This window comes from Rhinoderma darwinii, chromosome 1, assembly GCF_050947455.1.
Source record: "Rhinoderma darwinii isolate aRhiDar2 chromosome 1, aRhiDar2.hap1, whole genome shotgun sequence".
Classification (NCBI taxonomy): Eukaryota; Metazoa; Chordata; class Amphibia; order Anura; family Rhinodermatidae; genus Rhinoderma; species Rhinoderma darwinii.
This window is the reverse complement of record NC_134687.1, coordinates 199,318,335-199,390,423: the sequence shown is the minus strand read 5'-3', so window position 1 is coordinate 199,390,423 and position 72,089 is coordinate 199,318,335. Positions and strand designations below refer to the sequence as shown.

The window sequence follows — 72,089 nt, the reverse complement described above, 5'->3', positions numbered from 1 at the left end:
GCGAAGTCCTGAACAAACTCAGGAAGCGTGTTTCCTCGCGGCGTTACTCCTGGGGGCTTGTAATTCTGTAATGGCAGGAAGGAGGTGAAGGGAAAGTGAGCCCTAATCTACCCACCGCCCTGTCCCTGCCTACGTGCAACGACCCGCCCTAGGCGACGGGGTACAACTGGGCGGCGGTCCCTACGCTGTCTAAGTGCACGGGAGAACAAACAGGGAACACGCAAGGGAAGGGGCAGTAGCCCACGGAACGCCGCGAGGAAACGAGCGGTGAATGAGTTGTCAGGACCAGGATGAAGTGGAGTATACCCAAGTGAGCACGGAGGAGGAAGCAAGCCGGAGGCAAAGCAAAGCGGGTTAAGCAGAACAGCAGCAAGGCAGAAGCACGGCAGAAGCAGGCTGGAGCAAGCAGCAGTGGGGCCAGGAATCCAAAAGAATTACAAGCACTGAGGAGGAGAACACAGCAGGTAATAAAGGACAGGGGGCGGAGCTAACTCCGACTGACCAGGCCGCGATAGGCTCTCCCACTCCTGAGCCTGCCACCCTGGTTGGTGGGAGATGGTGTCAGTCAAACAGGTCTGGCCTCAGGTGTGGATTGATTAATCCCAGGAGTATACCTAGACGTAGTACCTGGCAGATCCCTAACATCTGAATTTTTATGTGAAAAGTGAAAAAATTATCAGTTACTTAAGATCTGTACCGTATAATAGATTTATAATAAAATACCACAAGGGGGCACTTGAATGAAAAGAAACAATCTAGTGCAGTCATTTACATAATGTGAGAGATCAGAAATACTATCTTGTATCATATCATATACAGTAACTACACTTGTACAAATGACACATAAATATTGGTGTTTTATTATGAGCAGCATGTTGTCTTCAACAATATAGTATGTACCTCCATTGATTTTGTACATCTCACACTAAATACAGATAACTTAAAGGTTATAGAGACCTTTGAGGGCATTTTGTATTTTTGTGTTTAGTGTAACTTTGTAATTAGTCTTTATTAAAAAATCTTTTTACTTTTGGAGATACAGAACAGCTATTCAGAGCAGCTGTATCGTTCGTTTTACACTGAATCCGTCAGTCCTGCGGATCCTACGTGTCTGTGACATGCAGGATCCACCTGTAAATGATCACATCTAGGTTCATAACTTAGAAGTGAATGATTAAAGGGGGAATAATGTGTGTCAAAGACACGTAGGACCCGCCAACACTGAACCTGTCAGGTCCGCGCGGCGGGACTGACGGATTCAGTGTAAAACGAGAGATACAGCAGTTCTGTATAGAGAATACAGAACAGCTGTATCTCAAAAAATAAAATTATTTTATAATGAAGACTAATTACAAAGTTACACTAAACACACTGACTAATCTATTTATTAAAAAAAATATATAAAAAAAAAATGCCCTCAAAGGTGTCCATAGCCTTTAACATTGTGACATAGAACGGATGTGAGTGAATACATTTTATAGTATGATGCAAAACATTATTTTCTATTTAAAGGCGTTTTTCCTATTCAGATTGGTTGAAATTATTTGCTTTTCCTGTTTCGTGTTCATTTTAGAAGCATAACAAGAAGTAAAACTTTCTTTATTCTATAGTATCTATAAGACGAAGAAATGCTGTATTCATTTTACTTGAGTAATATTGTATTTTTACTCTTCTATATTTATTCAATGTATTATTCACATGCAGCATTTATTCACATATGTTTTCTACCTATGGCATGTAATGCAATTATACAATACTATTGGGACCATTCCACAGCAGTCTCAGGTATTGCGTGATATTCTACAGATAAAGCGCCAATTTCCTTGCTCCTGTTCTTCATATAATACGGTGGAAATTTTCCTTTTAAGCATGTTAATCCTGGCATTGTGATGACACCAGCCCAAGTCTTGCAGAATCAGATTTCACACATTTTACCAATACATCCATACCAGGTAAATATAAAAAAGGAGCTGATATAAATGCACTGAATTCTGCTGATGTAGAACCAACTAACAATGATATCTACTGGCAATATTTATCATAATAAGACATTTACAATCCAATGCAGGGTCATAGCAAGGACTTAGAGGACCACCTAGAGCCATTGGGGGAGCAATTTCTGAAGAAAAAATAATATGTATAAAATATATCTTTGACTAAGGCTGAATTCAGACAACCATAGTATATGTCCGTGTGACGGCCGTTAAAACAATGGCCGTCACACGGACGCATGTATTTTAATGGGGCCGTTTACAAGGCCGTTGTTTCAACGGACCGTGTGAAAGGTCCGTTGAAAAATAGAACATGTCCTATTTTCTTCCGTTTTCACTGATCCCTCGATAGACTCAAGTCTATGAGGGATCCGTGAAAATGGGACCCGCACGTGTGCAACTCGGATGTGAAAAACTGCAGTTTTTCACATCCAAGATTGCACTCGTTCAGGTGAATCTGGCCTAAGGGTGGCATTCTGGAACCCCATACTTGTCCCACAGGGGTGTCTCATTGTGTGTCCATCTCTAACAAGCACTTCCAGTTTCACTGTCTGGAATCAATGTACATTCACATTGTGTTTCAGCTATGTTACAGAAGTGTTCATTTTGTATTTTTTTTTACTTCTAAACAGTACACCTATAAATATTTTCATAACTGTAAGCGGGGGAGTGACGCTGAATCCCTGTATTTTAAACAGCACATCCCTCTCTGGATCTGGTATCCAATTCACATTATATAAATGATCACTTTGACTTTCTGTATATCTGGCTTCTTAAACAAAATGACTTGTAAAGTGAGAAAGATAGATCAAAACTAGTGCAATAGAAAAGTGGAGAAGATGCCCATGGCAACCAATCAGGTTGCTGCTTTCATTTTCCAAAAGGTTTCAGAAAAAAAATGAGGTTCCTAGGAAGCTCACAGAATACTTTCCAAACTCTGCTATACCACAGGATGAGGGCTCTCCTCCGGCTGATTTGCTCACCCAGATGTCTGGAGATAAGGTCATTCCTAGCCCCTTATCACATACTAATGGGGCAAGTTTTGAGGATAAAGACTTGTCGAGCGATTCAACAATTGCTGGAAACGGCGTTAAGCGGAGAACTGTGTCCTCCCCCATGGGTTCGCTCACAAATAAATGTCCTGAAAAGGAAAAAGCTCCACAAATAGATGATGTTTTGCCTCAGCTCCTGGTAGATGAACCTTGTGATATTGCCCAATTTCCCTCTTCTGATGATCCAATTACTGTGGACACTTTGAAGGGCATGTTAGTTCTTCTCCAAAAAGGCATTAACAATAGTGTCTCCTCTCTTGTTAACAAGCTACAATTTAACGTGAATGCTTTGGGAGACCGCACCGATCACTTGGAACGTAAAATGGGAGATTTTTCTGTGGCACATAATGAGCTTGTGGATGCGCATAACTCACTGGAAGAAGAAGTTAAATGGCTGAGAGGGAAAGTCACAGATGCTGAAGAGCGCTCCAGACGTAACAATATTAAAATAAGGGGTATCCCTGAAGAGATTAATACTTCTGACCTGGAAAGTTACTTAAAACGTCTATTTCTTATCATTGCTCCATCTCTCTCAGATCTGGACTTGACAATTGACCGGGTGCACCGCATACCCAAATCTAAAGCAGCTCCAGAAAAGGCACCAGGGATGTATTATCTAGAATACACTTTTTTCATATAAAGGAAAGATTAATGTTTGAAATAAGAAAGTTGGTTCCATTGCCCAGCCCTTATACTTACATTTTCTTATTTCCGGATCTCTCAGCTGCCACCCTCCAGGCGCGCAGAGAATTTATTCCGATTACGAAAATCCTCAGAGAGCATGGTGTTAGATACAAGTGGGGATTCCCTACTAAATTATTAATATCACATAATGGTGCTTCGGTTGCTGTTACTTCACTGGAAGAAGATGTCTCGATGTTACACAAGTGGAACATTCGCGTCCCAAATCTGGCTCCTAGAACAGGAGGTTTGCGGGTGCACGCTCCATTGATCTCAGAATGGCGCACTATGGGTCCCCGTGGGCATATTATCTGACGCAACCTATTGTGCGATACTTTGCGAATCCTTAAGCTTTAGTACCCTTAACCTGGTTAGCTTTAATGTGAATTGCATAAATGAGCATTTGTAAGAGGTGCTTGTACTCTTTGCCGGATATATCAGTGCGTGTATCGCACTATGTCTGTTCCTAACTTGTTTGAATATGGTTTGTTTTATGTTAACATTTTATGTATTGTAGTCTCTGCTTCTCGGCTAGTAAGTATTTATTTCTGCCGTAATTGCTACCTATTACTGTATTGTCTGGCAGTCTGTGTCCTCCTAACTTATGGGAAGTACTATAGTGGCAGTTTTTTGTGCCTGTTGGCATCCTTCGATGAGTTACTATGGTGATACGCTTCTCATCAATTAATGCAAGGGGGTTGAATAGTCCCTCTAAAAGAAGTATGATGTGGCGCGAGGCTAAGAGTTTAAAATGTGATATTTTACTGGTACAGGAAACACATTTTCATGCAGATAAATCTCCCACACTTACTAATAAGTCCTTCCCACATATTTTTACCTCCTCCTGTCCAGCTAAGCGCAAAGGGGTTATGATAGCTGTTAAAAATACGGTAGTTTTCAATTTTAAATAAATTATTCAAGACCCACAAGGGAGATTTTTGGGATTGGTGTGCGAAATTAATAATATTTTATACATTTTCAATGTGTATTTTCCAAATAAACGTCAATATCACTATCTGAACTCCTTGCTCCCAAAAATCAAGAATGTAACGCAGGGTCTGCTGTTTATCGGGGGAGACTTCAATATGATCATCGACACTACGGCTAGATCTCGGCTTTCATCCCCCTTCGCTGCGACTCTGGTGGAGGAGGGTTTGTATGACGTGTGGAGGTGCCAACACGGGGGTGAAAGGGACTATACCTTTTTTTCTCCCCCACATGTTTCATATTCTAGAATTGAATTATTTTTAGTAAATAACAAGGGACTTTTGCAATCTCAGTCTACTGATATTGGACAGTTTACCTGGTCAGACCATGCCCCTGTTTCTCTTTCTTTAGCGGAAACATTTTCCTCTCCTGGCATTTCCCAATGGCGGTTAAATGATTATATTCTTCACCATTCTGATCACAAAAAGAAATTGACAGATGAATTGATACATTATTTTTCTACTAATATAGGCTCAGTTACCTGCCCACACGTATTATGGAATGCTCACAAGGCATATATGAGAGGGATGTTGATAAAAGCCTGTTGACAGGCCAAAAAAAAAAGAGAAAAATACTTATTTGATTTAACTAGGAATATTTCGAGCTTGGAATTGAAAAATAAAATATCCCCCACAATATCCTATACGTCAGAATTGCGTTCCTTACGTTTAAATTTACAATCCTTACTTGCTTCCAAGGACGATTTGTATCTCAAACGTATGCAAATGCACAAATACATGCATAATAATAAAGTTGGGGCATTTTTAGCTAAGAAATTAAAACAAGCAGCGCCGCACTCTCGCATTGCTTATCTCATAGATGAAAAGGGGCATAAAATCCTGGATCCTAGATTAATTGCTAAGAAATTCCAAGCGTATTACAGTACTTTATATAGCCTCCATGGCAGTGGCGTAACTACCGCGGTAGCAGCAGTAGCGGCTGCTACGGGGCTTGAGGGGGCCCGTGCCGCCAGCCGACACGCCCTCCCAAATGCCCAGTGGCGCCGCTAGCAGCCGTTATGGCTGCTACAGGGGTAGCACCGCTACTGTGTGGCCCGCGCCACCGAGCCTCACACAGGCACTCTCATGCCTGTAGGTGTCGCTAGCACCGGAGGGGGCCCCGGTGCTAGCGGCAGCCAAATACATGTATTAGCACTGAATGGCCGGGCATGTTCCGTGCCTGACCATCCAGTGCCTTACAATGACACTGATTGGCTAGCGGCGCGATGACATCATCGCGCCGCTTCCATGCTTGGAAGGTGCTGATTGGCGGGGCAAGTCATTCTGCCCCGCGAATCAGCGTCATTGAAGGATGCTCATTCAGCTCCTGCAGACATGCTCTCTTCTGAACAGCGTGGGAACCGGAGAATGTGAGTATGTCAACTTTATATATTTTTTTCCTCATAAAAATGTGAATGCCATTATCTATAGTGGGGGGGGGGTCTATCTACAGGGGGGGGGTCGTCTTTATGTGGGCTATTATATATAGGGGGGTCTATATGTGGGGCAGTAGCTACGGGGGGGTCTATATGTGGGGGTGTGGGCCACTATATACAGGGGGGTCTATATGTGGGCCACTATATACAGGGGGGGGTCTATATGTGGGGCACTAGCTACAGGGGAGGTCTGTATGTGGGGATGTGGGCCACTATCTACAGGGGGGGGGTCTATGTGTGGGTAGTATATGTGAGACACTATACAGGGGTGGGCTATATATAGAGCACTATCTATAGGGGAGCTATTTTTCAGGGTACTTTCTATAGGGGTGGGCTATGTGTGGGACACTATATACAGGGGTGGGTTACCTGTGGGGCACTAGCAACAGGGTGGCTATATGTAGTGCACAGTGGGACAATATCTACAGAGGTGGGCTATACGTGGAGCACTAACTATAGGGGAAGCTATATGTAGGGCAGCACGGTGGCTCAGTGGTTAGCACTATTGCCTTGCAGCTCTGGAGTCCATATGTGGGCACTATCTACAGGGGCTTCTATGTAGGTCACTATCTACAGGGGGCACGGTGTGTGTGTGTGTGTGTGTGTGTGTGTGACAGTTATATTTAGATGTGTTGAGAATTTTAACTTTGTTTACAGGTGCAGAAATGTTTTAAAAGTGAGAAGCTGAAGACATCTGAGCGGAAAACTGCAGAAATGGGTCATGGCCGGGAGAAATCCATCATAGATGTCTGAACCGGAGGGAGAAGAAAAGAACTAGAATCTGAGACGTCACCGGTGAGTCACTTAATGTAAATGTTTATTCTGCCTCTAATCAGTATTGTAGTCACTGTATGATCTGCAGCGAGATGATGGTGGTATGATTTTTTTTTGTGAAACCGCATCTCCCAGCATATCCTTATCATTGTTTCGGCCATGCTGGGAGCTGTAGTTTTACGCCGTACAAACCTATGCGCAGTGGCGTAACTACCGCTATAGCAGCCGTAGCGACTTCTACGGGGCCTGCAGCATGAGGGGGCCCGTGCCACCCGTCGGTACGGCCCCTCCCATGGCCGCAGGCTCCGCTAGCAGCTGCTATGGCTGCTACAGCGCGATGCCACTGAAGGGGTTGTTCCTACAAAAGACATGCATCCCCTAACCACAGGATAGGGGATACATGTGGGATCGCTGGGACGCCCAGCGATGAGGAGAACGGGGGACCGAAAGTCCCCCCTAAGTTCTCCATGACAAACCTCGGACTTCCGTAGTCTGTCTGCAGCTCCATGGTAATGACTTGCGCACCGGTCATGCTTGTGCGCATGCGTGACCAGCGCTCCTTTCAATTTTATTGAACTGCGCAGACGCCGGAAGTCCGAGGTTAGTCATGGAGAACTTCGGGGGACTTTCGGTCCCCCGTTCTCCTTATCGCTGCCAGCGATCACACATGTATCCCCTATCCTGTGGATAGGGGATGCATGTCTTTTGTAGGACAAACTATAGGCCGTTTTTTTTTTGGGGGGGGGTCTGTATGGCGTAATCTACAGAGGGGGCTGTATGGCGTTATCTACAGAGGGGGTCTGTATGGCGTTATCTACAGAGGGGGCTGTATGGCGTAATCTACAGAGGGGGCTGTATGGCGTTATCTACAGAGGGGGTCTGTATGGCGTTATCTACAGAGGGGGCTGTATGGCGTTATCTACAGGGGGCTGTGTATGGTGCTATCTATGGGGGGGCGCTGTGTGGTGGAATCTATAGGGAGGCACTATCTACAAGGGGGGGTTGTGTGATACACAGCAGAGGAGGGGGGGCCCCAGTCAAAAGTTTGCTATGGGGCCCAGTCTTTCCTAGTTACGCCCCTGCTCCATGGAGATAATGATACCTATCAACCTACAGAGTCTGATATTACAAATTTTTTCAATTCTGTTTCACTGCCACAGGTCCCACAATCTTATCTATCAGATCTTTCAGCACCATTTACTGAGGCGGAAATAATTGAAGCTATATCTTTCCTTAAATTATTTAAGGCGCCTGTCCCTGATGGGTTCACAAATAATTATTATAAAGTGTATGCCACAATTCTAGCTCCTCATCTCTTGCAAGTCTTTAATAAGGCTGCAACAGATGGTAACTTCCCGGAGGAAATGCTATCTGCCACTATAGTTACCATTCCAAAGCCCGGAAAAGACCCTATATCTCCAGCTAATTTCCGGCCGATTTCTCTTTTGAATTCGGATATTAAAATTTATGCAAAAATTCTTACAAACAGGCTTTTTAAAATTGTCCCCGAACTAGTTAAATCAGACCAAGTAGGATTTGTCGCAGGACGACAGACCCAAGATGGAACTCGTAGGTTTATAAACTTAGTACAATGTGCAGAAATATCTCAAAGGCCTTCTCTGCTTTTAGCTTTGGACGCTGAGAAGGCCTTTGATCGAGTCCATTGGAATTATCTATCTCACCTTTTGGAGCAATTTGGCATTAGAGGTTTTATAAAATCTTCTATACTTGCATTGTATTCATCTCCTTCAGCTAGAGTTCTTTCCTCAGGGTTCTTGTCCGATTCATTTAAGATACAAAATGGCACGCGGCAAGGTTGTCCTTTGTCCCCTATTATATTTGCCCTAGCCATGGAACCATTGAGTTGATACGCAATGATCCAAGTATTAAGGGTATTAGAGTTGGTCCTAGAGTCCACAAAATTGGTTTCTATGCCGATGATGTTCTTCTTGCAATTACGGACCCTCTACAATCCCTAATTTCAGTCCAGAAAGCTATTTTTGAGTTCGGTAGAATATCATACTATAAAGTTAACCCGGTAAAGTCTCAAATATGGAGTATAGGTATAGATCCCACCATTAAAGCTGCTTTAAGCGCAAAATTTCCCTATGAATGGAAAAAGGATCAGATTATATACCTAGGAGTGTCTATTACTAGTCCTAGCTCAGCTCTCTTCATGAAGAATTATATTCCATTACTTGCTAAAGTCTCCAAATTATTGAAAAAATATTCAAAACCTATGATTTCCTGGGCAGGTAAGATAGCTATAGTCATTTTGATGGTATTGCCTGTAATATTATATATGTTTCGTACAGTAATCATCCCGGTTCCTAATTCTTATCTTTCTAAACTTCAGAAATTACTTACGGATTTTATATAGGCTGGAAGGAAACCGAGAATACGACTTTCCACGATGGTCAGACCTTGGCTTTCTGGGGGGATGGGAGTTCCGGATATTAAAAAATATTTTCATTCTACTGGTGGCAGAGTAATTCGGATCTTAGATGGGTAGAGATTGAGAGGGCCATGGTGGGGTTTCCTCTTGTCTCCCTTTTGTCTATAAAAGGGTCTAAAGGCCCAGTATTGGGTAGACCTTTACTCTCTATTGTTGCTTCCATATCCTCCTGGAAATATCTTATTTCAGTTACGCCTGTGTTGGAGTGCATATCTCTGAAGTTACTTCCCCTTTGCTATCTATCTTCCTTCATGCCAGGAATTAATTTGGGGATTTGGGTAAAGGCTGGAATATGTGACATAGGGTCATTGTATGATGGAGATGTACTAATACCTTTTTATAATTTGGTAGATAGTTACCACATTCCCAAACATGATCTGTTTAAATATTTTCAAATCCGCCATATTTTACAGTCAAGTTCTGTCGATTCCCCAGTTTTCCCTATTAGTGCACACAAGATATTTGTCTTAGCATCGTCAAAATCAAAAGGGATCTCTCTGCTTTATTCTGAAATTTCCCGATCTCAGTCGCTAGTTAAGCCTGGGTATTTGTTGCATTGGGAGCTAGATTTAAAGCTGGAAATTTCACTAAGTAAATGGTACTCTGCTATACATTGGGCCTCCAGGATTTCAAGGGTAGCTAGCCACAGAGAAATAGCGCAAAAAATACTACTTAGGTGGTATAGAACCCCTCTGCAAATTGCTAAATTTAATGTTAATTATTCTCCGTCATGTTGGAGGGGTTGCGGAATAATAGGTAGTTATATGCATGTATGGTGGACTTGTCCCCTAGTATCCAAGTTTTGGAAATTAACCTTTACATTTATTTCTTCTATTGTACATTTTAGGATCTCTCCATCCCCAGCTCTGGCACTATGTTTTATTGGCCTTGTTGACATCCCTATAGAGTTTCGGTGGATTGTTGGCCATGTAATCTTGGCTGCCAGATTATTGATAGCTAGGTCTTGGAAGTCTTCAGATCCGATCACAATAATGGAGCTAAGTAACCTAGTACACTTTAACTATGTTATGGAGAAGATGGTAGCTATACGATTAAATACTTTCAATACCTTTCGTATACAATTGGCCCTATGGTCAGAATATAGGTTGTCCAGGACTCCTTCCCCCACTTCCCCCTCGTAACATGGGCGCTGGTAGTTCGGGGGGCAACGTATGGCTATAGGTTAATTTTCCATTTTCTAAACTTTTCTGTATAAACCAAATAATGCGGCAGGGGGAAAACTTACGCCTCGTGTGAACAGACAAACGTCTGCCCATTGCTTTCAATGGGCAGATGTTTGTCAGCGCTATTGAGGCGCTATTTTCGGGCGTAATTCGGGGCAAAAACGCCCGATTTACGTCCGTAAATAGGCCGTGTGAACATACCCTTATAGTTAACTCCTTTTTGGAAGCCCTCCTAGAGAAACACTAATAAATACAAGACTTGAAACTCCCTAGGGGAAAAATGATGTTCTAAACACCAGGAGGAAAACACTCACCATACTCTGTTATATAGGAACGGGTCGAATCCCTAAAGGAAGAAAGCAAAGTTTTAATAAATCCATGGGAAAGGGCTTGATCAGCTAGATTCAGCCTTTCAATATCCAGTCTGTCAGGTGGAGCTTGTTGAGACTGGGATGCAGAAAGCCTCCCCGAAGTAGAAGAACTTTTCTGAGGGGTAAGCACCAGTAAGTTTCTTTTGAAATTTCTAATAGGGCCTGAAACCATGCCCTCTTGGGCCAAAATGGGATAATAGCCAGAACTTTGACCTTGTCCTGCCTGATCTTCACTAGACCTCTGGATTAGTGGAACAGGGGGAAATAGGTAGAGGAATCTCCCCTTCCAGGACAGGGAAAATGCTTCCAGAGCCACTGGATTTACAAGTCTGCTTAAGACGCAGAACTCTGGAAGTTTCTTGTTGGCAGATGTTGCCATCAGATCTAGGTGTGGCAATCCCCACTTCTGCATCAACAGTTGGAAGACTGGGTTTGAGCTTCTGTCTGCTGAGAAGATCTGCTGATAAGTTGTCGCTGCCCCTGATGTAAACTGCCAAAATGCTGACGAATTGGCATTCTGCCCAGGTAATAATTCTTGCACACTTGGCTTCCAGAAGACAACATCTGGTGCCTCCCTGTTTGTTCAGGTAGAACACCGTTACTAGATTGTCTAATTGTATCTTTATATGGGTACCCCTGATTCTGCTCTTGAAATGCGGCAATGCCAACCTCACAGCCTTCATCTCCCTGAAGTTGGAGGATCTCTTCCTGTCTTACCAACTCCAAATGCCCTGAGTCCATTGTTCCTGAAGGTGCTCCCCCCCAACCTTTGCTGGATGCATTCATAGTTAGAAGGACTTGGTCTTGTGATGCAAGGGACTTCCCCTTCTGAAGATTCTTCCGGTCTATCCACCACTTTAGAAGAAACTTTATCTGTGGGGTGAAGGAGAATCTGCGGGCTAAGCCTGTCAGGTCTTTATCCCAATTCCTCAGGATACCTGACTGTAAAGGCCTTAAGTGGGCTTTGGCTCATTGCACTGCTTCTATAGCTGCTGTTAAAAGGCCTAAAACTCTCACGGCCTCTCCGAAGGAAATAGTGTGGCTGCTGAGAACAGACAGGATTCCTGCTGTGATAGCCTTTATCTTCTCCGGTGGGAGGAAGGTTTTCATGGCCACAGAGTCCAACTGTAATCCCAAGAAATTGAGAGTTCTGCTGGGGACTAAATGGGATTTCTCCCAAATTATGACAAACCCACGGTCTTCTAGAGAACTTATGGTTATCTGAATCTGGCTTTGAAGAAGTTGTGAGGATGACGCCTTTAACCACCAATTGTTCAGGTACGGAACTATACATACTCCTTGAAGATGAAGAGCGGCTGCCAACACCACCAAGGTCCTGCAGAATGGCCGAAGGGCAGGGCTGCAAATTGAAGATGTATTATCTTGCCCAAATGAGGATAAGCAATCTGGTGGAAGTTTCTGTGGTCTGGATGTATCGGAATGTGCAAGTATGCATCCCTGAGATCTCATTTTGCCATAACGTCAGTGCAGCTGTAGACCTGAAAGTCTGCATCTTGAATTTTTTTCTTGCAAAGGCACTTGTTGAAACCTAACAGGTCTATTATTAGTCTCCATCTGTTTCTGGGCTTGTGGACAGGAAACATGAGTGATTAGTAACCCTTTGAACACTCGGCCAGAGGAACAGGTTCTAAGGCTTGTTTTTCTACAAATTCCTTCAGCAGTGAGGTGACCTGTGGACAATTTCCTGGGTTGAGGAAAAATCTGCTTGACGGAGGACAGGCAAATTCTAGAGAATAACCTTAATTTATTATTTTTAGCACCCAGGAGTCTGTGGTGGTAGCTTGCCGGATGTGGGAGAAATGTTTCAGCCTGCCACCTACCAGGGGTAGCAGACTTCTGATGTAAAAAATCAGTCTTGGAGAGTGAAGCTGAAGACTTCTTACGGTTTTTGTCAGAATCAGTTATTCTCCATCCTGATTATTAAAGGTCCGAAAGGGTCTTCTTTCCATAGAAGGAGATGATGTAGAGGTTCGGCCTGGACAAAATCTCCTTCTTGCTGAGGAACTTGAGAAAAAATTACCTTTTTCTTCATTAAGATTCTTTAAAATCTTATTAAGTTGTTTCCCAAAAAGATACACTGGCTGGGAAAGCAATGAGCAAAAATGATTCTTTGAGGCCATATCACCAGTGTTTAAGCCATACCACATGTCTGGCAGTATTAGAAAGCTCCATCGCCTTGGAAAACAGGTGCAAAACATCTAGGGTAAAATTACAGATTAAGTCTGAGGAGGCTTTCTTCTTAGGGATCATCTGCAGAATCTGGTCTCTAGGTTTTCCTGCTTCTATGTCATTATACAGCTGTGCTGATCTGAGTGCTGTGGCAGCAGAAGCTGTGGCCGTGGAGGCTTTACATAGGGCAGCAGAAGTAGAGTAAATCTTCTTTAGTGAAGTATCAGAAGATTCTTCAGCAGGAAACATTTCACCTTTAGACAACTTAGCTACAGCCAAGTAAATTTTTGCAGGATAATCCCAGGAAACACAGTCATCTTCATCAAGTCTATAAATGGACTTGAACCCATTCCCAAAATCAGGTTTTTTGTTGGGAGCGGCCCACTCTTTAGTAAGTAGAGATGAGCGAACCGGGACAACCGAACCCGGTTTCGGTCCGAACTTCAGGAAAAGTTCGGTTCGCAGCGAATCCGAACTTTACCGGGTTCGGCCGAACCCGTTTTGACCGAACCCGGCTACATTTTGGCGCCTGCCACATGTTACATCTAAAATGGAGGATTACAGAAGATCACCTGACATCAGGCTACCCCATAATGCCTTGCAAACGGCTCTCCCAGCCTATCGGGAGGCAGCATAGGGGCGGGCTCAAGCCTGCAATAAAAGTCTATGCACGGAGCTCAGCGGCCATTTTACAGACAGGAGCTGTAGGAATAGCATCTCTGTGCAGTAAGGGAAAGCTTTAGGAATCTAAAAGGCAGGAATTCAGAAATCGAAGGGGCTCATCCACTACTCACTACTCAGCCAGTGTGTGAATACGCTTTTATAAGGGGCTCATCCCCGTTGCATCCAACTTGCAATACAGGCAGCCTAGTAGTACTATAAGGCCCAGCATTCCCTGAGTGCACTGCAGCGAGGCTGATTGAAATTCTCATTCATTGCCATTTGCCAAGCCAGTGTCCGTGTGTGAATACGCTTTTAAAAGGGGCTCATCCCTGGAATAACAATCCAACTTGCCATACAGGCAGCCTAGAAGTACTACAACGCCCAGCATTCCCTGAGTGCACTGCAGCGAGGCTGATTGAAATTCTCATTCATTGCCATTTGCCAAGCCAGTGTCCGTGTGTGAATACGCTTTTAGAAGGGGCTCATCCCCATTGCATCCAACTTGCAATACAGGCAGCCTTTGTAGTAGTGGTAGTAGTAGTACTACAAGGCCCAGCATTCCCTGAGTGCACTGCAGCGAGGCTGATTGAAATTCTCATTCATTGCCATTTGCCAAGCCAGTGTCCGTGTGTGAATACGCTTTTAAAAGGGGCTCATCCCTGGCCGTTATTAACAGGATAACAATCCAACTTGCCATACAGGCAGCCTAGAAGTACTACAACGCCCAGCATTCCCTGAGTGCACTGCAGCGAGGCTGATTGAAATTCTCATTCATTGCCATTTGCCAAGCCAGTGTCCGTGTGTGAATACGCTTTTAAAAGGGGCTCATCCCTGGAATAACAATCCAACTTGCCATACAGGCAGCCTAGAAGTACTACAACGCCCAGCATTCCCTGAGTGCACTGCAGCGAGGCTGATTGAAATTCTCATTCATTGCCATTTGCCAAGCCAGTGTCCGTGTGTGAATACGCTTTTAAAAGGGGCTCATCCCTGGAATAACAATCCAACTTGCCATACAGGCAGCCTAGTAGTACTACAAGGCCCAGCATTCCCTGAGTGCACTGCAGCGAGGCTGATTGAAATTCTCATTCATTGCCATTTGCCAAGCCAGTGTCCGTGTGTGAATACGCTTTTAGAAGGGGCTCATCCCCATTGCATCCAACTTGCAATACAGGCAGCCTTTGTAGTAGTGGTAGTAGTAGTACTACAAGGCCCAGCATTCCCTGAGTGCACTGCAGCGAGGCTGATTGAAATTCTCATTCATTGCCATTTGCCAAGCCAGTGTCCGTGTGTGAATACGCTTTTAAAAGGGGCTCATCCCTGGCCGTTATTAACAGGATAACAATCCAACTTGCCATACAGGCAGCCTAGAAGTACTACAACGCCCAGCATTCCCTGAGTGCACTGCAGCGAGGCTGATTGAAATTCTCATTCATTGCCATTTGCCAAGCCAGTGTCCGTGTGTGAATACGCTTTTAGAAGGGGCTCATCCCCATTGCATCCAACTTGCAATACAGGCAGCCTTTGTAGTAGTGGTAGTAGTAGTACTACAAGGCCCAGCATTCCCTGAGTGCACTGCAGCGAGGCTGATTGAAATTCTCATTCATTGCCATTTGCCAAGCCAGTGTCCGTGTGTGAATACGCTTTTAAAAGGGGCTCATCCCTGGAATAACAATCCAACTTGCCATACAGGCAGCCTAGTAGTACTACAAGGCCCAGCATTCCCTGAGTGCACTGCAGCGAGGCTGATTGAAATTCTCATTCATTGCCATTTGCCAAGCCAGTGTCCGTGTGTGAATACGCTTTTAGAAGGGGCTCATCCCCATTGCATCCAACTTGCAATACAGGCAGCCTTTGTAGTAGTGGTAGTAGTAGTACTACAAGGCCCAGCATTCCCTGAGTGCACTGCAGCGAGGCTGATTGAAATTCTCATTCATTGCCATTTGCCAAGCCAGTGTCCGTGTGTGAATACGCTTTTAAAAGGGGCTCATCCCTGGAATAACAATCCAACTTGCCATACAGGCAGCCTAGTAGTACTACAAGGCCCAGCATTCCCTGAGTGCACTGCAGCGAGGCTGATTGAAATTCTCATTCATTGCCATTTGCCAAGCCAGTGTCCGTGTGTGAATACGCTTTTAGAAGGGGCTCATCCCCATTGCATCCAACTTGCAATACAGGCAGCCTTTGTAGTAGTGGTAGTAGTAGTACTACAAGGCCCAGCATTCCCTGAGTGCACTGCAGCGAGGCTGATTGAAATTCTCATTCATTGCCATTTGCCAAGCCAGTGTCCGTGTGTGAATACGCTTTTAAAAGGGGCTCATCCCTGGAATAACAATCCAACTTGCCATACAGGCAGCCTAGTAGTACTACAAGGCCCAGCATTCCCTGAGTGCACTGCAGCGAGGCTGATTGAAATTCTCATTCATTGCCATTTGCCAAGCCAGTGTCCGTGTGTGAATACGCTTTTAGAAGGGGCTCATCCCCATTGCATCCAACTTGCAATACAGGCAGCCTTTGTAGTAGTGGTAGTAGTAGTACTACAAGGCCCAGCATTCCCTGAGTGCACTGCAGCGAGGCTGATTGAAATTCTCATTCATTGCCATTTGCCAAGCCAGTGTCCGTGTGTGAATACGCTTTTAAAAGGGGCTCATCCCTGGCCGTTATTAACAGGATAACAATCCAACTTGCCATACAGGCAGCCTAGAAGTACTACAACGCCCAGCATTCCCTGAGTGCACTGCAGCGAGGCTGATTGAAATTCTCATTCATTGCCATTTGCCAAGCCAGTGTCCGTGTGTGAATACGCTTTTAAAAGGGGCTCATCCCTGGAATAACAATCCAACTTGCCATACAGGCAGCCTAGTAGTACTACAAGGCCCAGCATTCCCTGAGTGCACTGCAGCGAGGCTGATTGAAATTCTCATTCATTGCCATTTGCCAAGCCAGTGTCCGTGTGTGAATACGCTTTTAAAAGGGGCTCTGAAATGTCTGGGAAAAAAAAGGTTGTGAAAGGACGGGGTAGAGGAAGAAACACCCATGCCGTCTCCTCTTCCAGTCCAAATGTTGGATCTGTTGGTGCCAGACCCAGTAGCAGCATTTGTGGCACAAGACATGTGCCCAGTTCCACTAGTAGCAGCTGCCATGTGCCTGCTAGTAGTAGTATCAGCAAGCCAGACTTGTCCATCTCCTCCGGTGGGCGGGTTACTTTAGACAATACGGCCATTGTGGACTGGTTGGCTGGCTCGCGGTCATCTCAGCAGGAAGACTCTGACGATCTGGCTTCAAGCCAGGTTTCGTTGGATTCCAGATCCTCTACAGTTCCTTGGCACGGTGACAGTAGTAATATAGGTATTTCTAGCGTTTCCATTCCATCATCTATGTCTTCGCTCCCCCTTCCTAGCGGGAAGCCATCTTTCCTGAGAGTCCTAAGAGACATCTCCTCGGGTGCGAAGGAAGATACTGAACAACATAGTGATGATGATGATTTGTTTTCCGCGAGTCAGCCAACGGAGTGTGTTGCGGCGGTGGTGGAGGTGGAAGCGGTGACCGAGACGCATAGCTGCGGTAGTGGGGGTGTTGGTGGTGGTAGCCGTGGTGGCAGACGCAGTAATGAGGGGGGGCATGGAGCCCGCCATGATGTCACATCACATTCACAACACAGTGACAGAAGTGGCGGGGATGATGAGGAAGGCTATGATGATGATGTTGTTTTAGACAGGACGTGGGAACCAGGTGACGAGGTGATGACGGCGTCAGAGGAGGAGGGTAGTAGTGGCGGCACTGGATGTGATAAACAGCCAAGCCGAGGTAGGGGCAGAAGTCAATCTGCAAAACGTTGCAGCGGTAGGGTCAGCTCAGGAGCCGGTGACGGCGACACAGATGCTGGTGTAGGTTCCCGAAAAAAGCCTGCCAGACAAGGGGCAAGCTCGGGTGGTTGTGGTGGTGGTGGTGGTGGTGGACGTGGTACTACCTCTTTACGGTACTCTGCCGTGTGGCAATTTTTCTGTACCTTCCCAGAGGAGGAAAACATGGCACAGTGCCGTATCTGCAAGCAGAAAGTAAGGCGTGGGCAGGGCAGCAATGTAGGAACTACTGCTCTACGTAAACACATGGAACGGCATCACAAGGCCATGTGGGACAATCAACATGCCCCACCATCATGTACATCTAATGAAGACCCCTCTTCCGCTGCTGCTGCTGCTCCGAGTCCCTGTCATCTAAGTAGTAGCCAGGCCTTATCCACCATGTCGTTGTCATCATCATCATCACTGTCATCTAGTGCTCCTCCTATGTCCCGTCAGTTATCCATTACGGAATCGTTGTCCAATAAGCAACAATATATACCCAGTCATCCACTTGTCGTGCGGCTTAATTCACACCTGGCAAAGTTGTTGGTGGTGCAGTCGCTGCCATACCACCTGGTCGACTCCGCCGGCTTCAAGCAATTGATGGCGTGCGCTCAGCCTAGGTGGCGAATACCTAGCCGACATTACTTCTCCAAAACAGCTGTCCCTGCCTTGCACAAGCATGTGGAGGAAAAGGTGTCCAAGTCCTTGCAATTATCCGTGTGCAGCAGGGTACATGCCACCGTCGACACGTGGAGCAGCAACTATGGGCAGGGACAGTACATGTCTTTCACGGCCCACTGGGTCAATATTTTGCAGTCCGATGCACCACCGCAGCAATGCCAGGCATTACCACCTCCACGCTTGTATGTTTCTAGTTCAACTCCGGACACCAGGCGCCTACCATCCTTCTCCTCCTACTCCTCCTCCTCCTCCTTGCCTTCCTCCTTGGAGGTCTTCCCGTCCCCGACAGGACACAGCGTATCTTCCACTCCTCCTCCCTCCTCTTTTCATAGGTGCAAGGTGAAGCGCCACAACGCTGTCTTACACCTGCTGAGCCTGGGCGAGAAAAGCCACACAGGGCAGGAGCTGCTGCTGTGCATCAAGGAGGAAATCGCACGCTGGCTGTCTCCTCTGAAACTCACACTGGGCAATGTTGTCTCTGATAACGGCAAGAACGTTGTGGCTGCACTGCGTCTAGGTCACCTGACACACGCTCCTTGCATGGCACATGTGATCAATCTGGTCATAACACGCTTCTTAAAGTCATATGTTGGTTTGAAGGGTGTGCTGGCCATGTCCAGGAGGGTTTGCGTTCGCTTTAGACGTTCGTATGCATTTAAGCACGCCCTCCTGGACTTGCAGCGTCAAAACAATCTCCCAGAACACAGCCTGATTTGCGACGTTCCAACACGATGGAATTCCACCCTGCACATGTTGGACCGTCTGTACGAACAGCGGAAAGCCGTGAATGATTTCCTGATGCAGCAGACGGGCAGCGTTTGGAGCCAGTGTAATTTCGAGCTCAGGCACTGGCAGCTGGTTAGAGACGCATGTCGCGTTTTGAGGCCCTTTGAAGAGGCCACACGATTTGTGAGCCGTGACGCTAGCGGAATGAACGATGTTATGCCGCTGATATTCATTATGGAGCAAACGCTCACAGCGATGATTCAGCAAAGGATGGAGGAAGGATCACATCTGGCTATGGATGTTGAGGAGGAGGAGGAGGATGAGGAAACAGGACCTGAAGAGGAGCTGGATTTGGAGATGGAATCACAGGAAGGGATAGGGGACGAGGCAGCCGCACAACATGACAGTGATGGTGGTGATGACGAGTCTGACGACGACCTTGATGATGGACAACCATGGCAGTATGGGGCGGAGATGGAACCAACCGGGCCCTCTGAAACGCTGGCCAGGATGGCGAGCTGTATGCTTCGTTACTTGCGCGCTGACTGTCGTATTGTTAGCATGAAGCAAAGAGATGACTACTGGATAGCCACACTTTTAGACCCTCGGTATAAAGCCAGAATGGGGGAGTTTTTTGCGCCTTCCGAGAGGGAGGCAAAATTGGCTTATTATAGAGAGAAGCTATGCAGCCAGCTTGTCATGGCTTTCAAACGGCAGACACCCGCTGCAAGCATGTCTGACCGGGGGGCCACTCTCCGCTCCCCACTGTCTCATCGTTCCACCGCCTCTGGCAGAGCTACCTCTGCAATAGGCGGCAGCCGTGGCAGCAGCGGCAGCAGCAGCAGCAGCAGCAGCCAATTCAGTTTGGAAAATATGATGACAACATTTTTACATCCAATACCCCGACCTGACACACATCGTAGCACTAGTCACCAAAGGGATGTTCACCATCTCCAGGTGCAGCACCTAAACAACCAGGTTCACTCGTACTTGGACTGTGCCCTTTCTCCGTCAGAAATGCTGATCCCAGACCCCATGGACTTCTGGGTCAGCAGATTGGATCATTGGCAAGAACTGGCCCAGTTTGCCATGGGTGTACTGTCTTGTCCACCCTCCAGTGTAGCGTCAGAGAGGGTATTCAGCGCAGCAGGGGGCTTCGTCACCCCTAAGCGAACAAGATTGTCCGCCAACAGCTTGGAAAATCTCACGTTTCTGAAAATGAATCAAGCGTGGATCGGTGAGGATTTTAAAACCCCTGTGCCTGATGCCACTGATTAGATCTTACATTGCTGCTGCTGCTGCCGCCTGCTACTGCCGCCTGCTACTATGGGATTCTGTCCTGTCCACTCTTTTTTTAATGTGCCGCTGTTGGTGCTGCAGCTGCTACTACTTCTACCACCAATCCACCCCAGTGCCGTCTGCTACAAGCAGGCCTGCCCCACCAGAGGGCTTTGTCCTGTGACTCTCCAGTCTCTTTTTTTAATGTGCTGCTACTACTGCTACTACTGCTTGCACCCTTGCTGTCTGTGTTGGCTAGTACCTCTACTACCACCAATACACCTACACTGCCATCTGCTACAAGCAGGCCTGAGGCCTGCCCCACTACAGGGCTTTGTCCTCCTGTGACTGTCCAGTCTCTTTTTTTAATGTGCTGCTACTACTGCTACTACTGCTTGCACCCTTGCTGTCTGTGTTGGCTACCTCGACTACTACCACCAATACACCTCCACTGCCGCCCGTCTGCTACAAGCAGGCCTGAGGCCTGCCCCACCACAGGGCTTTGTCCTCCTGTGACTGTCCAGTCTCTCTTTTTTTTAATGTGCTGCTACTACTGCTACTACTGCTTGCACCCTTGCTGTCTGTGTTGGCTACCTCTAATACCACCAATACACCTACACTGCCGCCCGTCTGCTACAAGCAGGCCTACCCCACCACAGGGCTATGTCCTGTGACTGTCGTCCAGTCTCTTTTTTTAATGTGCTGCTGCTACTACCAGTCCTACCACCCTTGCTGTCTGTGTTGGCTAGTCTACCTCTACTACCACCAATACACCTCCACTGCCGTCTGCTACAAGCAGGCCTGAGGCCTGCCCCACCACAGGGCTTTGCCCTCCTCTGACTGTCCAGTCTCTTTTTTTAATGTGCTGCTACTACTGCTACTACTGCTTGCACCCTTGCTGTCTGTGTTGGCTACCTCGGCTACTACCAGTCTACCACCAATACACCTCCACTGCCGCCCGTCTGCTACAAGCAGGCCTGAGGCCTGCCCCACCACAGGGCTTTGCCCTCCTCTGACTGTCCAGTCTCTTTTTTTAATGTGCTGCTACTACTGCTACTACTGCTTGCACCCTTGCTGTCTGTGTTGGCTACCTCGACTACTACCACCAATACACCTCCACTGCCGCCCGTCTGCTACAAGCAGGCCTGAGGCCTGCCCCACCACAGGGCTTTGCCCTCCTCTGACTGTCCAGTCTCTTTTTTTAATGTGCTGCTACTACTGCTACTACTGCTTGCACCCTTGCTGTCTGTGTTGGCTACCTCGACTACTACCACCAATACACCTCCACTGCCGCCCGTCTGCTACAAGCAGGCCTGAGGCCTGCCCCACCACAGGGCTTTGCCCTCCTCTGACTGTCCAGTCTCTTTTTTTAATGTGCTGCTACTACTGCTACTACTGCTTGCACCCTTGCTGTCTGTGTTGGCTACCTCGGCTACTACCAGTCTACCACCAATACACCTCCACTGCCGCCCGTCTGCTACAAGCAGGCCTGAGGCCTGCCCCACCACAGGGCTTTGTCCTCCTGTGACTGTCCAGTCTCTCTTTTTTTTAATGTGCTGCTACTACTGCTACTACTGCTTGCACCCTTGCTGTCTGTGTTGGCTACCTCTAATACCACCAATACACCTACACTGCCGCCCGTCTGCTACAAGCAGGCCTACCCCACCACAGGGCTATGTCCTGTGACTGTCGTCCAGTCTCTTTTTTTAATGTGCTGCTGCTACTACCAGTCCTACCACCCTTGCTGTCTGTGTTGGCTAGTCTACCTCTACTACCACCAATACACCTCCACTGCCGTCTGCTACAAGCAGGCCTGAGGCCTGCCCCACCACAGGGCTTTGCCCTCCTCTGACTGTCCAGTCTCTTTTTTTAATGTGCTGCTACTACTGCTACTACTGCTTGCACCCTTGCTGTCTGTGTTGGCTACCTCGACTACTACCACCAATACACCTCCACTGCCGCCCGTCTGCTACAAGCAGGCCTGAGGCCTGCCCCACCACAGGGCTTTGTCCTCCTCTGACTGTCCAGTCTCTTTTTTTAATGTGCTGCTACTACTGCTACTACTGCTTGCACCCTTGCTGTCTGTGTTGGCTACCTCGACTACTACCACCAATACACCTCCACTGCCGCCCGTCTGCTACAAGCAGGCCTGAGGCCTGCCCCACCACAGGGCTTTGCCCTCCTCTGACTGTCCAGTCTCTTTTTTTAATGTGCTGCTACTACTGCTACTACTGCTTGCACCCTTGCTGTCTGTGTTGGCTACCTCGACTACTACCACCAATACACCTCCACTGCCGCCCGTCTGCTACAAGCAGGCCTGAGGCCTGCCCCACCACAGGGCTTTGCCCTCCTCTGACTGTCCAGTCTCTTTTTTTAATGTGCTGCTACTACTGCTACTACTGCTTGCACCCTTGCTGTCTGTGTTGGCTACCTCGACTACTACCACCAATACACCTCCACTGCCGCCCGTCTGCTACAAGCAGGCCTGAGGCCTGCCCCACCACAGGGCTTTGCCCTCCTCTGACTGTCCAGTCTCTTTTTTTAATGTGCTGCTACTACTGCTACTACTGCTTGCACCCTTGCTGTCTGTGTTGGCTACCTCGGCTACTACCAGTCTACCACCAATACACCTCCACTGCCGCCCGTCTGCTACAAGCAGGCCTGAGGCCTGCCCCACCACAGGGCTTTGTCCTCCTGTGACTGTCCAGTCTCTCTTTTTTTTAATGTGCTGCTACTACTGCTACTACTGCTTGCACCCTTGCTGTCTGTGTTGGCTACCTCTAATACCACCAATACACCTACACTGCCGCCCGTCTGCTACAAGCAGGCCTACCCCACCACAGGGCTATGTCCTGTGACTGTCGTCCAGTCTCTTTTTTTAATGTGCTGCTGCTACTACCAGTCCTACCACCCTTGCTGTCTGTGTTGGCTAGTCTACCTCTACTACCACCAATACACCTCCACTGCCGTCTGCTACAAGCAGGCCTGAGGCCTGCCCCACCACAGGGCTTTGCCCTCCTCTGACTGTCCAGTCTCTTTTTTTAATGTGCTGCTACTACTGCTACTACTGCTTGCACCCTTGCTGTCTGTGTTGGCTACCTCGACTACTACCACCAATACACCTCCACTGCCGCCCGTCTGCTACAAGCAGGCCTGAGGCCTGCCCCACCACAGGGCTTTGTCCTCCTCTGACTGTCCAGTCTCTTTTTTTAATGTGCTGCTACTACTGCTACTACTGCTTGCACCCTTGCTGTCTGTGTTGGCTACCTCGACTACTACCACCAATAAACCTCCACTGCCGCCCGTCTGCTACAAGCAGGCCTGCCCCACCACAGGGCTTTGTCCTGTGACTGTCGTCCAGTGTCTTTTAATGTGCTGCTACTACTCACCCTTGCCAATAAAAAGGGTCAATTTTTGGAGGGCTTGTGAAAAGCCATTGCTTGTTGCTTTTACATCCATGTATGGAAGAACCCCGGCAGGCATCTGCCAATAAAAAGGGTCAATTTTTGGAGGGCTTGTGAAAAGCCATTGCTTGTTGCTTTAATGCTTTTACATCCATGTATGGAAGAACCCCGGCAGGCATCTGCCAATAAAAAGGGTCAATTTTTGGAGGGCTTGTGAAAAGCCATTGCTTGTTGCTTTAATGCTTTTACATCAATGTATGGAAGAACCCCGGCAGGCATCTGCCAATAAAAAGGGTCAATTTTTGGAGGGCTTGTGAAAAGCCATTGCTTGTTGCTTTAATGCTTTTACATCCATGTATGGAAGAACCCCGGCAGGCATCTGCCAATAAAAAGGGTCAATTTTTGGAGGGCTTGTGAAAAGCCATTGCTTGTTGCTTTAATGCTTTTACATCCATGTATGGAAGAACCCCGGCAGGCATCTGCCAATAAAAAGGGTCAATTTTTGGAGGGCTTGTGAAAAGCCATTGCTTGTTGCTTTAATGCTATTACATCCATGTATGGAAGAACCCCGGCAGGCATCTGCCAATAAAAAGGGTCAATTTTTGGAGGGCTTGTGAAAAGCCATTGCTTGTTGCTTTAATGCTTTTACATCCATGTATGGAAGAACCCCGGCAGGCATCTGCCAATAAAAAGGGTCAATTTTTGGAGGGCTTGTCAAAAGCCATTGCTTGTTGCTTTTACATCAATGTATGGAAGAACCCCGGCAGGCATCTGCCAATAAAAAGGGTCAATTTTTGGAGGGCTTGTGAAAAGCCATTGCTTGTTGCTTTTACATCCATGTATGGAAGAACCTCGGCAGGCATCTGCCAATAAAAAGGGTCAATTTTTGGAGGGCTTGTGAAAAGCCATTGCTTGTTGCTTTAATGCTTTTACATCAATGTATGGAAGAACCCCGGCAGGCATCTGCCAATAAAAAGGGTCAATTTTTGGAGGGCTTGTGAAAAGCCATTGCTTGTTGCTTTAATGCTTTTACATCCATGTATGGAAGAACCCCGGCAGGCATCTGCCAATAAAAAGGGTCAATTTTTGGAGGGCTTGTGAAAAGCCATTGCTTGTTGCTTTAATGCTTTTACATCCATGTATGGAAGAACCCCGGCAGGCATCTGCCAATAAAAAGGGTCAATTTTTGGAGGGCTTGTGAAAAGCCATTGCTTGTTGCTTTAATGCTATTACATCCATGTATGGAAGAACCCCGGCAGGCATCTGCCAATAAAAAGGGTCAATTTTTGGAGGGCTTGTGAAAAGCCATTGCTTGTTGCTTTAATGCTTTTACATCCATGTATGGAAGAACCCCGGCAGGCATCTGCCAATAAAAAGGGTCAATTTTTGGAGGGCTTGTCAAAAGCCATTGCTTGTTGCTTTTACATCAATGTATGGAAGAACCCCGGCAGGCATCTGCCAATAAAAAGGGTCAATTTTTGGAGGGCTTGTGAAAAGCCATTGCTTGTTGCTTTTACATCCATGTATGGAAGAACCTCGGCAGGCATCTGCCAATAAAAAGGGTCAATTTTTGGAGGGCTTGTGAAAAGCCATTGCTTGTTGCTTTTACATCCATGTATGGATGAACCCCGGCAGGCATCTGCCAATAAAAAGGGTCAATTTTTGGAGGGCTTGTCAAAAGCCATTGCTTCTTCTTTTACCACCTTATATGTATGAACCCTGGCAGGCATCAGCCGCCTAAAATGGTAAATTTTTGTACCTTTTTTAACAATGCATTAAGCATACAACATGCACAAGTGCAGTGGTTTCTGTTAGTTATCTCCGTGTCCCATCCGTTTTCCTAGAGCCATACATGTTGGCGTAACTTTGACACCAACTTTGCATTAAAGACAGCTCAAAAGTACTTGGATACACTCATGGGTGACCTAAGAGTGTTATACAGGGCTTCTAGGGCTTTAAAACAGTGTTATACACGATTTTTAGGGGCTTTCTTGTATTACAGGTTCGGTCAGAACTAGTTCGGTCCGAATCGAACTTTTGCACGAAATTCGGCGAACTTGCCGAACCGAACTTTTCATAAGTTCGCTCATCTCTATTAGTAAGCATAGTTTCCAGAATAGGATGGGAGGGCAAAACTTTACCCTTCTTCTTTGGAAAATAAAAGAGTCCTATTCTACCTTGTATCAGAAGTTCTGCATCATCAACTTCTATGGTAGATTTAACTGCTTTAATCCGCTTAGATACTTGTTCTTTCCCAACATGGAAATTATCATTATTAACATCTGAGTCAGAATTGCTAGCGGTCGCCTTTGAAGACTCTGCGATAACAGGGCAGAATGCTCATTCTTCCTCTGACAAACATAACGTGGGGAATGGGCTGTGAGACTCAGCGAGTTGCTCGTATGGTAAAGACACCAGACACCCCTGGTGTACTAAAAAAAAAGATTTTGATATAAGTTTAACTGGCAGGCACCCCTTGCCAGGATCATGGTACTGAACCTGCACCCGCTGGACACCGCCAGGAGGCTCTGAAAGAGAAAAGAAAACAATATAAGATAAGAAAAAATACCATTATAATGTACTATTACGGTTGCTGCTTACCTGGTTGGAAGGGAATCTCATCGATCTACCTGTCCTATAGGGGACAGAACAAAAATACTGGAGCCTTTATTGTATAAGGGAGGGGCTTGGGAATTAACTGTTTGTTGCTGCTTTCTAGTAGGTTCTGTCCTTATTTCGGGTTGGAACACATATCCCATGGGTGCTGCCGAGGACGATTAGGAAGCTGGAATATTTCAAGCTGTTATTTCGTTCGGATAGTCACAAAAAACAAATACTATTAATTGTGAAAAAAAATTATAATTTAAACATGTTTTAGATAATATGTAATTTTCTGGCACATTCCCATGTAATCCAAAGTACACCATAAAATAAAACAGAGCTTACAAAGAAAGTGCAGATTGATAAAAACATGTACAATGTAAGCTCACAAGTTACAACATGTTGAGGCCATAGAATTATGCAGTGAACAGTCTCTGCACACGGTTAAAGAGGCTCTGTCACCAGATTTTGCAACCCTTATCTGCTATTGCAGCAGATAGGCGCTGCAATGTAGATTACAGTAACGTTTTTATTTTTAAAAAACGAGCATTTTTGGCCAAGTTATGGCCATTTTTGTAGTTATGCAAATGAGGCTTGCAAAAGTCCAAGTGGGTGTGTTTAAAAGTAAAAGTCCAAGTGGGCGTGTATTATGTGCGTACATCGGGGCGTTTTTACTACTTTTACTAGCTGGGCGTTCTGATGAGAAGTATCATCCACTTCTCTTCAGAACGCCCAGCTTCTGGCAGTGCAGACACAGCCGTGTTCCCTCTGTGTGTCCCCTCTGACCTTAGGAGTACCCACTAAACTTAGTGGGGAGTGGCATACGAGAAAGGTGGACAAGGATAAACTTTTGAGATGTAAGAACAAAAGATATTCAAAGACAGGATAGAAGGCTAAAAATAATAATAATAGTAACAGTAATAATAATAATAATAATAATAATAACAACAATAATATCACGTATCAAAATGATCACACAAACACTCTAGACTGGAAAATTCATATAGATAAATATGAATGTTACTATCAGACAAGGGAGACTACCCAAGGTATAAGAGTGAATATTGTTATAGGTAATATTTCATTAAAGATTTAGCAAAAGAATAAGGGCTCATTCAGACGAGCGTGTATGACGTTCGCGTCACAGCCGTTAAAACAATGGCCGTCACACAGACTCATGTATTTTAATGGGGCCGAACACATGACCGTTGCTTCAATGGAGCGTGTAAAGGGTCTGTGAAAAAATAGGACATGTCCTATTTTTTTGCGCTTCACGCATCCCTCCATAGACCTTAGTCTATGGGGAATGCGTGATAACACGTCCCGCACGGGTGCAGAACGGATGCACCTCGGACGTGAAAAACTGAAATTTTCACGTCCGAGGTTGTCCACGTTCGTGTGAATGTAGTCTTAGCATCACATTTATAAGCTTGTGTTTCCAGAGCTGTAGCTAGGCTTTTTCTAACCTGAGGAAAAAAAATAAAACATTTGGAATTTGAATGCCCATCCTTACAAGTACACCTAGAACGTAACTTAAATTTGTCCCCTTTCCCCTATAAGATGCATATAAACACAAAATACAGAATATGCATCTGTCTTTTCTTTATACCTTTCCTTCCTTTTGGATCCACTTTTTGCTTTGGCTTGAAAAGTGAGCCAAAAACTGCCACAAAAACTGCATCAAAACGGTTTGTGTGATCCTGGCCTTATGGTATTTATTTCCCTAATAAGGGTGCTGTTGAGAAGGTGCATTACACATAATATATAATACTGGAAATCCACAGCTGTTTTTATTGAGCCAATAAACATACACCAAATAGATGAAATAATAAAGTTAACACTTCCTTATATATTTTCTATATTTGCTTATTTTCAGATTTCCCCAACATGCCCTATATTTGGAAACTTGCTTCCAATGTCTGTACCAAACACACAGGTACTGTGCAGCCTTTACCAAATTAACGTTGAGTTAAGCTCACAATCCACCCAAGTACAGTACATCATTAAAGGGATTGTCTCATTAGGGACCATCCTTTTTACAAAAGTGCTGCCAGCGCGGGCGATCCCCCCGCGAGCAGTTGATGCATGAACACATGGACTTCCTGAGTCTGCCAGAACAGGAGCTGCTCTTACACAGAGCATATGGACAGGGGTTGTCTTCAACAGACAACTCCTTTAAAGGGAACCTGTCACTAGATTTTAGGGCACTAAAAAACCAGCATGTTATACAGCTAGGGGTTTAGCCCCCTTTGAAAACTGTCCATTTTAGAATTTTGTTTAAAAGCGTACGCTGTATGTAAATTACTAGAGAAGAGTTCTGAGAAGCATGTGCAGGATGTCGTTGGACTCATCTAAGGACTCTTCTCTGTCATTTACGTACAGTGCATATTGTATTATAACTTCTTTCAGACAAAATGCTAAAACGGTCAGATATGAGAGGGGCATGTTTGGGCTGATAAACCCCAGCACTATAACGACATGCTGGAGGTGTTATGCCCTAAAGTCTAATAACAGGCTCCCGTTAGGTCAGGCAACATTCCTGGGTTGTCCTCTTTTTGTATTAACTTTTTGTTAAAAAGGTCCCCTTAAAATAGGTTGATCATTATCTGTCCCACTGGTAAATCCAGAGATCACCCATCATGTTTGGGGGAACCCAACAGCAAGTGTACCATTCCCCTGCAGCACCAGCACAGGGGAAATGAAGCTGTACATAGTTCTCATTGAACTTAATGGGTAATGGGATATGCTGCATGCTCTCTGCTCTGGTTAATTGATGGAAACCAAAAACTATGGACCCCACAGCTTGGAACATGTATTATTACATGACAGCCAATCAGATGAATATAATATATATAATATATGGAATGCTTGAGCTGGGAGTCGTGCTTGTAAGAGTCGTCCAAATGCTTAAAAATTTCCTTTAGTAGTGGTAAAACTAGACATACCATAGATACAAATTCATTTATAATTTGGCCACCAATGTGAGAAATTAGTATATAGCAGTGCTGTGTGCGGGGCGCCTGTACGGATGTGCATAGCGGCTTAGTTCGGAGCTGTACGGACTCCATGTGCTGCTGTACAAGGTACCACATATTTGAATCTATTCTCCCCTACAAGCATTGTTTCTAGAGCAAAATAAGGGCCTGTTCACATCAGCATTGGCTTTCCGTTTCAGGGTTCCGTCGGAGGTTTCTGTCAGGTGAACCCCGCAACGGAAAGTCAAACTGAAACCACAGCTTCCGTTTCCGTCACCATTGATATCAATGATGACGGAAACATTGATAATGGTTTCCGTTTTAACGACGGAATCAATAGCGGAGTCGACCATTAGCAATGTTTTGGTTTCAGTTTGACTTTCCGTTGCAGGGGGTTCACCCGACGGAAACCTCAGACGGAACCCCGGAACGGAAAGCCAATGCTGATGTGAACAGGCCCTAACCTCCATACACACAGCATTTGATGGAACATGCCAAAACATTTTTGGATTCTGTATAAAAACCTCTGTATGCCTCCATATGAAATCAGAGGCATGCAATTACAGAGAGGTCCCATACATCTATATGGTAGACCTATTGCGGCTCCATACAAAATTGTGCATGCACCCTTGATGGGGTTTTCCAGGCGCATAAAAATTAAGTTGTATTTTAGTATAGACACATCATTATGCCCAGGAGAAAGCGGGAATTGGTAAAGAGTGGCGGCGGCGCTGAAGTGAACAAGAATTTACACAGTGAATAGATTGGAAACTTTTTTTTTCATTTATCTTTTTGGACTCCCTGCAACTTAATTTACAATTGAACGAAACACCCCTTTAACAAAATAATAATTTAGACCAGTACTGTAATATCTTCCTGTTGGGGGGGGGGTCACATTAATACTCCACATACACAAATGGAGACAATCTGTTGTCACCTTGTTATTCTATGTAGCATACTCAATAATAATCCATTTAATTCTTACTGGATTCTGTTGGATTCCATTAAACTTTTGTATAATACGGGGTCCTTCCTATCTGACCAACACAGGTATTGCACTACATAAAACCTATGTAAGAGAATATCTGTACTTAATAATTATTAGAAAACGATGAACATGGACAAGACATCAAGAACTACAAGACAAAAGGGTTACTGTCGGCTGCCACAATAGGCACATTGTCAGGTGTGGTGTCTGGTGTTTGTCTGACATCAGCAAATGGAAATTGGAATGGAAAGGTGACCTTTATATTTTCGTAGAACATCCTGTCTAGGGTTATTGGAAAGGTTACATCATATTAAAATTAAACTGCCAATTTCCAATTAAGCTGTAAAAGGGTATGTAGTCAAAATAAAAGAAAGCTTTTGTTTAGGCTGAATGCACACTCGCGACCTGAACTACGTGACAGAAGTAAATAGCGAAAGACTTATTATTTCAAAGGGAAACACTATTTTACTTATTATTGCTAAAAAAAATAACATATACAAAACCATAATAACGTATAATACAGACATTGGCATAGCTATAGGGGGTGCAAAGGATGCAGTTGTATTGGGACTCCAGTGTCTTAGGCGGGATTCACACGACCGGGTCCCGCCCGAGCCCGAGTGTCGGACGGTAAAATCGGCCATTTTGCCTGGCCGGTTTGCATAAAGTTTTGCATCCGTTTCGGGCCGGGCAGATCTGGACAGTGACATCAGCGGCAACTCCTGAAGGGGAATCCCCATGTGTTCGGGGATTCCGCTTCAGGAGTTTCCCCTGATGTCACTGCCCAGATATGGACAGAGACATCAAGCGCTCTGTCCAGGAGCGGAATCCCCAAAAACACGGGGATTCCGCTCCTTCTAGGAGCTAAAGTGGGGCTAGCACATAGCAGAGCGGGGAGATACCTCCCCGCTCTGCTATAGTGGCGTCGCTACGGTAGTAGCAGCCGCAGCAGCAGCAGCTGCTAGCGGCGCCATGGAAGGTGTCGCCGGGCCAGGGCGGTTTTAAAACAAGCAGGGGAAGGGAGCCAGCGCAGCGCTCCCTCCACCTGCTGTGCACCCCGGCCCTGCCACACAGTGTACAGCGCACAGCCATTCGTCCGAATGGCATCAACTCCTCCTCCTCACATGCACTCTGCGCTGTGAGGAGGAGGAGATAGAGCGCAAGCAACGGGAAACCCGGTCATCACTTGGGACACATTCCGGTGATGGCCGTGTATTACCCGGCCCCATAGACTTCTATGGGAGCCGGGCGGCCGGGTACCCGGTCGAAAATAGAGCACGTCCTATTTTTTGACGGCTGGTTTTCCCGGCCGTCAAAAAATCGGTCGTGTGAATAGCCCCATTAGGGGTCTATTATTCCTAATGCAGCCGGGTGCCGGCCGATTTATGAACGGCCGGCACCTGGCCGGGAAACCCTGTCGTGTGAATGAGGCCTTAGGGAACACTCTGCCACATATGCGAATATTAGTGTTTATTATCATTGTACTGTGACATCACTGTGATCCTTAGCTTTCAGCTGTGACATCACTGTGTATATTATTCATGTTTTGTGACATTACACATGTTCTGTGACATCCCTACCGATACTTCACTTTGGCCATTATACATGTGCTGTGAGATCACTGTTTTAGTTATATCTGTGCAGAGATTTCACTACCTATTATCTCTCTATTGTGAAATCACTATAAATATTATCACATTACTGTGACATAAGGCTCTGTTCACATCTGTGTTGGGGTTCCGTTCTGACGTTCCTTTAGAGGTTTCCGTCAGAACGGGACCCTGAGCAGACACAAACTGACACCGGCGGAAACTAGAGGTCTCCATCACCATTGATTTAAAAAAAACTATGGGTCTAGTGCACAAAAGAGGCAAATGGAAACCACAGGCACCGGCTCCGTCACCATTGAAATCAATGCCCTCTAACTGCCACCGTACAGTATAATGCCCCCATAGATGCACCCATACAGTATAAAGCCAACACAGATGCCCCCATACAGTATAATGCCCATACAGATACCCCTATGCAGTATAATGCCCAAATCCCCCCATACAGCATAATGCCACATAGCTGCCCCATACAGTATAATGCCCACACATAAGCCCTCATACAGTATAATGCCCCCATAGCTGCCCCATACAGTATAATGCCCCATACAGTTTAATGCATACACAGATGCCCAATACAGTATAATGCCCATACAGATGCCCCAATACAGTATAAGGCTATGTTCACACGGGGTATTTTGCAGGAGGAATATCTGCCTCAAAATTCCGTTTGGAAGTTTGAGGCAGATATTCCTCTCCCTGCACGCCGATTTTCGCTGCGATTTTCGTGCCGTTTTTCCCCACGGCCATTGAGCGCCGCGGGCATAAAACAGCGCGAAATACGCTTTTTCTGCCTCCCATTGAAGTCAATGGGAGGTCAGAGGCGGAAACGCCCGAAGATAGGGCATGTCGCTTCTTTTTCCCGTGAGGCAGTTTTACTGCTCGCGGGAAAAAGACGCCGACGCCTCCCATTGAAACCAATGGGAGGCGTTCTCGGGCCGTTTTTGCCGAGTTTTGCAACGCGGTTTCCGCGTAAAAAAACTAGGCAAAATACTCTGTGTGAACATAGCCTTATGCTCCCATAGCTGCCCCATACAGTATAATGCCCCCTAGCTGCCACCATACAGTATAATGCCCCATGGCTGCCACCATACAGTATAATGCCCCCATAGATGCACCCATACAGTATAATGCCCACACAGATGCTCCCATAAAGTATAATGCACACACAGATGCCGCCATGCAGTATAATGCCCACACAGATGCTCCCATGCAGCATAATGCCCAAATTTCACCATACAGCATATTGTCCCCATAGCTGCCCCATACAGTATTTTACCCCATATAGTTAATGCCCACATAGATGCCCCCATACAGTATAATGTCCACAAAGATGCCCCCATACAGTATAATTCCCCCATAGCTGCCCCATACAGTATAATGCCCCAGACCTGCCCCATACAGCTTAATGCCCCCAAAGCTGCCCCCATACAGCATAATGCCCCCATAGCTTCCCCATACAGCATAATGCCCCCATAGCTGCCCCCATACAGTATAATGCCCCCACAGCTTCCCCATACAGTATAATGCCCCATAGCTTCCCCATACAGTATAATGCACCCATAGGTACCTCCATACAATGTAATGCCCCATAGCGTCCCTCATACAGTATAATTCCCCATAGCTTCCCTCATACAGTATAATGCCCCCTTAACTGCCACCATACAGTATAATGTCCCTTTAGCTGCCACAATACAGTATAATGCCCCCTCAGCTGCCCTTAGTGCCAGTGCCCATATATAAAGTGCAAGTGCCCATGTAGATAGTGCCACATTGTCCCCTGTAGATAGTGCCCCTATATAGTGCCACAGTGTTCCCTGTAGATCGTGCCATTGTACCCATTATACCCATTGTACCTATGTAGTGCCACACCCCCTTTGAAGATAGCACCACCCCCGCCTGTAGATAGCGCTACCCCCTGTAGATTGCGCCATTGGGACTCCCTCTAGGAGTGGAATCCCCAGCCAGAGCATAGGCCAGGGATTCCGCTCCTAGAGGGAACCCCTGATGTCACTGTCAATATATGGACAGTGACGTCAGGGACTACTCCTAGAGCGGAATCCCCAGCCAGTGTGTCGGCAACAGGGATAGAGCTCGAGGAGGAGCCCCTGATGTCACTGTCCAAATATGGACAGTGACATCAGGGGTTCCTTCTAGGAGCGGAATCTCGGGCCAGAGCGTCGGCAACATTCTGGCAGGGGATACCGCTCCAGGAGCAGCCCCTGACGTCACTGTCCATTTACAGAGGGCACTGTGGCAGCATCTACAGAGGGCACTGTGGCAGCATTTACAGAGGGCACTGTGGCATTATCTACAAGTGGGTGTGTGGCAGTATGTACAGAGGACACTGTGGCATTATCTAGGGGTGTGTTGTATTATCTACAGATGGCACTGTGGCATTATCTACAGAGGGCACTGTGGCTTTATCTATAGAGGGCACTGTGGCATTATCTACAGAGTACTCTGTGGCACTATCTACAGAGGACTCTGTGGCACTATCTAAAAAGAGGCTGCCCAATCTTGACATGTGTGTCTGCCAAACACTGCCAACTGAGCCGCCGGACTGCATTTAGCAACACTTAACCCCTTCAGGACTGAGCCTGTTTTGGCCTTGTGGACACAACCAATGTTTTCAAATCTGACATGTGTCACTTTATGTGGTAATAACTTGGGAATGCTTTTACCTATCCAAGCGATTCTGAGATTGTTTTCTCGAGACATATTGTACTGTATGTTAGTGGAAAAATGTAATCAATAAATTCAGTACTTGTTTGTGAAAATTACCAAACTTTAGGGAAAGTTTGCAAAAATTAGCATTTTTCTAAATTTAAATGCATCTGCTTGTAAGACAGATAGTAATACCACAAACAATAGTTACTAATTAACATTTCCTATATGTCTACTTTATGTTGGCATCGTTTTTTGAACGTCCTTTTATTTACGATACAAGAATTACAAATTTCCAAAACTTATTTTTATGGGTACCAGCTCAGTTCGGAAGTGGCTTTGAGGGCATAATATGTTAGAAACCCCCATAAGTCACCCCATTTTAAAAACTGCACCCCTCAAAGTATTCAATACAGCATTTAGAACGTTTCTTAACCCTTTAGGTGTTTCACAGGAATTAAAGCAAGGTAGAGGGGAAATTTACTAATTTCTTTTTTTTGTCGGAAAATCCATTTTAATTCATTTTTTTCTGTAACACAAAAGGTCTTACCAGAGAAACGCAACTCAATATATATTGCCCAGATACTGCAGTTTTTAGAAATATCCCACATGTGGCCCTAGTGTGGTAATGGACTGAAGCACAGATCTCAGTAGCAAAGGCGCACCTAGTGGATTTTGGGGCCTCCTTTTTATTAGAATATATTTTAGGCACCATGTCAGGTTTTAAGAGGTCTTGAGGCGCCAAAACAGTGGAAACCCCCAAAAAATACACCATTTGGCACCCCTCAAGGAATTCATCAAGGGGTATAGTGAGCATTTTAACCCCACAGGTTTTTTGCTGAATTTAGTGGAATAAGTCCGTAAAAAAAAAAAATTTAATTCAAATAAAACTTACAAATTATCAATTTTTACAAGGAGTAAAGAAGAAAAAGCTCCCCAAGATTTGTAAAGCAATTTCTCCTGATTACGGCAATACCCCATATATGGTAATAAACGGCTGTTTGGACACACGACAGGGCTCAGAAGGGAAGGAGCACTATTTGGCTTTTGGAGCTCAAGTTTACTCAATTGGTTTTCGGGTGTCATGTCACATGTCACGATGTGGGGTGTGGACCCACTGGGCCGTACTGCGTAGCGGGGCGGCAGATGACCAAACAGGTATAGTACAGAGTCTATAGTCCAGAAAGGGTACCTGTGGCAACTCGGTCAGTAGCAAGGCAGGCTAGGCTGGGACCAAGCGGCGGGTAGACGTCAGGCTTGGCGTAGCAGAACAGGAGTGGAATGCAGCACAACACGACAACAGCTCAGCACGGTACTTGATCTGGATAGCGCGGGAAACAGGATACAGAATACAGGAACAGGGAACACTTGGGAACTGGAAGACACTAGGGGACCATTTACAAGACAAACTTTGGGTAACGAACAACGCTCAGGCAAAGAACAAGAGGGCAGAGTCCCTTTTATAGTCCAGTAGCATTCTGGGCTTGATTGCAGACTTTCTGCAATTATGTGCGCACTGGCTCTTTAAGACCGTGCACGCGCAGAAGCGCGTGCCCTCCGGGAGACAGTATCGATACCAGGAAGTCCATGGCCACGCCCGTCGAGGGGCAAGTCGGAACGACGGCCGTGGCCATAGACGTTACATCGCATTTGCAAAGCCCCTGAGGGACTAAAACCGTGGCCACCCCCCAGAAGTGACCCCATTTGGGAAACTACAGACCTAAAAAGAATTTGTCTAGGGGTATAGTGAGTATTTTGATCCCATAGGCTTTTTGCTGAATTTAGTGTAATTAGGCCGTCAAAACTTCTATTATTTTTTATTTATTTTTTTTACGACGTTCACCGTGCGCTATAAATGACATATTTAATTTATTCTGTGGGTCGATGCGATAACGGCAATACCATATGTATATAGGTTTTTTGTGTTTTACGGTGTTTGCACGATAAAAATCACGGTTTTAAAACAATTATTTTGTTTTTGTGACGCCATATTGTAAGAGCCACAACTTTTTTACTTTTCTATCAGGAAAGTAGTTTGGCTTGTTTTTTGCGGAACAAACTGTAGTTCTTATTGGTACAATTTTTGGGTATATGCGACTTTTTGATCCCTATTTATGCAATTATTTGGGAGCTGAAGTGACTAAAAATAGCGATTCCGGTATAGTTTTTTTATTATTTTTTTATGGCGGTCACCGTGCGTGATAAATGACATTATATTTTTATAGTTCAGGCCATTACGGACGCGGCGATACCAATTATGCATAGTTTATTTATTTTGTTCTAATAATAAAGGACTTTATAAGGGAAAATGGGCGATTTTTACATTTTGTTATTTTGACATTTTACTTTTGTACATTTTTTTTTGTAACTTTTTGTAACTTTTTTTTTAGTCCCACTAGGGACTTGAAGATCCAATTGTTGGATCATTATTCTAATACCCTGCAATACTTTTGTAATGCAGGGTGATAACCTTTCAGTTTCACACTGACAGGAGACATATTAGGTCCTGCCTCTGGCAGGAACTAATCGCCTTCAATAGATGGCAGACTGGAAGCCTTTGTTAGGCTTCCGGTTGCCATAGCAATCACCCCCCCCCCCACCGCAACAATCGGCCCTAGGCAATCGTGTAGCTGGGTGCCGATGTTGCTATAACAACTTAAATGCGGCGGTCGCTACTGACCGCCACATTTAAGGGGTTAATCGGCAGGGATCACCGCTGTGATCCGACCCGCTGTTTTCCCCCAGTACTAAGGCTGCTAGTAGCAGCCCGTACTGGGAGATGCCGGGCTGCGGGGAGCGCCTGTGTGCTCTGTTAGGAGCACACGTGGATTAACGGGCTGCAGGCACAAGGACCAGTGCTGCAGCTCGTTAATCTAGGTGGGGTGGTCGGGAAGGGGTTAAACTGGAAAACTGGATTGTTGAAATAAGCCCGTGAAGAATTCTATCAAATTTTAAACCTAGCGGTATTATTATAGTAATGTAGTATTATTATTCTGGTAATATAGTGTTATAGTAGTTCAAATAACTAATTGATTAACAATAATTTTGTATCGTATCAAATTTGAAAGTAATGCGGTCCGTCAACTTCCCATTTTTTCTATATGTGGCCCACTTACCCGGCCGAGTTTGAGACCCCTGCCCTAAGACATTTAACAGCAAATATGATAAACAATCCTATGTAAGAATTTGAGGCCATATATTTTTAATGTGTAAGAAAAACATAAGTGGTATCTTCTGACCCATAGGAAATACATAACACATGATTTGTAGAGGACTGATTATGTCTGAACTCTAAAAACGTATTAAGTAATTTACCAGATCAATGTATTTATTTATTTATTTTTTAAATGGCTATTAACATTTTTTAGAAAGTTTCTTCAATGACATTTTAATTCACCTTAGGTAATGGATTATACTGTATTTTATAGTTAAATAAATTTTTTATGATTTACTTATTGATATTTGACATTTCAGATGCTCCCTGTTGTATTCACACAGATAGGGCAGCAGGTAATAAATCATTATCACTGACTAGTCAGAACTTTTCTCTTTAGTATGTTCTTATCTGTTCATATTTTACTTGATAGATTACTAAACCAAAGTATCTGATACCAGCGAAAAACACACACAATGCCACGATTGGACTGGGGCACCCGTGTACCAAGTTCAGATATACTAAATCTCTATTCACATTAGCATCACAGCTTCTTTTCTTCTACTTTTGAGCCATGACGGATCTCAACAAATCCTAACAGTTCCCATTAACTTATAATGGGGCCATTAGAGTTCAGGTTTTTTATGTATATGACGGAAATGTGTTTCCCTGATGTATTCCTCTGACAGAAGACTTTGATGTATGCCATTATATAGGAATACATCGCTCATAGGCTGCCTTGTTAAAAAAAAAAACATATAATGCACGGTATAAGATTTTTTGCAGGATTTTTCTGCATAGACAAAACGCATTAATCTTTTCTATACAGCCCAAAAAAAAAGTATAACGACGTAACCCAGCCCAACAGAGGCCAAAAGGTTACTCCTTTGTCCTCAATCCGGTGTATAGAGCCCTATGGATACGTTTTAGTGTATACGCTGGGAGCTTTTTCCAGTGTAGGGCAAAAACGTGATGTACCTGCAGCCTGTATTTTGCAAAAACTGTTTATGGACCTTAAAATAGGTGCTAATTTTATATAATTCTATTGATTTTATATATCACAATATTAAATACAACATGTTCAGTAGTCCGCCTATTGCCTTTGAACTTGCTCTCATAAAAACTTTATATGAACTGCAAACTGCAGCCTTGAATCTAGAGCCAGGAGGTGTCTATGGGCCAGCAACCTCCAAAAAGTTACCACCCATAGGTTAAAATGAAGAATTATTTATGTTACTTCATTCAAGCCTATGGATGATAAGACTTTACTAGCCATATATGCCAGATGGAGCTGGCATATATCAGCGCCACATGTGACCCTACTGCTTTCTCCCATCAGACTAGAACAGTACCCCAAATGTTTATTCATTTTTAACTTTAACTTATTTCACAATCAATCCTATTCAGAATAATTGCAGAAAGCTTACACAAAAGTGTTAACTGTTTTGTTTCCTTTATCTATTCAAGGGCTGTTATCAGGTTCTGATTCTGAAGAAAGCATAAGGCTGGATTCACACGAGCATGTTATGTCCGTAAAGGACGAACACACTGCAGGGAGCCGGGCTCCTAGCATCATAGTTATGTACGACGCTAGGAGTCCCTGCCTCTCCATGAAACTACTGTCCCATACTCAACAAGAGGTACTTTACGTAACAACTATACTATTTGCTCTGTCATATATATTTACATATATTCATATTCATTTTCCTCATTGTAGTCTATGTTTCTATGGGTATTTGCATTTTTTTTGTGCCACTCAGCAACCAGTCCTGTTTCTATCTGTAGGTTCTGGATTCTTTGTTTTAAATCATTCTGTATTCAGATTTTTATTGTGTTTATTCAATAAAAACGTTCTAATTTTTTTCTACTTTTTGTTGTTGCATCATACTTTAACCCCTTGCGTACCTTCGCCGTAATAGTACGTCGCTGGCCGCTTATTCCAGCGTACCTTCGACGTACTATTACGGCGCAGGAATAAACTGTCACTATGTGAAATCACATAGTGACAGAACAGCGGCGGCAGCTGTCATTGACAGCTAACCGTCTCTGCTACCGGCCTGGGGACCAATTAGCAGTCCCCAATGCCGGCGATTGCTGTGATTGGTCAGTCTCTGAAGACTGACCAATCACAGCCGTCTGTGACGTCGTCTGCAGGAGAAAGCTCCTGTCACTTTCTCTGATCTCCTCACTTTTGTGAGATACGTGAGGAGATCAGAGAAAGCGGTGTAAAAAAACAAAACACTATTTTTATTAACCCCTTCCCGAAAATGGGCGTATAGTAACGCCCTGAGGATGAAGCGGGCACAGGAGCTGTGCTCGCTCCATCTTCATCGGATGTCGGCTGTAATATACAGCCGACATCCCACTGCAACTACAGCGATCACTGTCCTCTCCGATCGCTGTAGTTTAACCCCTTAAATGCCGCTGTCAATAGCGACAGCGGCATTTAAGTGATTGATACAGAGGGAGGGGGCTCCCTCTGCACCCCATTGCCCCCCCCCCCCGCGAAAAATCGCGGGGTTCTGATGGTTGCAATGGCAACCAGGAAGCCTAGCAACGGCTTCCTGGTTGCCAGGTACGGGAGCCTATTAGGTCGTAATAGGCAGGACGTAATAGGCTCAACTGTCAGTTGTAAAGTGACAGTTACAATACACTGCACTACACAAGTACATGCAGAAGTAGTGCAGTGTATTGTGCAGGGGATCAGAAGATCAGATCTTCCAGTCCCCTAGTATGTGTAAAATAAAAAATGAAAAAAAAGTAAAAAAAATTTTTAGATAAATAAATAAATACAAGTTTTACGTAATAAAAACAATAATCGCCTTGTTTCCCTGATCAAGCCCTTTATAATTAGAAAAAAAAAGACAAATACTAGACATAATCTAGTATCGCACCGTTCGTATTGGCCTGACCTAAAAAAATATCATATTATTTATCCCGCACGGTGAACACCGTAAAAAAAATACCATAAAAAACAATGGCAGAATTTCCTTTTTTGGTCACGTTGTTTGGAATAAAAAGTGATCTAAAAGTCGCGCGTAGCCAAGCATGGTACCAATAAAAACTACAGTGTGTCACGCAAAAAACAAGCCCTCACAAAGCTCCGTCGACAAAAAAATAAAAAAGTTATGGCTCTTAGGACATGGTGACACTAAAACATTTTATTTAGAAAAAAGTTTTTTTTTTTGTAAAAGTAGTAAAACATATAAAAACTATATAAATTTGGTATTGCCATAATCGTATCAAACCGCAGACTAAAGTAAACATGTTGTTTATACTGCACAGAGAACGCCGGTAAAAAATTATAAAAAAAATAGTGAAAGAATTTCTGGTATTTGGTCTCCTCACCTCACAAAAAATGGAATAAAAACTGATCAAATTATCGCATGTACCCCATGATACTAATAAAAACGACAGCTCGTCCCATGAAAATCAAGCACTCACATAGCTCGTCAACGGAAAAATAACAAGTTATGACTCTTGGAACGCGATAATGCAAAACGACGGCCCAGACTAATTTATGTGTGCAGCAGTTCTTCACCTAAAACCCCACGTCATCATTTGCAGCCCCCATTGGTAGACCCTGTAAATCCAGCGAAAACGATGACGTTTTGGGGTCTGTGCTACATATGGGGCTAGTGAAGAAGTCAAAGATTAGGCAATACTGGAGTGCGGATATTTTGTACAACACCACAGACACCCTTTAGAAGTGCGACTCCTGCACCCAATAATCCGGCCTGTGCATGAAGGATTGGTTCAAAGCGTACGTCACTATCCAGGGATAATTAATTTTATTATTCATTCTCCCCATTATTACATCATCCTATTATGACCTATTGCACTCCGCCCAGCTTACATATACCCTGATGTACTCCACATAGCTTACATATACCCTGATGTACTCCGCACAGTTTACATATACCCTGATACACTCCGCCCAGCAAACATATACCCTGATGAACTCCGCCCAGCTTACATATACCCTGATGTACTCCGCCCAGCTTACATATGCCCTGATGTACTCCGCCCAGCTTACATATGCCCTGATGTACTCCTCCCAGCTTACATATACCCTGATGTACTCTGCACAGCTTACATATACCCTGATGTACTCCGCACAGCTTACATATACCTTGATGTATTCCGCACAGCTTACATAAACCCTGATGTACTCCGCACAGCTTACATATACCCTGATGTACTCCGCCCAGCTTACATATACCCTGATGTACTCCGCCCAGCTTACATATGCCCTGATGTACTCCGCCCAGCTTACATATGCCCTGATGTACTCCGCACAGATTACATATGCCCCCACATTATTAACTGAAACACCAGTAAAACACTAAACAAAACTACTACCAAGCAAAATCTGCGCTCCAAAAGCCAAATGGCGCTCCTTCTGGGCCTGGCAGTGTGCCCAAACAGCGGTTTATGACCACATATGGGGTATTACCGTACTCTGGAGAACCGCTTAACAATTTATGGGGCGTATGTCTCCAGTGGTACAAGCTGAGCCCAACGCATTGGGCACTGAAATAGCATATATGTGGAAAATGTCAATTTTCAATCTGCAACATCCACTGTGCACTAATTTCTGCAAAACCTTTGGGGGTCAAAATGCTCACTACACTTCTAGATGAATTCCTTGAGGGGTGTAGTTTCCTAAATGGGGTCACTTCTCTGGAGTTTTCACTGTACTGGTACCTCAGCGCAATGCAACATGGCGTCAAAAACAAATTTTGTAAAATCTCCACTCCAAAAACGAAATTGCACTTTTTCCGTTTAGACCCTTGCCGTATGTCCAAATAGCCGTTTACAACCACATATGGGGTATTTCCGTAATCAGGAGAAATTGTGTCACACATTTTGGGGTGTCTTTTCTCCTGTATTGCTTGTGGAAATGAAAAATTCTGAGCTAAAGCTACAGGTTATTGGAAAAAAAAATGTTTTCATTTTCACGGACCAATTCTAATAAAATCTATAAAACACCTGAGGGCTCAAAATGCTCGCTACACCTCTAATTTAATTCTTTCAGGGGTATAGTCTCCAAATTGGGATCACATCTGGGGAATTTCTACTGTACTGGTACTTCAGAGACTCTGCAAATGCGACCATGGCCCCCAGAAACCAATTCAGCAAAATCTGAGCTGCAAAATCCAAATGGTGCTCCGTCCCTTCTGAGCCCTGCCATGGGTCCAAACAGCAGTTTATTACCACATAATGGGGTATTTCCGTAATCAGGAGAAATTGCTTTACAAATGTTGAGGTGCTTTTTCTCCTTTATTCCTTATAGAAATTAGAAAATTCTGTGTTTTTTCCCAAAAAAAGTCTCTTTTCATCTTCACAGACTAATTCCAATAAATTCAGCAAAAAACCTGTGGGGTCAAAATGCTAACTATACCACTAGAAAAATTCCTTGAGGGGTATAGTTTCCAAAATGGGGTCACTTTTGGGGGGATTCCACTGTTTAGGTCCCTCCAGGGCGTTGCAAACGTGACACGGCACTGAAAACCATTCCAGTAAAATCAGAGCTCCAAAATCCAAATGGGGGTCCTTCCCTTCTGAGCCCTGCTGTGGGTCCAAACAGCAGTTTATTACCACATATGGGGTATTTCCGTAATCGCGAGAAATTGCTTTACAAATGTTGGGGTGCTTTCTCTCCTTTATTTCTTGCAAAAATTAGAAATTTTTACGTTTTTCCAGAAAAAAGGTAGATTTTCATTTTCCCAGACTAACTCCAGAAAATATAGCAAAATACCTGTGGGGTCAAAATGCTAACTATACCCCTAGATAAATTCCCTGAGGGGTGTAGTTTAAAAATGGGGGTCACTTTTGGGGGTTTCCACTGTTTTGGCACCACAAGACCTCTTCAAACCTGACATGGTGCCTAAAATATATTCTGAAAAAAGGAGGCCCCAAAATCCAAGAGGTGCTCCTTTGCTTCTGAGGCCTGTGTTTCAGTCCATTACCGCACTAGGGCCACATGTGGGATATTTCTAAAAACTGCAGAATCTGGGCAATAAATATTGAGTTGCGTTTCTCAGGTAAAACCTTCTGTGGTACAGAAGAAAATGTATTACATATGAATTTTGTAAAAAAAAATGAAATTTGAAAATTTCAGCTCTACTTTCCTTCAATTCCTGTAAAACGCCTAAAGGGTTGAAACACTTTCTGAATGCTGTTTTGGATACTTTGAGGGGTGCAGTTTTCAAAATGTGGTGTTTTATGGGGGTTTCTAATATAAAGGGCACTCAAAACCACTTCAGAACTGAACTCGTCCCTGAAAAAATCGCTTTTTGACATTTTCTTAAAAATATGAGAAATTGCTGCTAAAGTTCTAAGCCTTGTGAGGTCATAGAAAAATAAAAGGATGTTCAAAAAACGATGCAAACATAAAGTAGACATATGGGAGATGTTAATTGGTAACTATTTTGTGTGGTATTACCATCTGTTTTACAAGCAGATACATTTAAAATTGGAAAAATCATAATTTCTTCATATTTTCGCTAAATGTTGGTGTTTTTCACAAATAAGCAATGAATTTATCGACCAAATTTTTGCACTAAACTAAAGTACAATATGTCACGAGAAAACAATCTCAGAATCAATTGGCTAGGTAAAAGCATTCCGGAGTTATTACCACATGAAGTGATACATGTCAGATTTGAAAAAATGGGTCTGGTCCTCAAGGCCAAAATGAGCTGGGTACTCAAGGGGTTAAGAAACATTAATGACCTCACTGAAAATATTGGGGATACTACAGGCCTTTCATTTCAAGTCCAGCACGCTCACTTGGCATAAGTTATTAGGAAAATTAGGCCCAGATGCACTGTAGGTTGATTTATGAATCGACTTCCTCTTAGATTGGTCACGCATGCTACAGGCTTTGCCCAATCACAAAGAACAGAAGAGCTGACAGTCACGAAGTCCTTCCGTCCCTATGTCTCACATTCCTATTAGTTGTCACAGCCTAGTTAGGTATTCCTGGATGTCAAGCTGTTATGTGGAGCAGCCACTAAGTTGTTGCACTACCTAAAATAGAACATGCAAACCCTGGATCATGAAAAACATATCGACTATAAGGACATTAGTGCTGAGGGTAAAATATGTAATGCCAAAATGTTTGGGGCGGAGAGGTCGCTCTCGTGTGACACTTTTAACTGTTCCAGCTGCCAAGCAGAGTTTGCCTTGGATGTGACATCTAGCGTACACTGCATTTACTTTAAACTTCTAAGAGAACCTGTCAGTAATGAGTATAAAGCAATATAAAATCTTATTATGTGTATTACATTGGTTCAAATTTTAATAAATGTAGCCAGTGGGCAGATCAATTTGATTTGAATTAGAGGCTTTAATTAATAGATTTAATTTAAAAAAAAAAAAGAGCCAAAATTACCATTGTTTGCTAGTTCTTGACTATACAATTCTACTACGTAATGGTAAATGATACAATTGACATCGTAAATGATAACTAGTGAAAATTCAATACAATTTATATTAGCTTTACAAAACAACAAGCAACACTGGGGTCTGGGGACTTTACCTCATGAAGTGATCTCACTGATTTAAATCCTACCCCATTTTCACAGTAAATATTTAGACACTTGCTAGTTATGATTTTTTGGCACCAGATTGTTTCCCATCTTTTTCACAATATGTCTGTAACATACCAGATTGTGGGCCCATTATGTTACAGATTTGGTTTCGGAATATTCTGGGCTGCAGTGCTTAAAGGCTATGTAAACCTTTGAATGGCATTTTTATGATTTATTAAACAGGTCAGTGTGATTAGTGCAAATTTATAAATAGTTTTTATTAAAAATTATTTTTACTTTTTGAGATACAGCTCTGTATTCTGTAGCTGTATCGTTCATAAATCCTGCTCCCGCGGGACTCACGGGTTCAGAGAAAGCGGGTTACGCAGGATCCATCTGCAATCTATCACATCTATGTTATGAACTTAGATGTGATAGATTACAGGTGGATCCTGTGTGTCAGAGACATGAAGAACCCGCTGACACTGAACCCATCAGGTCCGCGGGATTGACGGATACATGTTTCAGCGCTAGATACAGCTGCTCTGTATAGAGAATACAGCTGTATCTCAAAAACGAAAAATAATTTTTAATAAAAACGATTTATAAAGTTGCACAAATCACACTAACTAACCTAACTTATCTGATTTTAGAGATGTTCCTATTAAGTAATTTATTTTTGTTGCTTATATAACACCAACATATTCCGCAGAGCTATGGAGAGTTTGTGATCATATCAGTCCCTGTCCCCAATTTTTATTACTATATAACCTAAATTCCTTATCTGACACACATACTCACTAGGACAACTTCATAGGAAGCAATTTAACAAATGAGCGTATTTGGAATACCCCACAAACAAAGGGAGAACATACGAACGCGATGCAGCTGTCGTCCTTGGTCGGATTTAAACCCAGGACCGCAAGTGCCTATCTGTCGTTTGATATTGTTTTTACCTCTAGTCCTTTTTACTCTTGTTTTTCTTAATCAATTTATATCATAATGTTTTTGTAAAAATATATGCTACCTTTTTTTATGACATGCTGATTTGTCTTTGATGGGAATATGTTGGTGCGACAGGACAAAAAAAAAACAATAAAAATGTATGCCATGCATGTAGGATTGCTAGCCCACCAGTCACCAGTTTGCATGTAATTGATGCCAGGAGGCTATTACCGGTATTATATTTATGTTTGTTCAATCATAGCTATAAAGTGTTCTCTATCCCCTCCATGTTATGATCACTACAAGGAAGTAACATGAAGCTAGCTCCATACGATTAGCACGTGGTTGTTCAGCTTCCTATTAGAAAGCAGACATTGCTGAAAACTGGAGAGGTGAGTAACAATATACACAAGGTATTATTAAGCCCTTCACCATACTAGACAACCAGGGAGGCAGACATAAACCCTTTTCCCTGCCCTAGACCACTAGGGATGCTGATATTAAAGAGTACCTTTCACTACCCCAGCTAAGTGCACCATGTTATAGGTGCTGCTGCACAGACCCTGGGGCACTTTGAATTACATGTCTAGCCTCCCCCGTTCTGGAGATATCGGTGCCGTTATTATTGGTGCACGAAATGTAAATTAGCCCCTGTACTGTCAGTGGGGAGTTCCTGGACATGGAAAGGCAGGGGGCGTGATAGCGCTCTGACACTGTCCAATCAGCTGCGGACTGTGTCAGAGCGGCTTCTGCTGTGTGATCTCTCTCGAAAGATCACAGATTCTTCTCATCACTGGCTGACAGGGCAAAAGACTGCAGAGAGACGCCTTAGAACAGGGGAAGACAACATTTTAAAAAAAAAATCAATGATAAGGTACTCAGTGTGCCATGCAAATATAAAATCATATAACACAATCTGTTATGTATTTGACAAACTAATTAATCAGTTAATTTAACTTATATTTCAGTGTGAGCCTTGTCCCTGACTTTCTTTAGAAAGATGATCCATCTGTGGTGTATACGAGGTTACTGAACAGCAGCTTTGGGGGGAAAGGTGACCATTGAGACCACGGCTACTAAATACCAATTTGGGGGCGCTGCACACAAGAGAGAGCGACTACTGAACTCCGTCTTGAGGGGGCACATAGGATAGATTGTGGATACTGAAAATCAGCTGGAGAGGGTCACATAGGAGAATCCATCTTTTCGGTGCTGATCACCAGGAGAGAGCAGTGCTTCACTATGCGCCTGGCGATGCTGAACACATGGAGAGAGAGCAATGCTGCACTGTGTGCTTGCCAAGTGATGAGCAGCGACAAATACAATGAAGCACGGCTCTCTCTTCTGGCGATCAGCGTCGCCAAATACACAACAGCGCTGGACATCGAGAGAGGGAAATGTGCCAGCTAACCACGCCCCAGGTGCCGCCTGTGACACCGGTACCACAGGTTGCTGACACCCGCCTTAGAGAAGAGTATAAAAAGAGACTACAGGGAGACCCCTGAACAAAAAGTCTGTAAAGAGAACAGCATCTGGACAAAGAAAAGGAGACTGAGACCTACACAGGAGAGTGGCTAAGGACTGCTGGGACTGTTCTCACTAATGTGTGGCAGGTGGTATCGGAGGAGAAGCCTGTGACTGTGATGTTCATGAAGTCACAAGTAGGAGGAAAAGATAGTTATACAATCACTGATGTCACATTCATGTTTTTCAATATAGATAAAAAATAAACATTTATTGTGTGGTCCCCACCAACTTCTGTAATAAAAAAAAACCTCTGATGACCAAAAGATAAAAAACAAAAACAGTTAGGATTAGGCCCCATGGGGAGCCAATGTCGTGCCCGCGAGGTGGCCTAAAAACCCCGCCGGCATGCTGATCGGTGTGGTCTTCACATTGATTGTTAATGATCGTGCAGTGTTGAAGGTAAAACTTATGTTTACCTGTAAAATAGTGCGGCCATTAATAAATAGACCCTTATGGCAGCTCAATATTTCAGACAAACAGCAGTTTTAGGCCTCATGCACACGAACGTGCTTTTGCGGCCGCAATTCCCCCGAAAATACACGGGAGAATTGCGGCCCCATTCATTCCTATGGGGCCATGCACAATGGAAAAATTGCTGTTTTCTGTTAATCCTGACTTAAAAAAAATGTGATAAAAAGTGATCAAAAAGTCGCATCTACTCTCAAATGGTACCAATAAAAACTACAAGTCATCCCGCAAAAAAAAAAAAGCCCTCATACAACTGCATCGGTGGAACAATAAAATAGTTATGCCTCTTCAAATATGAAGACGCAATAACAAATAATTTTGAAAAAAAAATTTTTTTTTACTGTGTAAGTAGTAAAACATACAAAATCTATACAAATTTGGTATCTTTGCAATCGTAAAAGCCCGTTGAATAAATTTATTGTGTTATTTATACCACACGGTAAACGACGTAGATTTAGGGCGCAAAAAAAGAGTGGTGAAATTTCATGTTTTCTTCTATCCCCCCAAAAAAAGTTAATAAAAGTTAATGAATAAATTATATGTACCCCAAAATGATGCTAATAAAAAGTACAACTTGTCCCGCAAAAAACAAGACCTTATATAGCTATGTCGACGCAAAAATAAAAAAGTTATAGCTCTTCGAATGTGACGATGGAAAAACGTAAAAAATAGCTTGGTCATTAGGGCCCAGAATGCAAGCAGGGGGAAGGGGCAGTGGCGGATTAAGAAGACCATGGGCCCTGGGCTGTTACCCAAACTTGGGCCCCCCTTCTCCACCGCCACCCTGCTGCGCCGTAACTATTGCTAACACTACCTTTTTGCACAAGCATTAACAAATGGGTGTTATGATTCCCCTTTCACAGGGATGTGTCCCTACATACTGACAGTATCACACTGTGCAGGGACACAGCGCCAACCCCCCATGTAGACAGGGCCACACACACACCCCCTGTAGATAAAGCCACACACACACACACCCCTGTAGATAAAGCCACACACACACACACACACACACACCCCTGTAGAGAAAGCCACACACACACCCCTGTAGAGAAAGCCACACACACCCCCCTGTAGATAAAGCCACACACACACCCCCTGTAGATAAAGCCCCACACACACACCCCCCTGTAGATAAAGCTACACACACACACACACACACCCCTGTAGATAGAGCGCCACACACACCCCTGTAGAGAACGTCTCACACACACCCCCCTGTAGATAAAGCCACACACACACACACACACCCCGGTAGATAGAGCGCCACACACACACACACCCCTGTAGAGAACGTCACACAGCCCCCTATAGATAGCATCACACAGCCCTCTATAGATAGCATCACACAGCCCCCTATAGATAGAGCCACACAGCACTCCCCCTTGTATATAGTGCCACACAGCGCTCCCCCCCCCCCTTGTATATAGTGCTACACAGCGCTCCCCCCCCCCCCTTGTATATAGTGCTACACAGCGTCGCTGCAGCCCTGGGATGACATTTTATCCCATGTGAACGCTGCAGTCTGTGATTGGCTGCAGCGGTCACATGGGGTGAAACGTCATCCCAGGAGGCCGGCCCGGATGAAGAAACAGAATTCTGGGCAAGTATAAGATTTTTATTTTTTCTAAATTGCGTTTTTACATAACATCTGCTATCTGTTGCGGGTTTTACCTCCAGATTGAATTAAATGGGGAAAACCTGAAACAAATGAGCAGTGTTTACGCAAATACAATTGACATGCTGCGGAATAAAAAACCGCACCACAGGTCAATTTCTGAGCTTTTTTTTTCCCCACTTATCATTTACGCAGCATGTGGATGAGAATTGTTCACATCTAATCTACTCTGCTGCTACTGTATTAGGGCATGTCCACACTTAACGAAATTGCTGCGTATTTTACGCCCGGAAAATACGCAGGAATACAGCAGCAGCAAAGTGGCTGAGATTTACCAAATCTCATCCAGACGCTCTGTAAAATTTCCGACCAGACATTTTGTCCTGCGGTGCGTATTTCTCGTACTGCAGCATGTCAATTCCTGCTGCGGAAAGTGACTTAATTGCTGCGTTTTTTCAGAGGAGACGTCACCATCCCCCAACATTGAGAAAAACGCAGCAAAATACGCACCATTTTCTGCAGCAAAAATGCAGGAAATTGTGATTTTTTTCTGTAGCGGAATTTCTGCTGAAATATATATAATACATATATATATATATATATATATATATATATATATACATACACACACTATACATATGTATGTATATATACACTCTATCTCTATCTCTATCACAGACACACAAAGTACACAAAGTACGCACATTATGCACAAAGTACGCACATTATGCACAAAGTACGCACATTATACACAAAGTAGGCACATTATACACAAAGTACGCACATTATACACAAAGTACACAAAGTACGCACATTATACACAAAGCACAAACATTATACACAAAGCACGCACATTATGCACAAAGTACGCACATTATGCACAAAGTACGCACATTATGCACAAGGTATGCACATTATACACAAAGTACGCACATTATGCACAAAGTAGGCACATTATGCACAAAGTAGGCACATTATGCACAAAGTACGCACATTATATACAAAGTACGCACATTATATACAAAGTACGCACATTATGCACAAAGTACGCACATTGTACACAAAGTACGCACATTATACATAAAGTACGCACGTTATACACAAAGTACGCACGTTATGCACAAAGTACGCACGTTATGCACAAAGTACGCACGTTATGCACAAAGTACGCACGTTATGCACAAAGTACGCACGTTATACACAAAGTACGCACATTATACACAAAGTACACAAAGTATGCACATTATGCACAAAGTACGCACATTATGCACAAAGTACGCACGTTATGCATAAAGTAGGCACGTTATGCACAAGGTACGCACGTTATGCACAAGGTACGCACGTTATACACAAAGTACGCACATTATACACAAAGTACACAAAGTATGCACATTATGCACAAAGTAGGCACATTATGCACAAAGTAGGCACATTATGCACAAAGTACGCACATTATGCACAAAGTACGCACATTATGCACAAAGTATGCACATTATACACAAAGTACGCACGTTATGCACAAAGTACGCACGTTATGCACAAAGTACGCACGTTATGCACAAAGTACGCACGTTATGCACAAAGTACGCACGTTATACACAAAGAACACAAAGTATGCACATTATGCACAAAGTACGCACATTATGCACAAAGTACGCACATTATGCACAAAGTACGCACATTATGCACAAAGTACGCACATTATGCACAAAGTATGCACATTATACACAAAGTATGCACAAAGTACGCACATTATACACAAAGTACGCACATTATACACAAAATACGCACATTATACACAAAGTACGCACATTATGCACAAAGTACGCACATTATGCACAAAGTACGCACATTATGCACAAAGTACACACATTATACATAAAGTACACACATTATACATAAAGTACACACATTATACACAAAGTACACAAAGTATGCACAAAGTAGGCACATTATGCACAAAGTAGGCACATTATGCACAAAGTAGGCACATTATGCACAAAGTAGGCACATTATGCACAAAGTAGGCACATTATGCACAAAGTAGGCACATTATGCACAAACTAAGCACATTATGCACAAAGTAGGCACATTATGGACAAAGTACGCACATTATGCACAAATTACGCACATTATGCACAAAGTACGCAAAGTACGCACATTATACACAAAGTACGCACATTATGCACAAAAGTATATTATACACAAAGTATGCACATTATATACAAAGTACGCACATTATATACAAAGTACGCACATTATGCACAAAGTACGCACATTGTACACAAAGTACGCACATTATACATAAAGTACGCACGTTATACACAAAGTACGCACGTTATGCACAAAGTACGCACGGTATGCACAAAGTACGCACGTTATGCACAAAGTACGCACGTTATACACAAAGTACGCACATTATACACAAAGTACACAAAGTATGCACATTATGCACAAAGTACGCACATTATGCACAAAGTACGCACGTTATGCATAAACTAGGCACGTTATGCACAAGGTACGCACGTTATGCACAAGGTACGCACGTTATACACAAAGTACGCACATTATACACAAAGTACACAAAGTATGCACATTATGCACAAAGTAGGCACATTATGCACAAAGTAGGCACATTATGCACAAAGTACGCACATTATGCACAAAGTACGCACATTATGCACAAAGTATGCACATTATACACAAAGTACGCACGTTATGCACAAAGTACGCACGTTATGCACAAAGTACGCACGTTATGCACAAAGTACGCACGTTATACACAAAGAACACAAAGTATGCACATTATGCACAAAGTACGCACATTATGCACAAAGTACGCACATTATGCACAAAGTACGCACATTATGCACAAAGTATGCACATTATACACAAAGTATGCACAAAGTACGCACATTATACACAAAGTACGCACATTATACACAAAATACGCACATTATACACAAAGTACGCACATTATGCACAAAGTACGCACATTATGCACAAAGTACGCACATTATGCACAAAGTACACACATTATACATAAAGTACACACATTATACATAAAGTACACACATTATACACAAAGTACACAAAGTATGCACAAAGTAGGCACATTATGCACAAAGTAGGCACATTATGCACAAAGTAGGCACATTATGCACAAAGTAGGCACATTATGCACAAAGTAGGCACATTATGCACAAAGTAGGCACATTATGCACAAAGTAGGCACATTATGCACAAACTAAGCACATTATGCACAAAGTAGGCACATTATGGACAAAGTACGCACATTATGCACAAATTACGCACATTATGCACAAAGTACGCAAAGTACGCACATTATACACAAAGTACGCACATTATGCACAAAAGTATATTATACACAAAGTATGCACATTAGACAAAGTGCACAAAGTATGCACATTAGACAAAGTACACAAAGTATGCACATTAGACACAAAGTATGCACATTATACACAAAGTATGCACATTATACACAAAGTACACACGAGTATGCACATTATACACAAAGTACACACGAGTATGCACATTATACACAAAGTACACACGAGTATGCAAACTATACACAAAGTACACACGAGTATGCACATTATACACAAAGTACACATGAATATGCACATTATACACAAAGTATGCACATTATACACAAAGTACACAAAGTATGCACATTATACACAAAGTACACACGTTATGCACAAAGTACGCACGTTATGCACAAAGTACGCACGTTATACACAAAGAACACAAAGTATGCACATTATGCACAAAGTACGCACATTATGCACAAAGTACGCACATTATGCACAAAGTACGCACATTATGCACAAAGTACGCACATTATGCACAAAGTATGCACATTATACACAAAATACGCACATTATACACAAAGTACGCACATTATGCACAAAGTACGCACATTATGCACAAAGTACGCACATTATGCACAAAGTACGCACATTATGCACAAAGTACACACATTATACATAAAGTACACACATTATACACAAAGTACACAAAGTATGCACAAAGTAGGCACATTATGCACAAAGTAGGCACATTATGCACAAAGTAGGCACATTATGCACAAAGTATGCACATTATGCACAAATTACGCACATTATGCACAAAGTACACAAAGTATGCACATTATACACAAAGTACGCACAGTATGCACAAAGTACGCACATTATGCACAAAGTACGCACATTATACACAAAGTACGCACATTATACACAAAGTACGCACATTATACACAAAGTACGCACATTATGCACAAAGTACGCACATTATGCACAAAGTACGCACATTATGCACAAAGTACACAAAGTATGCACAAAGTACGCACATTATGCACAAAGTACGCACATTATGCACAAAGTACGCACATTATGCACAAAGTAGGCACATTATGCACAAAGTAGGCACATTATGCACAAAGTAGGCACATTATGCACAAAGTAGGCACATTATGCACATTATGCACAAAGTAGTCACATTATGCACAAAGTAGGCACATTATGCACAAAGTACACACATTATACACAAAGTAGGCACATTATGCACAAAGTAGGCACATTATGCACAAACTAAGCACATTATGCACAAAGTAGGCACATTATGGACAAAGTACGCACATTATACACAAAGTAGGCACATTATGCACAAAGTAGGCACATTATGCACAAACTAAGCACATTATGCACAAAGTAGGCACATTATGGACAAAGTACGCACATTATGCACAAATTACGCACATTATGCACAAAGTACGCAAAGTACGCACATTATACACAAAGTACGCACATTATGCAGAAAGTACGCACATTATGCACAAAAGTATATTATACACAAAGTATGCACATTAGACAAAGTGCACAAAGTATGCACATTAGACAAAGTACACAAAGTATGCACATTAGACACAAAGTATGCACATTATACACAAAGTATGCACATTATACACAAAGTACACACGAGTATGCACATTATACACAAAGTACACACGAGTATGCACACTATACACAAAGTACACACGAGTATGCACATTATACACAAAGTACACATGAATATGCACATTATACACAAAGTATGCACATTATACACAAAGTACACAAAGTATGCACATTATACACAAAGTACACACGAGTATGCACATTATACACAAAGTACACACGAGTATGCACATTATATACAAAGTACACACGAGTATGCACATTATACACAAAGTACACATGAATATGCACATTATACACAAAGTACACATGAATATGCACATTAAACACATTGTAAACACACATGCACTTACCTTTTATGTAGGAGATTTGTGAGTCTTCACTGCAGCTCTTTTCCTGCTCACAGCACGACACAGAGCCCGCCGACAGTCTCCCCTCCCCCATGTCCTGACAGCTAGCAGCAGCAGGAAAGGTGTGTAGAGCAGGGAAGGGGGGCTGGAGGGGTAGCTTCTAAAGCAGCAGAGACCACGGCTGCTAAGTAGCAGCGAAGCTCCCCTCGTCTCATGACAGGTGCGGTCCTGGCACCGGAGCTCCCTCCGGTGCTAGCGACGCAACTGGGTATGAGGGGGTTCGGGCGGTCATGGGCCCCCTGGGAGCCTTGGGCCCCAGGCAGCCGCCCGAACCGCCCTAATGATAATCTGCCACTGGGAAGGGGTCACAACATTATGCATAGTTTGTAAACAAGAGGTACTAGGAGGCAATGCGCAGAATCAATAAGGTAAGTTTGTTAAAAAAAAAATGTTTGTTTTAACATTTTTAGCATAAAAAAATATTTTAGGTAAACTTAGCTAGCAGAAATAGGAAACTGATTTGCTGAGACAACAGATAAAGAGCTTGACTTGTAATCTTCCTTCAAAGCAAACATTTTCTGACTAGTAATTACCTATAATATAAGATGTACCGTAGACTCTAAACATATTTGATGAATGCTTTTATTGTCTTGTTCCTAAAATCTTGATAGTAAACGTCTCTCGGGTACCTATGATTGGTCCTGTTCACATCAAACACCTGTTAAATACTCAAATCATCCAAAGACTGAAGTGATTCACATACACATTAAGGTAATGTTCCAGATTTTATTTGTATCTGATCTATTTCTGGATGTAAATCTCTTCATTGCACATTATACTTCGATTTTGTACATTTCTTGGACCCCTGTTTGAAGTGGTCACAAGAAGTTCTATCACACATATAATATCCATTCTCTTCATTCTACATTCTGGTTTAGGTCCCATCATCAAGAGGAATGAGAACATCTCCCAAGAAATGATGCAGCTTCAGGAAAGAAAGCCAAGCGGAAAAGAGCAAGAAAGATTGTAAGTTACCGTATGTGTTGAAGAAGAAAGCTTGGGCATTTTGCACTTGGAAATATTCTTTCCCCAAAAAAAATTAGTAATTTATTATTACATACATAACATAACCATTGTGTAGTTTATGTGTATTTTTTAGAGCTGGTATTACTCTATACTGATATTAGTTCTTTTTGGGTGCCAATTGAATGTAATTTTTTACATTTCAATCTATCGGTTATGTAGAAATGCCTAAAATAACAAAACTAAGTTACTATTTGTTGTCACAACAATATGAATAGTGCGTTTCCAGAACACTGTCTTGTGTTTGTGCATTTAGAGTTTCTCCAGAATGTCCTGTCTTTTATTTGAGATATAGAATTGGCTTTATAATTTGTTAGGATGGCATTAGGGATTATTAGTTCTGCATTTTCAAAGCACAATAATCCCAAATGGATTTAGGATATATAGAACATTGGGCAATGAGAACTTTCCTTGCCTGCTGACTTTTCATTGATTTACTTATATTCTTACATATGATATCACAAGAATGCACTTTATGATCAAATGTGGTGCTAAGGGAAGCAAATGGATCAGAGACAGATGAAGTTCTGACTACACTCCTGGATACTTGTGTGTGTCATCTAGTATCTTAACATCTGTCTTCGAAAAAAAAAAAAAAAGTGTTCTAGATTTTTTTTGCATTTTCAGAAAGCAATTTGGAAAATTGTGTATTATTCTGACAAGTGATTCTGTCAAGCAGAATAATTATTTGTAAATTGTTGGTTTATGATGGAGCCATCTGTATTCATTATTCATGGCAATAAAACATTCCCCACTTTCTTCCTGATTAGACCATACACATATGCATAAACTCAGAAATCAACTTCAACATCAGTTATTTTATCTGGTCTCATTTTGTTCCAGCGGTTACCAAAAGATGATGTTGTTTCTTCTGTTCCTATGTCCTTTTCAACCCTCTGCTACTATTCCTGTAAGTCATTTAAGATTGTATTTACTGTTATCAAGCACAACTGATAAGCCTTTCTAGGGATCTATACAATAACCCAATGTATTCTTCCAGATCCAATTTCCATCCAGAGGAAGTAATAGTGAGGAGGTAAGAATTTTCCATCCAGCAGGTCAGAGCAAATTTTATAATCACTATATCATCTTGTAGAATCCAAAAATCAGGCAGCACTCTAATGTATAAGCAAAGTAGAAAAAGGTGCTTTATTGGTCCATATACACACGACGTTTCAGCTCAACACAGGAGAAAGGCTCCTGTGTTGAGCTGAAACGTCGTGTGTATATGGACCAATAAAGCACCTTTTTCTACTTTGCTTATACCTTGGAGTGCTGCCTGATTTTTGGATTCTACTACAGCAGGTCTGTTAGCACCCACCTACGATTTACAAGGCTGTGCGGCTGACATTGTATTTGGACTTTATATCATCTTGTATATACAATTTAAATACAGGTCAATCCTTAGATTTTCTTAAATTGCGTTGTTATACAATTTGTCATGATAAAAACTCAATACAAACTGGAGCCATCCAGTAAAAAAAAGTGTACATTAAACACATACAATATTTTACCTTGGGAGTCTATGGGCGACGGATAGCAGACAGATGGTGGAGTAATACTCTTTTTTACATGTTTGTTTAACATCTCGCGCCATGCATCTCGGGATATGTCGGGTTTTTAGAGATAAGTTAAGGGAGGACACATCTCAATAACATGCAATATTTATTATGTACAGGGAGCGCCTTATGGACGATATAACTATCCCAACATACAGGTAAGAGAAAACACTATATATAACATGCTGTAAGATTAGCTATATCTCTTACTACTAATTATCATTTTATAGATCTCATTCTGGTCCTATTTATGGATTTGGCCTACCACATTACTCACAGATGATCCAACTGCAACAAGCATTATCCCAGCAACCCTTTCCATGGCAGCCACGGGGCAAAGCCCAGAGCCAGCAGAATAATCGGGAGACCATTGCCGCTCAAATGCCAATATTCCAGATCAAACCACAGCACCAATCTAATCCAGCACAACAGCCACAACATGTAACAAAACAGCCACTTCAGCTACCCCTGCTATCAATCCACAGACACCTCCGGTAAGTCTGGAAAGAGAAGTCTTGTTTGTAAAATGAGTAAAGTCTTTTGGGTATTGAACAATGACGCATTTTCCACCTCCAGAATGTCCTATTATTGCATATTTAGCACGCTTTCTGATTTCTCATGTAGTATAGGACATAAAACGCACACAAAACATCATAACAAAGTGCAATAGTAAGGGGCATCGTTAAAGATTGTTCTTTAGCTTAATATTTCAAACGATTTGTACCATTAGAATATGATCAGGGCTGGATTTACCAATATGTACAGTAGACTTGTGGCAATAGGTGGCCAAGAGGGAGGACTGCTTGCTAAAGGGAAATCCATATGTAAATAATTTGTATTTATATTTTAATGGGTGACATCCATGGTTGAAATACATGGCCAAATTTGTAGCGAAATGCAGAAGAAAATAGGAATGCAACACATGTGGACTTCATTGAGGATTTTAGTGCTGATTTTCAGGCTAGTTCCACAGCGTATTTTATAGTTTAATTTCTTTACTGAATGATCAAACATCTATCAAATATAATCTCAATTCCAGAAGTGTAGACCTTTGAAGTTTCCCAGGTAGAAATCAGAAGTGCTGGAGTGGATAAATAAGTTCATGAGGAAACATTCTCTACAATGTACAGAAAAAATGGATGTGTTACAAAAAGTTCGCTCACCATATTTCCACTGCGTTTCCAATGCGTTATTTGGTGCAAGTTGATGTAAATATATCCAATTGCTGCAGGTGCTTGTAGATAATCCCAATAAAGTCCTGTGTCGACAGCAGGTAATCAAGGCAATAGAGGTGTATGTTGAAGGTATATCCAGCACTCGATACAAAAGTTATAAGGTTTATTAAGTCATGTGAAAACAAAGAGATTAAAACAAAAAACCCGGGACCACGCTTACGCGTTTCATACCAGTGAGGTCCTTAATCATAGCTTGCTGTTTTAAGAGTGAATTCACATATATATAGTGAGTATCATGAGTCAGGTGACTTCCTGTAGGTGGTCCTTAAAAATTAACAATTTTATGCATATAGTCAGTTAAATAGCGTAACATCATGTCTTATTCATAATAAAGCATTTTACAAATCATCTTTACTGGAGTAATGTCAGACCGATATTATAGTTTTCAACTATGAATTTTTTTTTGCCCAAAATGAGAAAACATATTTTAGATTACTGGAAAGAACTAGGTATATAGAATAGTTACTTAAAGAGGCTCTGTCACCAGATTTTGCTATTGCAGCAGATAGGCGCTGCAATGTAGATTACAGTAACGTTTTTATTTTTAAAAAACGAGCATTTTTGGCCAAGTTATGACCATTTTTGTAGTTATGCAAATGAGGCTTGCAAAAGTCCAAGTGGGTGTGTTTAAAAGTAAAAGTCCAAGTGGGCGTGTATTATGTGCGTACATCGGGGCGTTTTTAATACTTTTACTAGCTGGGCGCTCTGAAGAGAAGTAACATCCTCTTCTCTTCAGAACGCCCAGCTTCTGACAGTGCAGACCTGTGACGTCACTCACAGGTCCTGCATCGTGACGGCCACATCGGCACCAGAGGCTACAGTTGATTCTGCAGCAGCATCAGCGTTTGCAGGTAAGTCGATCTTACCTGCAAACGCTGATGCTGCTGCAGAATCAACTGTAGCCTCTGGTGCCGATGTGGCCGTCACGATGCAGGACCTGTGAGTGACGTCACAGGTCTGCACTGTCAGAAGCTGGGCGTTCTGAAGAGAAGAGGATGTTACTTCTCTTCAGAGCGCCCAGCTAGTGAAAGTATTAAAAACGCCCCGATGTACGCACATAATACACGCCCACTTGGACTTTTACTTTTAAACACACCCACTTGGACTTTTGCAAGCCTCATTTGCATAACTACAAAAATGGTCATAACTTGGCCAAAAATGCTCGTTTTTTAAAAATAAAAACGTTACTGTAATCTACATTGCAGCGCCTATCTGCTGCAATAGCAGATAGGGGTTGCAAAATCTGGTGACAGAGCCTCTTTAAGTAACTATTCTATATACCTAGTTCTTTCCAGTAATCTAAAATATGTTTTCTCATTTTGGGCAAAAAAAAATTCATAGTTGAAAACTATAATATCGGTCTGACATTACTCCAGTAAAGATGATTTGTAAAATGCTTTATTATGAATAAGACATGATGTTACGCTATTTAACTGAATATATGCATAAAATTGTTAATTTTTAAGGACCACCTACAGGAAGTCACCTGACTCATGATACTCACTATATATATGTGAATTCACTCTTAAAACAGCAAGCTATGATTAAGGACCTCACTGGTATGAAACGCGTAAGCGTGGTCCCGGGTTTTTTGTTTTAATCTCTTTGTTTTCACATGACTTAATAAACCTTATAACTTTTGTATCGAGTGCTGGATATACCTTCAACATACACCTCTATTGCCTTGATTACCTGCTGTCGACACAGGACTTTATTGGGATTATCTACAAGCACCTGCAGCAATTGGATATATTTACATCAACTTGCACCAAATAACGCATTGGAAACGCAGTGGAAATATGGTGAGCGAACTTTTTGGAACACATCCATTTTTTCTGTACATTGTAGAGAATGTTTCCTCATGAACTTATTTATCCACTCCAGCACTTCTGATTTCTACCTGGGAAACTTCAAAGGTCTACACTTCTGGAATTGAGATTATATTTGATAGATGTTTGATCATTCAGTAAAGAAATTAAACTATAAAATACGCTGTGGAACTAGCCTGAAAATCAGCACTAAAATCCTCAATGAAGTCCACATGTGTTGCATTCCTATTTTCTTCTGCATTTCGCTACAAATTTGGCCATGTATTTCAACCATGGATGTCACCCATTAAAATATAAATACAAATTATTTACATATGGATTTCCCTTTAGCAAGCAGTCCTCCCCCTTGGCCACCTATTGCCACAAGTCTACTGTACATATTGGTAAATCCAGCCCTGATCATATTCTAATGGTACAAATCGTTTGAAATATTAAGCTAAAGAACAAAGAATCAACTGTAGCCTCTGGTGCCGATGTGGCCGTCACGATGCAGGACCTGTGAGTGACGTCACAGGTCTGCACTGTCAGAAGCTGGGCGTTCTGAAGAGAAGAGGATGTTACTTCTCTTCAGAGCGCCCAGCTAGTAAAAGTATTAAAAACGCCCCGATGTACGCACATAATACACGCCCACTTGGACTTTTACTTTTAAACACACCCACTTGGACTTTTGCAAGCCTCATTTGCATAACTACAAAAATGGTCATAACTTGGCCAAAAATGCTCGTTTTTTAAAAATAAAAACGTTACTGTAATCTACATTGCAGCGCCTATCTGCTGCAATAGCAGATAGGGGTTGCAAAATCTGGTGACAGAGCCTCTTTAATATTCAGGTGTGTTAAATATTCTGACATGATCCAGGAGGGGCAACTAACACGTAGCGCACATGTCTCATTGGAAAAGGATAGTTCATTAGAATAGAAGTGATTAAATTTGCATATTTACTAGTAAATTCTAAAGTGTTAGTTGCCCCTCCTGGATCATGTCAGAATATTTAACACACCTGAATATTAAGTAACTATTCTATATACCTAGTTCTTTCCAGTAATCTAAAATATGTTTTCTCATTTTGGGCAAAAAAAAATTCATAGTTGAAAACTATAATATCGGTCTGACATTACTCCAGTAAAGATGATTTGTAAAATGCTTTATTATGAATAAGACATGATGTTACGCTATTTAACTGACTATATGCATGAAATAGTTAATTTTTAAGGCCCACCTACAGGAAGTCACCTGACTCATGATACTCACTATATATATGTGAATTCACTTGTAAAACAGCAAGCTATGATTAAGGACCTCACTGGTCTGAAACGCGTAAGCGTGGTCCCGGGATTTTTGTTTTAATCTCTTTGTTTTAACATGACCTAATAAACCTTATAACTTTTATACCGAGTGCTGGATATACCTTCAACATACACCTCTATTGCCCATTCTCTACAATTGCCTTGAAGATTCTAAATTTAATGAGGGTGTATTAAGAGGACTAGCATAACTTAAAGAGTTGTTTGGTTTGGAAAACTAATTTTCAAATATCGAATCAGTAAATTCTGAGTTAATAGAGCGGGATATCCGGTTCAGTATTCTCATCTATTAGCCACACGACTGACCTGGTACATCTGTCTAGTACATGAACAGCTCATTGATTTCAATGGGTATTATGTCATGTTTAATTTCCCTTATGGTGATGCTTCAGGATAATTGAAGCCGTCATTTTTGGTGAATCCTTCACAAAAAGCGTTTTTTTTTTTAAAGTGTAAAACATCTTTAAAGGGTAACTAAACTTTAAAAAAACTTTTGACATGTCATAGTGACATGTCAGAAGTTTTGATCGGTGGGGGTCCGAGCACTGAGACCGCCACTGAAAGCTAAAACGAAGAAGCAGAACTGCTCGGGTGAGCCGCTTCATGTCTGATCAGCTTTTCAGTTGGTGTTCAGGCTCATAGACTTTCTATTGAGCCTGTACATCAATTGCACGGCATTCCAAGAAAAGCCGATCAAAAACAAAGCGGCTCAGTGCTCACCCGAGTGTTTCTCCTGCTTTGTTTTAGCGATCAGTGGGGTTCTCAGTGCTCAAAACCCCACCGATCAAAACTTCTGACATGTCACTATGACATGTCAGAAGTTTTTGGAAAGTTTAGTTACCATTTAAGTTTATTAACAATATGAAAACTGGTGTAGGGCTTCACTTGGAGATTGTGGTGGCCCGTTTTAAAAATGACATATTGACCACTAAAATGTATAACTTGTTTCCTTTTACTAATAAAACAAACATTTTATTCAGCTTATACTTTTTTCTCCAGATGCTTCTACCATTTGGAAATCCAATAAACCTATTCTGGACACAGGTAGGCAACAACTCTGTTGAAAGAAGAATCTGTAAAAAAATTCCTTTTATTTCTTCCTACACTAATATTGCTTATCTGCTATTGGGCATGGACGTTTTCTATTAACATAATTGTTAGTATTATATGGTAAACTACACTTATAAGTGTATTCAGGGCTGCCTCCAGGTTTATGTGGGCCCTTGGGTGTCACAGACTTAGTAGGCCCCTTTGCGGGGGAACTCACGGCGGCAGTAAAATAGCAGAAAACTTCACTTTGTGCCCCAATACAGATGTCAGGCCCTGTTTATGCCCCCATATAGAAGTTAGGCCCCCAGTTTATACTCCCATAAATTAAGTGCGCTCTGTAGATAGTGCCACACAGCCCCCTCTCAGGTAGTGCCATACAGCCCCCCCTCCGAGGTAGTGCCACACAGCCCCCTCCTCCCAGGTAGTGCCACACAGCCTCCCTCCCTCGTAGTGCCAACAAGCCCCCACCTTCCAGGTAGTGCCACACAGCCCCTCCTCCCAGGTGGTGCCACACAGCCCCCTCCTCATAGGTAGTGCCACACAGCCCCCTCCCTGGTAGTGCCACACAGCTACCCTCCCTGTAAGTAGTGCCTTTGGGGTTCCGTCTAGGAGTGAAATCCCCAGCCAGAGCATTGCCCACGCTCCGGCTGGGGATTCCATATATGGACAGTGATGTCATGGGCTTCCCCAGAGACATAGTCACGGAGCAGAGCCGCTTCTAGCACTCTTCCTGGGACTCCTCCTCTCCTCTTGACATCGTTGTCCATATATGGACAGTGATGTCAGGGAATTCCCCAGAGGTGTAGTCCCAGAGCAGAGCCACTAGCGCTTTGCTTGAGACTCCTTCTCTCCTTCAGACATCTCTGTCCAAATATGGACAGTGATGCCGTGACGGCGTCAGACCCGGCTGCCGGGTGGGGTGGGCCCCCCAAGGGTAGTGGGTCCCAGAAATTGTCTGGGTTCGCCGGGTGCGGACGCCGGCCCTGAGTGTATTATTGGTATAAATAATAATTATTATTAATAATAATAATTCACAGAAATTTGTTCAAGGGCAGGATCCAGTTAGGAAAACCTACATATGTATTCAAAAAGAAGGATAGAACACCCAACAGATATATAAATAATATATTATGTATCATCAAATAACAGTAATATCAAAAAGAACAGTTACAATTGTATAAGAGATCAAGAGGGATAAGCTGGAAGCAGGCAGTCCAAAGACACAGAAAATAAGTACACCTCAACAACCATGACCAGGAAAATTAATCTGTGCATATTTATGTACATACCAGATAATACCAGTTCTAACAAATCTGGAAATATATAGTGAAACAAGAAATAATGTCCAAAGGAAAAAATGTAATATGCACAGAAACCCCCCCCCCCCCCCCACCAATGACCAAGAATATCAGGCTGGATGCATGCAGGAGGTAGCATAGAGATAACAAATTGTCCAAAAAAAATCAAATTAACATCAAAATAGGCATGCGGCCAGTCTGTGATGCCAGGTCAAAAGGATATGATAACCCATGCGGATAGAAAATACTACGCCAATGTAATGACGGGGATGGGGAGACAGACAAGTGAGCCCTAATCTACCCACCACTCAGTCCCTGCCAACTTGCAACGACCCGCCCTAGGCGACGGGGTACAACTGGGCGACGGTCCCTACGCTCAATAAGTGCATGACAGACAAACAGACAAGGGTACACAGAGCTAGGGGGAGAAAGGGGCAACACCGTGAGCAACAAGAGAAGTGAACAAGCCGAGTCAAACCAGGAGAGTACGAGGTGCCAAACGCAGAACAGGAGAGTAGTCAGCAAGCCAGGGTCAATATGAAGCAAGGACAATTGTACAAGAAGCTGCAGCAGGGCCAGGAAACCAAACGAGAAGAATCACATGCAAAGGAGGAACAGGAAAGGCAGGTATAAATAGACAGAGGGCGGGAGCTAGCTCCGTCTGGCCAGGCTGTGATAGGTTCTCCCACTCCTAAGCCTGCCACCCTGAGTGGTGGAAGATGGAGTCAGTCTCACAGACACAGAAGCAGGTGCAGACTGATTATCTATGGGCGTTAACCCCGAAGCTGTGCCTGGCAGATCCTTTACACCCAGAGTAATATAAAGAATGTATATAAGAATATGCTCTGAGTTAAACACAAGTCCGGATAAGAGTACCTTTGTCTAAAATGTCTTTGTATGCTGTAGCATTAACATTACCCTTCAATAGAAATAAGGGGCCTATTACAAACCCTGAAAAACAGTCACAGATCATCATCCTTCTTCCACCAAAATTCTACAGTAGGCACTAAACTGTACATTCGTATAGGTACCATTCTCTTGGCCTTTACCAAAGACTATCAACTGCCAGATAGTGAAACATGACTAATCTCTCCAGAGAACACATTTCCACTGCTTCAGAGTTCAGTGGGAGCGTGCTTTACACCACTCCAATCTATTTGTGGCATTGTGCATGGTGATCTTAGGCTTGTGTGCAACGGTTCAATCATGGAAACCCATTCATGAAGCTCCTGAAACACAGTACTTGTACTGATGTCACTTCCAGAGGCAGTTAGGAAATTTATAGTGAGTGATACAACAGAAGATAGGTGATTTTTACCCGCCATGCGCTTCAGCACTTGGCGGCCGCGCTCTGCCAGTTTGTGTCGTCTACCCATTCGTGGCTGAGCTGTTTTTCTTAGATGGTTCCACTTCACAATAATGACACTTACAGGTGACTGGGCCAGATCTAGCAGATCAGAAATTTCATGAACTGACTTGTGGCAAAGGTGTCATCCTATTACACAGTCATGTTTAAAGTCACTGAGCACTTCAGTACGACCCATACTACTACCAATGTTTGTCCATAGAAATTGTAAGAAGGCTACGAAGGAAAACGCACCAACAGGTTCTTTAGATGGCATGGAAAATTAGCCAGGCAGAGACAAAATTCAATTGCAGCTCAACTTAAAGGGGTTGTCCAGGCACGAGGGTGGTTTTTCATACTGATGACCTATCCACAGCAGCAGATGGCTCTGGTCACAGAATAGCGGCAGAGTTGCAGTTTTGTAGTACGGCTAATATGCAGTGCATGGAGCCATCTGCTTCTGGCACAGAATACTGCACCGCCACCGATCATATACTGATGATCTATCCTGTGGATAGGTCATCAGTATGAAAAACCGATCCATGCCCAGACAACCTGCATAAATCACATACACTTCATAGGAGGGCACAAACATTACGTCAGAAACGCCATATATACAATTCTCAAGTGGGGTTCAGGACTTTGCAGTTAGTCTCCTATGAGGCATAGGACAACTCGCAATATTTTCTTGTGCTGAGTCTACGGTAACAACTTCTACTCTGGCAGGGATCCACTTCTCCACCTGCCACTGTACAGGAGCACTCTCACTCTTTAAGTGGTCCGTAGTAGACACAGAGCCTCTGGCTCTCCATAACCCAAGTCACTCACAGCAGCCGATTCAGATCAAGATTTCTGCTAGACTTATCACCCAGTAGGAATCTTGTGGTCTGCCCTTTCATTGACGGATGCTGGCAGTACTCAATACTTTCCACAAACCTTCCACCTTTACTGCTTGTCACACTGACGATACTCTTTCCCTGCAGTGGCAGCATCTTCATCATACACATCACTCAGGCCTCTGCTCTCTCTAGTACTGTAGCCACGGTACTCGGCAGCCATCCTCAGTCGGGGAACTTGCCATTGCTCCTTCCACGACTTGCTCGCATGTCAGGCCTCCGTGGTCTCCGGCCCACAACACTCAGGCCCACTGCAGGATCAATCCTGGTCTATTTCGCAAGCCACACTTTCTCTAATCAGATACACCAGTCTTTCTAATGGTATTGTAGTATTCCACCTGTTGCCAGGTGTGAATAGCTAAAAAAAAAAGCCCTTTGTTAGGCGCTGTTCCCTTATGGTTAAAATCTTCCTCTTATATCCAGTGTTATGCATCCAAGGACATCACTGGAGGCATCCGTAGATTATATCCTTTAATTAAATTGACAAAGGCATTCATCACTTTAAATTAAAGGATCTACTATACGGATGACTCCAGTGTTGTTCTTGGATGCATACAACAGGTGGAATACTACAATACCATTGCCATTTGAATCCGGACAAACACTTTGCATCCGGACGGACCTGTGGCTTGCAGTTCCCTGGATCTCCATATTATTAGACCACGTCTATAGGGATGTCGTGCTCCTAGCATGACATCACCAGATGAGCACCATTCAATACCTCTCATTATCTGAATTTTAAACGTGGGATAATGTCCTATGTTTGCGCTGTTGTGTGCTTTTTTCTTTGAAAGTGATACTAGTCTTTCCAAGGCCTTGCGTACTGAGGCCAGCTCCTCCAGCCGTGTTTGCTCTCCTGTGCACCAGCAGGGGGAATGCACACCATACTATGGCCCCTGGTCTGCATGAGCCTCTGCAGGAGGGAGATTCCCTCTCCTGTACACTCTTTTTTTTCCAGCAGGCTGGCTGCTTCCCCTGCTCCCTTGTCTCTGAAAGAGGCTTCCATACTGCAGACACACACACACACACACACACACACACACACACGCACGCACACACACGCGCACAGCCCAGCAAGGGGAAACTGAACAGGAGCATGAGGGTTTAAAGGGGAAACACATGTGCTGCATGGGGTGGCTTTTGACTCTCCTTACAATATGACATGACTGTGCACTTGATTATATGCACCGGTTTGTAATAGCTGTGGCAGAAATATCTGAATTCAATACTTAGGAGGGGTGTCCACATACTTAAATAAACATAAGGGAATATATTATGCATTTAATTTTAGTTTTATTAATTAGATTTAAGTCTCTTTTTTTAAATGTTGTAACTATTTCTAAAAACCTTCCAGGTAAGAGGGCGACGACTATATTGAAGGCACAAAAATGCTTCCTGCATTTTCTATATAGAAAGTGCAGCAGGGTGTGTGTGTGTGTGTGTGTGTGTGTGTGTGTGTGTGTGTGTGTGTGTGTGTGTGTGTGTGTGTGTGTGTGTGTGTGTGTGCTTTATATCAGCTGCAGTGAATAGAACTTAAATGTCAATAGACTAATTTAGTGAAAATACTAATACATCGATGGAGCACAGCCTTCCAGTAAGAAAGCAGAGCGTGACTGTAGAGACATACACACAGATATAGCAGAGCCTTATCTGTGTGTATAGTTTTTCTATCTTGCCTTATCTAGGCATCCAGCAATTCAAGAGAGCAGCTATCCGTCATTAAGAAACCCACCCTCTAACGATATAGAGATAACTGCTGACCCTGGCACAGTCTACACAGCTAAGTCCTTTTACACTGGGCAATTATCAGGCAGATAAGCGTTCATAGAACACTCATTGCCGATAATTGCCCTATGTAAATACAGGGCAGCGATCAGCAGATGAACGAGCAAACGCTAGTTCATCTGCTGATTGTATCTTTAAAGAAAAATATGAAATATTATGGTTGTTGGCAGCACATCTCGCTGTGTAAATAGGGAGATGCGCTGCCGACATAATATTAATGTATGGGGACAAGCGATCGGAGTAACGAGCGCTCATCCCCATACTAGCACCTTGTGAAAGGAGCAAACGAGCGCCGATCAACGAGCATTCTTGTTGATCTGCGCTCGTTGCATCGGCCAAAATTGTCCGGTGTAATAGGGCTTTAAGTCTATTGTGTGTGTGTCCTCCAGTGGCTAGCAAGAAAACTGCAATATATGGAAAGTCATATAAGAAAAAAACACCAAACAAAAAGATATATGTTTGGAATGAAAACCTGATTTATATGTAATTTTCTGATAAAACATTCCCTTTAGGTGGAAACAGGTTACTCGAGTTAGAATAACAAACAGAATCGTACATTTTGTATTGATAAGTCATCAATTTAAGTAAAAATGAAATCAATATTTTGAATTAAAAATGCTTATACATCATTAGAAACATTTTTCTCTATTGACTAAGTCTTCAAAATGTCAAACTTTCCATAGGGGAATTATTTTGGTTTCTTTGGAGGGAGGCAACCATATAATTCTGAAGAAGCAAATGAAGATGAAGAAGCAGCAAAGGAAAAAGAACCACCAAACACAGAACCTCCAGTTACAGTCAAGCAACTCAACAATAACTGACACTAATACAACAATGGTGGACCAAGGCCTAGGAAATGCTACGGTGCAAAATGAAAGCTTAGTGGGGATAAATCCCCCAAATCCCAATCTTAGGTTAGATAGGCAAAATATGCCTTCATCAGGGAGACCATATACAGACATGTAAATTCATTACCTGGTGCACCAAGATCACCAAATCATGTTATAAGGTTACCAAACAGTATTATAAGAAACCCACAGCAGAGATATTATGCCATTAACAGAGCTCCTTTAGGAAAGGGAGAACAAGTAAACAGAGTCCATTCCCAAAACTATGTAATAAATAAAGCATCACCAATACATCTTCAGCCCTCTGAAAAAGAGAATTTCCTGGAGAAGAAACATCTCTTCATCTAGAAAAGAGTTTGAGAAGAGTAGATATCCCAGTTCATCAAAAGGATGTCCAACAATACACTGGAAATCGTAAACTCATAGACATGAATCAACAAAGGGACCATCCAAACAGAATGATGAATACTAATAATGTGCCCAATCGCAATGTTATACTAGTCTACCCACAACCTAATTCACAAGATCCTAAACAAAACATTCCTACAGGTATTTATGCAAATAACCAAAGCAGTAAAATCCAATAAAAACCAAGTGAGACAGGACAAAAAACTAATTTTCCTGTACATGGTGGTGACCCTCTAATCCAGAACAGCAATGTACCTTTAAAAAATTATGAATACTATAAACAAAGTGGAACTGTTAGGCAGTGTATGGAACAATAGACAGCATACCCCAGAGATCAGCAAAGGAGATTCTGGGCCTCTGCAAGAAACTATTTATGTAGTAAGTGCTTTTCCATCAGTTAATGATCCTCATAATAACCCAAAACAAAATCAGTGGGAAAGTCCTGCATATCAAGGAAATATACACTACTCAGCAGGTCAACGAGAAATGGATATTTATCCAGAAAGTGAGCTTTATGCAAACATTGGTCCTACGTCTAACTTAGAAAACCAACATTGGAGAGTTAATGATTTTACAACTCAAAATGAAAATATTCATCTCCTGCCATACAGTCGGATTGGTCCTTTAAGGAAAACACAAAGCCCGTTAATAGGACAAAATAGAAAATAATTTTACATAACTACAAATTAAAGATATCTACAAAGTCAAAGACAGTTTTTATTCATTTCAAAACCTGACCCTTTAAAAACCCAAGAACAACCATTTTCTACCAATAGATCTTCATATAAGTTTCAAAATGTTTCTCCAATTTCGCAGAAGCCAGACAGCACGTTGGACCATTCTCCTTTCTTTAGAGGGTTGGAAAACGATTCCCTGACCCTGAATAAAAATCTATCATACAATCCAAACAGACTATTTTACCCAGTGGAAAGCATCCAATACACACATGGTGATGAGATTCATCTGGAACAATCTAACCTAATTGATTTCTCCCCATTTCCTGAAACACAACCTTGGAGATACAATCTAGAAGACATCCCATTAGAGCCAATAGAACAAGCAAACTATGGAAGCTATCCTTCGGGATTCAGAGGACAGCCATCTAGTCAGAGAGAAATTTACTGGAATGGAGGTTCAAGACATTCTATTTGTTCTCTACCCGCTGAGGATGACTCAGGAAGAGGACTTGCCAGCTCTTTACTATATGTTTGTTGTAAGCTCAGTCATATTCAACAGGGTAGTCCTTCAGGGACTGTTGACAGCATACATGACTTCAGACTAACTTTAAAAGAGTATAATGACAGGGTCCCATATCAGGACAGAACACACAAACAATATACAAGAAATGTGATTGTATTCGGTCTTTGGAGAATCAATCAGCAAAAGCCTCCAGATTGCAATATTTGAAGTGCTAATGAAATTGCAATGGCTTCTGGGAGAGAAATCTCAGAAGGGTCACCATCTATGACAAAGGGACATGAGAAGCAAAATTTTGAAAATGTATTTCAAGTTTTTGATATTGCTCCTAAAAAAACATGTAGTGCTAGAGGAGATAATTTCTTATTACCTAATCAGGAAATGCCAAGTTCCCAAGACAAAAACGTAATCATCCAGGATGATGATACACCTCAGGGAGGAGTAGAGAAAAAGGGTCCGGGAAAATGATTGAGAATATTAACATGTCCTCAGGAAAGGCAAATGCCTGTAGCTAACATACCATCAGATTTAGCCAGAGATAAACCAAATGTATTCTCTTTGAAACATGATACATCTAATGGCGAGCAGGGTTTGAAATCACATGATGGAAATCTGTTGTTACATCAACCATCAGAGCCTTTAAGTAGTACACCTGACTGTTTAATTTTTAACAAATACGGTTTTTACAAGTTAAAGAGGAATGAGAATTTTTTTTTCCAGAAACAGCACCAATCTTGTACTTGGTCTGTGACTGGTATTGCAGCTCATCCCTATTTAAGTGAAGTGGACTAGCCACCATACCAGACACAGTCCATAGACAAAAGTGGGGCTGTTTCTGGAAGATTTTTCTAATCTCATACAACCCCTAATCTAATTTACACAAGTAAAAGAACACACAGAAAAATGCTTAGATTAGTAGTACATATGTTTTATATCTATAGGCTATAAAAATGTTATCTAGAATGTTCTGAAATTATTTCATTATGTCTGCTATTAGCAGGGGTTAAAAAAAATATACAGAATAATATAAAAATGAACAACAATGACAATGTCAGGCTGCGTATGTAAAGAAAGTGGTCCATTACCAAAAAATTTTAATATATTAAACGTGTTGT

At 43.0% G+C, this 72,089-nt stretch overlaps 1 long non-coding RNA gene and 1 pseudogene across 1 annotated transcript; both read left to right on the top strand.

Annotated features, from left to right (window-relative positions):
* The first annotated feature begins 46,500 nt into the window (after positions 1–46,500).
* Positions 46,501–56,153, top strand: LOC142739022 (uncharacterized). The gene is made up of 3 exons (XR_012880605.1): positions 46,501–46,587; positions 55,809–55,908; positions 56,076–56,153. It is a non-coding gene; the product is annotated as an uncharacterized LOC142739022 (long non-coding RNA).
* Positions 56,154–57,063: 910 nt separating this feature from the next.
* Positions 57,064–71,442, top strand: LOC142739327 (uncharacterized; annotated as a pseudogene).
* Positions 71,443–72,089: the final 647 nt, after the last annotated feature.